Raw genomic sequence first — 72089 nt, 5'->3', positions numbered from 1 at the left:
AAGCATGAGTACTCACATTAGGTAAAACTTAGATAGAGTAGATTGATTCTCAATATATATATATATATATATATATATAGAGAGAGAGAGAGAGAGAGTAGATTAGATTCCCTCAATTAAATCTAAACACATGGTTGTATTGTCATAAAAAAAAAAAAAAATTGTTGTCAACCATCTAAATCTAATCACTAATTCATCTAAATATACATGGTTCATTTCACCACTAAGGGTAGTGGTTTTATAGTCATTGGGCTTACTTCCAAGTGGTTTGGAGGGTAAATGTCTCAAGTTTGAATCTCGCAATAGAAAGTATTTAGGAAAAATCCCATTCCTCCAGCTTAATGCCCACTATTGCCCTTGTGAGAAAGCGTTTGGAAAAAACTCTATTCATCCAACTTAATGCCCACTATTGCCCTTGTAGGGTTGGGATAACTGCTATGGTTATCAATTCCCCTGCTTGTAGTCCCGAACCCAATGGGTATATATGGTCCATTTCTTTAAACCTCGTTCCAATACAGTGCCCAATTCTTCTTGCCTTTTTAATGTGGAAAAAGAAATCAAAATGTTGTCAAGTTTTAGACATACTTAAAGAGAAGAAGGAACTCGACCCTGTGGAGCAAATGGATAAATATAGAATCAAATCTTTTTTTCTTAATACGATGGCTATTAAAAGAAATCAAGGTATACATAAGGATCTTTCTCAAAAAGAAAAAAGGATGTTCACAAGAAGGGAATGTTAGTGTGTTACCAAAATGAGGCACAAGGCTCAGTCCCAAACTTATTGCGAACTGAATCGTGGCATTGATACATGTTTCGACACTTCATTTTTCAACAAAAGTATTAGCAGACAGACGAATATATTTATGAATAACGCTCTATTTGCGTTGGTAAGAAATATTTTTTTGATAATATTTTTTGGTGTTTGATGGAGCAGAAAGTCTGGATTAAAAAAAAAAAAAACTAATTTTCTAAAGGAGTAAAATATAGACAAACTATTTTACAATATTTTTACAAATTACTGTTATAGGAAATTCTTACTCATTCTCGTATGAGCTCACTACTAATATCATATTTCCACTAACTAATATCACTCACTATATCATATTGTAAATTTTTTTTTTTTTTTTGGTTGTAAATCTAGCATTTTCCTTCCTAATTAAAGTCCATTCAAAATAACATAAAAGAAGCAATAAAGTCAATTCAATTATGCCGCCTTACTACACCCTTTCTAACTGTACTTAATTTTGAACGAACTTCTGGACGACAATACTTGATTTAAGGGAATGAGGAGTGACAACCAATAATATGATTTTCTAGTCACTTAATGCCTAATTGCTTTAATAAATAGACTACGGTTAATAGTTAGAAGCCTCTTTGAATCAAACAATAAAATATTCTTAGGACATTTTGTTAAGGTTTTAGACCTCAGTTATCACCAAATTAACCAATTTTTAATCAATAAATTAATTATGACCTTGATTAAAATGATTAAAACATCAAACAAGCATAAATCACATGAACGCCAAGAATAATGACTCAGGAAAACTTATGAAACTATGGTTTCATTAAAAAAAACATTGTGAAAATTTTACCTAAACAATGTTCAAGGCAACATTTCACCAAATATAATCGAAGTTTGTATAGCAAAATTAACTCTAAATCTATTGTTACCTCATGTAGTATTTACTAGCATGACCACACGTAACTTCGAATCTATGAACTCTTCCTCTGTGAAATTGTTACACTCAAAAATTTAGAACAGCAACTGTGGTTGATTGGATGCAACAACTTTGCTTTAGGATTGGATTTGTTGTTTACACAAAGTCTCCAGTCATAGCTCCAAAAGGGTATGAAAAATCTCCAAATTAAATCTATGTATAGAACACTGCCCTCTTGAGTGTGCAAAAACATGCTCTATAATTTGTATGTATGTATGCTTAAGATCCATCAAAAGATTCAAAACCCTAGATCAAATGGCTGAGAAAAAAAAACAGAATCTGCAATCTGCATGAATCCCTATCAGTCGTGGTAAGTGGGTTTCGACTTGTAAAGCCTGCAATCAAAATGTAATCTTCAACTATCCAATTTTCTGATTTCATGAGTCTTCAGCTAATTTGAACTCCATTTGTCTTGTTTCAAATATTATTTCGATACTAAACAACTAGACAAACTAAGTTCTAAAGATTACTTTTGTTCATGATTGCCAAAATCAATTTTTTTTCCCATAAAAACTTTTCTAAAATAATTCACTAATAAATGTTCTTAAAGCATCTGTTAAGTTCAAAGCTTCACTTATGCATAAGAAAGGTAATGCTAATAGGTACCTCATAACATCCATTTAATGACTTAACGGTACCATGTTTTAATTATCTCTTATGGTTAGTTTGGATTGGGGGGGAGGGGGAGAGAGAGAGAGAGTAGAGTAGATTTAGCACAAAATTAGCTTATTTTTAGCCAACTCTTCTCTACTTCCATTCACTCCCCCTCTTTCCTCCCCTCCATCCAAACAAGCCATTAATTTTAACAAACTCTAGGTATTCCATTTTCTTAATAAAAAAGAAAGCATGGTAAAAAAAAATTAGAGATAGGTTAAGTTGCTTGTTCCTTAAAATATCATTTTTCCTATCATGTGTTTTGTTTGGATTTGCGGAAACTTAGGATGAATCGAGTTCGTAGGTTTAAAGGTTCATAAAATCATGACACATGGGTTTTAATTGTATATTTTATTTGATTAAAGAGAGGTAGAATTCAATAAAAAGACAAAGCTAGTGGGGTGCTTTATCTCTAGGTTGTGCAACCAATATCTTCTTGTTTATGCTTATCATGATGCTTGGTCACCCTTTCCCATTTTTGCAATGGAGACCTTCATTTTTTCCTTTTTTAACTTTTCTTCCTAATATTGGTGTAATATGTGTGGAAATTAACCTTCATCTGACCGCTTTTCTAGGTATTAAAACCTTGTCAAAATCTATTTATATATATAAAATAAAATAAAACCATGTCAAAAGGTGCATATAATATATGTTCAACCACCAAGCCTCATCTTCGGGTTGTGTCAAGTTTGGTTTGGTTTGAGTTACGGCTACTTTTTGGGTCAAATGGGTTTCAAGTGGTCATGCATACGGTTTACACAAAATCACCTATTGCCCATTTCAATAATTGGGGTATTTGGTTGACGAGTCGATGTGCGTTTGTTTGAGATGGTTTTTGGGAGGCCAAATATTCTTGTTGTCTATAATTATTATAAAATTGATTATAGAATAAGTCAATAAATCAAATAAATTGATGAATGGTTTTGTTTATTTGAAGTTTTTTTTTAATCTAAATTTTTTTAAAGTGTCATTTATAATATGATCAACCATGATAATTTTTTTTTTTTTTGAGGAAACTATGTTAAAGTTATGTTTGGTTTAAAGCGGATTTAAAACATTTAACTTCATTTTTCCCAACCAAACATTTATTTTAATAAAATGACTAAATCAACAATAGTAATTATATTAGTCAAGATAATGTAAACCTGACCTTTTCTTATTGCTGAATTAATCCCATACCTACTTGCGATAAAGGACTTGTCACCTTATGCACCTCTCTACTTTTTTTTTCTAAATCAATATATATTGATCAACACTTGGGTCTTTATCTTTTCTTGCTCATGATTTAAGGTTATATAACCAAAACTGTCTTTATTTCTTTTTCATGGCTGCTGGGAATATAGAAGTAATTAATGCTAATGGAATTTGTGGTAGGTATACTAACTAAGGTCAGACTTTTTTGCCAATATAAATTGTTGTAACTGGTTCTCTCTTCTCTAATATAAAATTGAACTATTGTTTGAATCATTATCCTGATTGTTCAGCAGCAAAGGGTTTGGTAAACATGCACTATCTCCTTTGGGGCCACTTTATCTGCCTTCATGCATGGGTTGATGGAAAATTCTAAAACCAGGTGCTCGTGCCATATATATCATGCACTTTGTCATATTCTCTCGGCTGAATGAATCCAACTTTCGTTAAATGATATTAGTCCCCACATTATAAAGAAGGGTCGAAATTCTAACCCAAGTCATTATAAGTAGTTTGCGATTGCAGACTTAATTGGAGGACTTTAATGTATTATCAAATGTCAAAAGATATGAAACACGTTTATGGAAATGCCATCACAGTATCTGGTAGCTTATTTGCATAATATTTATTAAGAAAATATATTTTTTAGTAAATTTTATGTTAAATATATGTGACAAAAAGTTAAGAGCTAGTTACCTTTTCTAAAAATAAAAAATTGAAACAAAAACAAAAGACAAAAAGCTTTTTACCTTTTCCCAAACACGCTCTAAAATGTTGCAGTTCAAACAAGAAGACAAAAGGAAAATTTTGAACTACTTAATTTTTTTGAATTAAATTATAAGTTTTACCGGTTTGGAAACCTAATTTTAACAATGAGAATAAAACTTAAAAAAATATAAAACGTGTTTGAAAAGTTGCAACTTGCAAGTGAAAAAAAGTAAAATATAGAAATTATGTTCGATACATTATCACAAGACACATCTCTTCCCACTGTCACTCCATCCAAAACTCAACAACTATCAGACCTATTCAAAACCAACAGACGGAGTCACGTGAAGACTAAGGGGGTCTAAGATTTTACTTATTTATTAATGCTATTTAAATATATAATATTTAAAAAAAAAAAAATTTAGCTTTAAACCAAGGGTTATCTTCCTCCAACCTACTACGTGTCAATTAAAGAGACTATTTACATGTAATTTTAATTAGATGAATTTTTTAATGAACCATATGACATTTTAAAATATAGCAAAATTTAATTACAAACTTAGTTAGAATTATTGGCTACTACTTTTATTAAAAAAATTAACATTGTTGTATGGCAAAGTCAATATGAAAATGGAATTAAAAACTGTCGGGAAAAAAAAAGTCCTCTATATATAACCCGTGTTTTTTGTAGTGAAGAAAAAATCAATAAGAAAATTAAATTAAAAACCACGATAAAAAAATGCCTATATATATATATATATATATATATATATATATATATATATATATTCATCTAACCCGTCTTTTTCGCAGTGACAGCAAAGTCAATATGAAAATGGACTTAAACATGAAAGAGCCAGAATGAATGCTTTGATACGTAGGAACCAAAATAAAATAATTCCAAATGTTAAGAATCAAAAGTGTATATAAATTACTTGAGACTTTATTATTATTATTATTATTATTATTAAACTTAAGGCTCTGAAACATGTACGTAAACTAAAGAGCAATACTTAGGTACAGTACTTAGGTGTTATTTTTTAGATTCTCTTTTTAAGATTCCGCCATATGGATTTTTCTTATGAGATGAAAGTGTGTTATTTAATTTAATAGTTATATGACTGATTCTTAAAAGAGGAATTTAAGACACAACACCTAAGGTACTGTACCTAAATATCGTGCAAAACTAAATAAATTTAGTATCCGTTTGGATCCGCGTTTGCGGATCCACGTTTGCGTTTCTTTCCTTTTTTTATCTTTTTTTTTTCAGCCACATGTTTTGACTTTTTACCAATTAATAATGCACCCGTGCACTGTTTATGAGTCCCACAAATTTTACTTTTCAGCAACTTTTTCATTAAAAATAGGTCCCACGGCACTATTCACACATTTAAAAATTATTTTGCTATAGTTTTTTCAGTTTTCAATTTTCAATTTTAGCAAAATAAGTTCTATTTAAACAAACCCTTCATAGCCGTTAAAAGCAAAAACAAAGCAAACGGTTGTATGTGTGCAGGCAGTGCGGCTGCAAAGAGTCATCATCCATAAAAACGATAAAGGCTTAATCAGAGACAGTGTTTCGCATGATAAAAAGTAGTTTAAAACCTCTTTGTTATGTATGAAGTATGATTCAATTCCACAAATAAAGAATGATAATTGACTTTAGACAATGTAGTACCACATTTATTTTTAGATTCCTAAAATTCTAATTAATTCACCTTAATTTATTTCAAAAGTAAATAGAAAGGATTGTTTTCCTCAGCTCGATGGAACTTTTATAAAGATGTTTATTTAAGCTTTCAAAAAGTAAAATTTATTTGCAACCCGTTTGAAAACCCAAAAGGTTATTAGACTTTTATCGATTATGTGAAGCATCTGAGCTTATGCCCAAAGGTTATTCAACATTTTATTGATTATGTGCAGCATTACAGCATATTAGCTTATGCCGCTACGAGAGGTCACCCAACCCCAAAGGTCTGACAACTTTTCAGAAAGGCAAGGTTGGAGCTTATAAATTAAAAGAAGTTCAAACCCTTCCAATTCCAAACTAGTAAGTAGTAACCATAAAATACTTGTTTGAGAGAGAGAGAGAGAGAAAATACTTACTTTCCTCTAAGATTAGAGATGCTAAATTTTTAACAATCTTTTTCATTTTAGTCAAGGTGGTATTGATGTTGTGATTAGAGATTAGTACGTGTTAATAATTTTATTATAATTTTTCGTAATTGTTAAAGTGACATGTTGTAATTAATAATAAAAGTTTTATATATATATATATATATATATATATATATATATATATATATATATTATAATTCAACAATTATAGTAAGGGTTTAAATGTATCTGTTAAAAACACCAAAAAAATTAATTATATATTTTAATTATAATTCAACAATTACAGTGAAGGTTAAAATGTCTTTATTAGTAACACCAAAAAAAGTCAATTGAGTTATAAGACTTTTTTTTTAAGGATAAATGGCAGAATTTTATTCAAAAAAACATAAATAAACTCTTGATAACTAATAAAAATAATTAATATAAATTATAGATATATCTGAAAATAATATAATTAATCAGTACAAACTATTTTGTCTCTAGCACTGGTAGATCGATTATGCTAACAACCTGAGAGATATCTTTGTGACTGAATTATGAGTGATGTGGAATTATTCCTTAAAATGACATTGGAATATGCTAGTTGGATTATGCTTATGGATGTTGCTATTAGCCTTTAGATAAGATAGAGAAATACCAAAGTCCAATCACCTCAGGCTGTGGGCCTAATATTCTAACGTCATTATCTGAACATACAACATCAGATGTCCTACCCTATTGTTTCCCCCTTTATTTTACAAAATTGACTGCATGATTTGAGATTGAGTTCCACCAAAGGCAGAGGCATAAAAACCCATTGCCCTTTTCTCACTACAACTCAAATAATTGGCCCCCTTGCTTGTGCTATTAATTGTTATGTAAAATTAAGTTAATGAATAATAATGTGCACTGACTTTGACTCATGGGATATAAAAATTGCTATTTCGTTTGTTTGGAATTAAAAAAAAAAAAGAAAAAAAAAAGAAAAGAAAAAGAGATATATAAGTTGAAATCTTTTCGGTTTCAAGTGATAACTTAGTAATTATATTATTTATTTTGTGAAATCTTGTATCTGAGGTTCAAGTCTCACCTCTCAATCTCTCACTCCCAAACTTTTACCATTAGAAAAAAGAAAAAAAAAAATTGAAATTTTTTAATCTCAATTTCAAAAAAATTGTTGTAATAGTTTTCAAGGGCTCATGAGATTTATGAGGTAGTGCTTTCAAAATTTCTAGGTACCACCTTAGAGTCAACCCTAAAACATCATTTGTAATTACTTAGTGTGCATGGAAGAGGAGAACTACATATAGGCGGAAAAAAAGTTGGGTGAATAAAGAGTTTTGTACCCTTTCACTATAAGCAAAAAAGAAAACTAAATCATGCTCTTGACCCTTAAAGTTTGGAATTGTTTTTATTTTGATCCTTTATGATTCAAAATTTCCATTCTGGCTCTTCATGTTTGATTCAGTTTTCTGTTTGGCTATTTACATTTCAAATTTTTTTCATTTTCATGAAATGTCATACAGAATGCTGAATTAAACATGGAGGGGCAAAATGAAAATTTTAAAACCAAAAGACCAAATAAAAATGACCCCAAACTTTAAAATCAAAAGTTTAATTTAGTAAAATAAAAATTTTCTATTTTTAATTGTTTTTGCTTTAATTGTTAGTAAAACAGATTGGACGAAATCGTCAAGGTGAATATTACTTGGGGTAGCGTTTTCATTTGGGTCACTAGAGTTGATGTGTCAAAATCTGAGCAACAATTATCGTAGCTGCTCAAGATTCACCACATATCAAAGCTGTGTGAGATTGTAGGGGCGATGAGATCTGAGCAATAATTCATCGTGTTGGTAGCGAAGGTCGAACCAACTTGAGATCAGAATGATGGCAGAGGTTGACGGAAGCAACAAAGAGAAATGAGAGGGGTGGGGGTAGTGTGAGAGAAGAGAGGGGGTAGTACGTTTTTTTAGTGTTTTTACAGTTTCATGTACACAAATGCACATAAGTTTGTTTTTAGTTGGTGTTCTTGCTTAGTTTTTTTTTTTTTTTTTGGGTGGTTTTTATATGATTACAATAACTTTCAGGGTGCTATAGGCCATTTCCTTGGAGTAGCTGGAGCTGTTGAAGCAATTTTTTTTTTGGAACCATACACCAAATGACTAATAAAGAAACAAGACATTTTCCCCAAATTATATATATATCTTTCAGACGTATTAAGCTTGCAATAGTGTTTAATCTTGCTAAACAAGATCTCATATCTAATGATGTCGTCCTACCTCTAAGTGCTTCAAAGAAATTGCCAATTAGATGCTTTTGGAGGAACAAATTAATGCATCCCTGTCGTACCCTTCTGCACTATTAAGAAATTGGTTGGTTGAATTTCATTGTTCTGGATTTCTTTGAAGGTGCAAATCTAAATGACCATATGGTCATCAAAGCAGGGTTTTTTCTTCTTCTTCTTCTTCTTCTTCTTCTTCTTCCCTAATATTGTTGCAGTATTTTTTTTTTTCCATTCTGCTTTAAATAGGGTCACACTTTTAGGAATTTCCTGATGTTGATCAGTTGAGTTTGGTAGTAAGGACCAAATAGGTTTGTACAAAAAGTATCACAACAGCAAAGCTTTATACAAAGATAAGGAATTGTGGTCCATCCTTAATTTAAGGCAATGTAGAATAACCTACTAAAGTTGTTATTTTATTACTTAAAAAGTTATTTTATTTATTATACCATACTATTTTTACTACCACATACACATTTTAGATTAGCTTCAAAGTTGCAATTGGGTCCTTAAATTTATTTTTTCCCTTTCCTCTTTTAATGGAATCTGTTTGATAAATTAAAATCAAATCATTGAGTTTATTTTTTTTATAATTCCAATTCAACCAAAAATCCTTTTTTATGTAAAGCAAATATATACGCAACAATATATCAAAAAAGTTTTATAAGCATATATATATATATATATATATATACACACACAAAAATATATGAGTAATTATAAATATTATTTTAACAGTACTATGGGTGTTTAAGAAAATTTCTAGGATTTTGGGTTGCTTTACCTATATAATTGCTCTCAAAACTTTTTCTCGGGGTCCAAAATGGCATTATCATTATTATTATTATTATTATGCGGGTGAGATTTGGATCCTAGGCCCAAATGGCAACAGGACTGGGCTCAAAAAGCTCGAAACAATAAATTTGTAGAGAGTGAGTTTGAAAGCTGGGTTTCAACAAATGGATCAACGCACAATGAGTCAATGATAAGAGGAAAATAAAGAAAAATTGGATATGAAGAAAATTACTCCTTGGCAAAGGCCGAGGAGAACAGTTATTCGATAGATCCTTTTTCACTTGGCTACAATTTCTGTTCTAAGTTGTTACAGTATTCTTTTGTACTATTTTCTCTGATCCCTGCTCCTCTAAGGTCTCCCATGTTATATAGCCCCCTTTGGATGATCTTGGCCCTCCAGTTGTTGGTCACCTGAGCTACTACTTGAGTGTTTGTACCATCAGACACCTTCTCAAGCCTCTTTTGAGTCGTGACAACTAAAGTAGCACTGTTCAAAAGTCTTTTCCACAAAAATGTGGTCAGAAAGTTTGGTGGGAAGTATTAAATGTGGTGGCACACTCCATCCCTTCAGTCAGGGCTGGCTCCTTCCCCGAAGTTCTTTCCCCTCAATGTGACCTCATCTGATATTGTGCCACTAAAGTGGCCTTACTGTCCAAGGACATTATCTCCTCGGAGCTACAGTGGCCTCCTTGGCTTCTGCTATGACACGTGGCATGATCTCCTCATTGGATTTCTGTACCCCACAATTATTATTATTATTATTATTATTATTATTATTATTATTATTATTATTATTATTATTATTATTATTATTATCAGTAAAGTGGAATATCTTATTAAAATACATATTTTTATCTTTATCTCTTTTGTTCATATCAATTAAGTGGCAAATTAATTTTAAAAAAAGGAAAAAACTAAGGTTTTGGATTCTAGAAAAAAAAATATTGCAGAGGATAATATTGATGAAGTCAAGGAATTTTATAACTGAAATGGTTCAACCATTTTCTCATCATATGTATTAGATTTAATACAATGTGCATATTATATTTTTTGATGATTCATATATAAATTTCATAAACATACATTTGTTTATGTATTTAAAAGTGTTCACTAACTTTCCTAAAATAAAATAAAATAAATTGTTCGCTAACTATTTGGGTAAATAACAATGGAAAAATAACATTGAATTGAAGGTGAAATTGTTAAATAAGTAGAATGTTAACTTAGTCGTTATCTAAATTGATTCAAAAATAAACTTCTATTAAGTAAAGAAATTCAACCCTTTAGATAATACCATATTTCTTATGAAATTTATGTAACAAAAAAACACCGTGCAAGGCATGGGTATATCACTAATATATTAATAATTCAAATTATATTAATAATTAGTGAGCCACTTGGAACTTTAATAAAGATTTATCCAAATTATGATAAATAATAATCAAAATAATTAAAATAAATATTAATTTTTATTTGATATTACTTGAAACTTTTTGTAATAGAATTTTTTTAAAAGTACAAGTGTAAACTTCTTGAAACTTAGATAATGGACTTTGACATAAAGTAAACTATTGCTAATATAGTTTAATTTAATATAAACTATCTTAGTAATTAATGAAAGTGTAGACACTTGTCTAATAGAGAAAAAAACCATTTCTTGTAACCACGGTTTTTAGGACTTAACTTTTATTATATAGTATATGATTTTTCTGTTAGCACTAAATAGATACTAATTTTATTTTTTATTCATACTTTGATCCAAAAGATAAAATCCTAATTCTATCTCAGATAATAATCCAACATAGTGGCCAGAGTGAGCAAAATAGAATGCTCTCACCTATAGCTATACAGCCTTTCCCTCCCGCACTTAGCCTTCCTAAAGCTAATCCAGGCCTAGATAGTGCATCAAGTCACTTGGATCCAGTTCATTTGGCTATTGAAGGCTCAATAAAGTTCCACTTCTAAGTTAACATATAAAATGACACTTATTTTATGGTCAAAAGACAGTATATTATATGTTCTAATGGCTAGATGGCAACATGATCATAGGCACCTTTGACACCATCCTTGATCTGAATTAATCTAATCAACTAATCCAATCAATATTGATGAACATGAAATGATAAGAGTGTTATTGTAGCCAAATAAAAAAAGGAATCGATAATAGCGTGTTCCAAATACACCGAACAACCATTACAATTAAATCTTATGAACAAGCATGGATAGGATTTTCCTCCAAATTGTTCTTCTAATTTATTATTTAGCAATTTAAATGTCCATTATTTCATACCTTTATTTATTCACATAATTTAAAGTCGGGAAATGGTAGGTTTTATTATAGTTATATTGAAACAAGATTGCACATAACTCACTTACTTAGTTGGGTTAAGTAAGTCTTATGTATTGCATATGATAAGTACAAATGTCATATTCTAATTGATAATGGGAGCTCAAGGCTCCAAATATATTTGGAGTCAAACTCTATCCTTTACATTAACTAATTTTCCTCTTATCTCTTTTTTTTGGTAAATAAAAAAAAAGTGAATAACGTATTTAATAGTCACGTGCCCATGTGACTTGTTAAATTAATTATTTGATTAATATAACTATAAATATAAAATACATATAAAAATAATCATTTGAATCATATGTTAGAAGATGATATATTACCAATAAAGATAGGTTTGAATGCCACCTTGATTGGATGATATTTATATCATACCAAGCTGAAAGATATATATCTTGTATAATGTGTGCTATATTATAAATTCGAGAGGGTTGGTTTGAATCCACCTAGGTTGGCTGATACTATACCAAGCAAGCTGAAAATATCTTACATGATATGCATACAAAATTAAGAGAGAGAAATTCTAGGTCTAATTCTGACAGCTCCAGCCTCCATTTCACTTCAAAATTTTAGGTAAATGTTATTGAAAATGCTTAGCAAGATGTTTATAAAATCCACCTAGCAATGATTCAGTCCCAAATGACAGTCCAATTCAGCCATTGAATATATGAAAAATCTAAATTGCCTGCCTAGGCTTTAAACAATTGTCTCAAAGTTGGCTTTATGCTTTTTTTTTTTCCTGCCAAATTTGTTGCAAATAGGAATCTCCTAGTTCAACCAAATATACTAATTTTAGAGTGAAGTGGGCTCCAACGAACCTATTCTGATCAACCAAAACATCAAATTCTTGAGTAGCGTTAAACTCCTCTATGGTTTCTTTCTCATACTCCCCAAGCATAGTTGTCGGTATTAGACGTATCGTACGATATGCCAATATGAAATGAAATTTTTTTACACACAAAACAATACATCTCGTACGATACGTTTGATACTAGCGTATCGTATGATACAGTGTGTGACTGTGTGTATTATATGAATTATATTGTATTGTAAAATCATACATACATATTGTACGATAAATAGATGAATAATTTAAAATGAGTATTTTTGTTAAAATTTGTACTTTTATTTGTATCTAACAAGTTATTAGACTTGTTTTTAACACAAAATTATTAGGTTACTTAATTTAGCCTAATAAAATAACATATTCATAAGTTTTTTTTTTTCCTTTCTTTCTCCTACAAAATTTAGACTACACAGCACACACTTACCTTGACTTTAATATTTACAAATTTATTTTCTATACTATGAATAAGATATTAATTGACAATAAAATTATTTTTATTTTTGTCATTATTGTTATAAGTCCAAGAAACTAAGACACCAAGAAAAAATATTTTAAAAAAATTATTAAAATAAAAAGAACAAGAAGAGATAGTAAATGTTAATTAATGATGATGAAGAAAATTTTAATAAAGAAATAAGTTTGCAAAATGATAAACATGATGATAACATTGACTAAGATGGGGTTGATTAGGCAATATGATGAAATGAATTATTATTTTTGGGTCATTTGTATTATATTATCTTTTTTTTAAGGGAAATTTGTAATATATTATCACTTTTGAATTTAAGCAATTTGAATGTGTATGTTATAAGCACATGCTAATTTGATTTATTTAGTTAGCTTGTTAAATATTATTACATAAGTGATGAATAAAATAGTCAATAGTAAAATATATTCAAAATTTATAATGAATATATCTTTTATATATGTACATTTATAATTTTTTTTATAAATTTTATTAAGTGTTTGTGTATCTTACGATACACGATATGGAAAAATTATAAATTTATTAATCATAAATTTTATTAAGTGTTTGTGTAACACTTGAATCATATTGTGAATCAATTTATGATTTAAGTTTTGACAACTATGCTCCCAAGGACATTACAACCATACGAGTGAAAAATTGGAAATATTTAATTTCCTAAGATAATATTAATCAATATTTAATTTCCTAAGATACTATTATTAATATTCGTTGGGAGTATTTTTGTTGCTAGGACATGCACTATTTTTGTTGCTACATCCACAACATTTTTATAATATTTTTACAAAAAATTATAAGTGGTTAGTTGTTATTGATTCAAATTTGAACTTAACACTAAGATTACTTTTTGCCCTAACAATAACAACTAGTAACAATCTGTCATTTAGAATTTGTTATAAAAATGTTATGAAAATATTGTGAATATATCATTTCTCTTTTAAATTTTTAATAAGTCAACAATTTTAGATATTATTTTTTTTTTAGAGGGAGTCAACAGTTAGATTTTGATTCCTTTTAGGTAATCAAGTTCGGTACTCAAACCGATGGATTGTGTGTTAGCTCTTATTATTGTATTTTTCATAAACAAAAAAAATATCATATTGAGTAAGGGAAGTAAAAAATAATAATGTGAAAAGGAAGTTTTCTAATATGCAAGTAATTTTTTAAAGGTATAAAGAAAAGTGAAGTTATAGTAGACTTCTATTAGCAAGACCATACAAATATATTTAGTGAGATGAAATAATTATATTCGTCAACGCTCAAGTAAGTATATTCAGCAGAAAATCGGAGACAATAAATATATTTTAGAAATTCCAAATAAGGATATGTAGCAATGAGGAAATTAAGTGAAATAAAAAGGGAGAGATACTTATTTTAGTTGTACGCGGCAATGAAGATATTGAACAACCATATTTTTCTCTTCGCCGAAATAAGTGTGAGGAATGGGCAAGAAGTTAAGTTGAGAATTCACTCAAACAAGTGCTATCAATAGCAAATATAAGGGATCATTTTTCCCTACCATGTTAATGATGTATGAGAGGAAAAAATAAAAAATAAATACAAAATGAGTAATGCTAAAACCATAACTTTTGCCACCATTTTTACCATAATTGGCTCACGTTTACGTGGCAAGTCATGAGTAGTGGGTTCACAATTTCACCATTTATAACTTATCATATGAATAAGTTGTGCCAAAAGTTGCGATTTTAATATTACTCATACAAAACTGTATCTTGCGGGATGTTAGGTAAAAGAAGAAGACATAGAATTTATTAAAGGGGGAGAGAAAGGGCACTTCAAGACTGTTGTTTGATGAACACGGGACTATCACGTGCAGCAACGTTAATGTTTGTCACCTTTCCTCCTCTTCTTCTCATTCCTCTAGTATTTTTTATTTTTTATTTTTTTTTTATATGCCTTGCCCCATTTGTGATATTTAGCAAAAATTAATCATTGGTAGCTTGTAACGATGGGTTTCACCATAACCCATATTTTGTGTGGTGAATTTTTTTCAACATTTTATCGGAGATTGGACTAGCCCAATATTGCCCCGAACAAGGAAATCTCATTGAGAATTTGAGATTTTATGGGTGTGAGTACTCAATAGATAAAAGACTTCTCCTACGTGTCTCTAGTTATTGCACATTGTAGACTTGTAGGGTCTGTTTGGATAGAACTTATTTTGCTGAAACTGAAAACTGAAAACTGAAAACACTATAGCAAAATAATTTTTAAATGTGTAAATAGTATTGTGGGACCCATTTTTAATGAAAAATTTGATGAAAAGTGAAATTTGTGGGACCTATGAACAGTAATTTTGTGTACTGTTCATAGCTAAAAGTCAATATGTGCGGCTGCTTATAAAAAAAAAAAAAAAAAAAAAAAAGTCTCCAAAACGTGGACGTGGGCTGGACGTGAATCCAAACGCCCTCGTAGTATTCATGGGATCATAGGTTTTGCAGATTTTCTAAACTCATTTGCAAGATATTTGTTAGAAATATATTAGTCATATTAATGCATTAGTATAGGCTCAAGTTCATAGTACTTTGTGTGCAAAACAAGTCTCTTGTACTAGAAGTTTAGAGTTTAATCTTCTATATATACTCATATTATGTTTATTGTAGAACACATTTTATACTATACTCTTATATAATAAAAATGTAGTTTTTAAAGGTTTCTTTTATAGATGTAAGCCGTCAAAGCTGAACCATGTAGCTTTCATGTTATTGTATTCTTATTTTATGCTTCATTTTCTACATTTATTCTAGCATATTCAACATGGTATATTATTACTAATATTTAACAATTCTATTGAACCTAAGATAGATAAGGGGGAAAAATCATTTCAATTCAATTGGCCAGCAAGATTCTCTGTATAACTCGGCTTATGCACTATATACCTCTCATGGGTTTGTAAGTATTCCAAGCCTAATTGCAAGGCTATTCAACTCTCCCATATCTTCTCTATGAAAACGTACACATGGGTTTGTTTTTTGTGTGAGTTTTGACTATGTATTTTTCAAAATGATAAAATTTAACTATAAAATTAGTTGTAATTTTAAGTTGTAACCTTACTCAATATTTTTTTTATTGGAGATAACTTTTGACAAATCCACCATTAGATTACACCATCTTCTTATATCCTCTATACTTGCAAAATTTCTAAAAAATTAAAGATCAAAAGTTATGTCTTCAATAAATAGTTTAAATTGCAAGTTTTTGTAGTATACAATTGTGTATTAAATATAAACTTATAAATTATATAGTAAATAATATTCAATTGACACAAAACTTGACATGAGTATTAAGACTATAAAGAATATGAAATTCAACAGTTAGATTTTCAAAATATATAGTAATGTTTATTTTATTGAGTAAGGTTGTAGTCTTATACTACTACCAATTTTGTAACTAAATTTTGTTATTTTCAAAATATGTAGTAATATTTATTTTTTGAGTAAAGTTGTAATCTTAGACTATAACCAATTTTGTAGTTAAATTTTGTTTTTTTCAAAATTAGTATTTTAATAGACCCATGAAATTATTAGAAAAAAAAGTGTCCTCAACAATATAAACTGTTGAATTTTATATTTCACTACCTCGTTTTGCCCTCCCAAAAGTGTTCTACTGCTCAAACAAAAATACTAAGAAAACCCTAATTTCAACTGGAAAATTCACTGCAACCTCAAAACCTCCCAAAGTCCGTAGTTGGCTAAAATTAGTCAAATTAGGACAAACCTAAGAGTTCGGTAACAAAACACAAGATTTGAACAAGTTTGACAAAAACAGTCTAATCGTTCAATCAAAATAAATCTTGTACCAAGCAAAGACATTTCAATTCCCTTTGAAAATTTGTGGTCAATCACAAAGATAAGATGTAAATTGAATGAGTTATTGCAAAAAGACCGAAAAAAAAAAATATATGTTACAACCACACGCAAAAATTGGTTATTGGAAAGCTTAACATAAATTTGACTCCAGTCAAATCTTGGCCAAATGTAGTTAAAACAATTTAGTTTCAGATCATGTATAATTTCACATGCCAAGTTTTTTTTTTTTTTTTTTAAATTGTCAAATTTACATTTTGCGACTACACCTTTGTGCAGTCGTCTTTGTCAAGAGTCAAGACATTCTCAAATCCATAACCTTAAACATGAAGTCAAATAGCATCTTCAAAGCTGCCTCAAGACTAGAGCGGGATCTAGCCTCAAAACTACCTCAAAGTACAAATTTTTCATAGAACAAATAAACTTTAGGACTGATTGGTGATCACTTTCTTAAATCTAGTTGCAAACTACTAGCAAATTAATTTATTATATACCTTTTGTTTCTTTTATTAAGACTGCTTATTTCGACTTTAAGGAAAATATTTTCCCTATTTTTGGGTGTTTGGGACGTTTGGTAAAACTAAAAATGTTTTTAGATAAACAGAAAAACCAAGCTTGTTGAGGTTGAAAATGTTTTATAAAGACAATAGAATGTAAAGTAAAACATTTTTAGCTCTCAAAAGATAATTTCACCTATGTCTCGCGAAACTAACCCTTCATTGGCTCATCTCAACCAAGGTTGTCAAAATCGGGATCCTACGTAGGATCGTAGGAGGTAGGTGAGATCGTGGATCGTAGGATCGGATCGTAAATCATAAGATCCTATATTATTTGAGAAAAAAACAAAAAAAATAAACATTTGTATGTTAAATAATCACATAAATTATATATTCATTAATATAATTACCATACATCACTATATTCATTTATAAGCATCATTTAAAGAGGTCAAAAATCTCAAAACATGACACTCTATTGGAATATTTTTTATTCGGATCCAACTGGCACACTCTCTACATTAGAGCTGAAAAATTTGGTCTATTGTGATTTTATTTTTCATTTAAGTCTAACTGAGCAATATATTAAGTTTAAAAACATTACAAGAAATAAAGGTCGTTTGGGATCGTCAGAATCGTGTGATCCTATTGATCCTGAACGATTGCAAAGATCCTTGAAAGATCCGAATCGTTTTGAGCAGGTGAGATCGTAAAATCGTAGGATCGTAGGATCCAGATCGGGATTTTGACAACCATGATCTCAACCTTATCCTCTAATTGGTTGGGTTCACTTAACCTACCATTGAAGGAACTTCTAGCAATCCATATACCACCAGTTTGTAGATCTACCTAGTTGATTCACATATCACATTGGTCCAAGTAAGTTTGTCGTCGTTGCTTCTTCTTCTTATTCTTTTCTCTCTCTCTTTTTCCCCCTTATTTTTCTCCTTTTTTAATCTACTTGCTATGCTAGTGCCTAGACACAAAATTCTCTAAAAGAGAGAGAGAAAGGGTGAAATAGTATTTAGGAAGGGAATAAAGTAATGGATACTAAAAAGTCAAGATCTTTATAGCTCATTTGATACTTTTTATTAATTTTAACAGAGATATTCATGATTTAAATCTTTCTTCCCATTATAATTATAGAATTTTTCCAAAAAAAATAAAAAGTTCAAAAGAAAAGTTTTTATTATTGGTTTGTAAATGATATAAATAGAGTGCTTAGATTTGTCATGAAGTGTTTTGGATGACCCCATTTAATATATATATATATATATATATATATATATATATATATATATATATAAAAGGAAATAGTTTTAGAAGATTAATATTATCCAATAATTTTCTAGGTACGTATGAAATTTCAGACAATGAATATGGGATCGTCTTATCCAAAACATTAATTTGAATAATTTTAATGGTCAACATTTTCACAAAAAGAAAGAAAGAAAAAATGATCAACATTCAAGAATGAAAAAAAAATTCCAATAATGCCGTTGAGTTATGGGCATTGGGCTTGGGCATCACTTCACTTTGGATGGTTGAGACTTGAGACTAGGGGGGTTAGATCTCAACCGTGAATGTGATGGTGGTAGCTCTTATTCTCAGCAAATATCAATCATCAAAAGCTATTAGTCTCTTTGGCATCGTATTTTTAGGATTCTCAACAAAAAGAAAAAAGAAAAAAAAAAGGCTTTGATGATTGATATCTGCTGAACTTTTATTGGAGCTTTTTCCCTCTTTTACTTTACATTATTTTATTGTTATGAATATTGGGTTGGTAGTTTAAAAAAAAAATCTTGATATTTTGGTTTGTTTTCATCTAAAGATTTTTTTGAGAAATACTTTTTCTTCAATTCTTCTAAAGACGAAAGTTAAAAAATATGATACCTATTAATAGGTATTTATTATGATTGTGTTTGTTTATGAAGTAAGTAATTTATTATATCATTTAAAGAAAATATGATGTGATAGGATTTTAATAGAGAGTGTAAATATAGAAAATTCTAAAAGAAATTCTGATAGTATTCAAGCATATTTAAAAAAGGTAATTACACTTTGCTCTTTATCTTTTGGTGATTACCACTTCCTCCCTTAGCTATTGGGCCATCTGCAATTCTCCCCACCCCCTCAAAGGTATTTTAATAATTTTGTTATGGAAAATTTCAAGAATCAAAAGATTTCTTGTGTTAAAGTAGAGGGGATTGTGAATTATCCCGTAGGCATAAATATAGGTTGGAACTTGTATGTGTTTTTTTTTTCTCCCAATAAGTAATCATCGGAAAAAAAATTTAGTTGATGAAAATATTGAAAAATATCAAGCCTTTTCTAATTTTAATTAATAAAAGACAACAGTAAAGCTATAGATACACCCAAAAAAAAAAAAAAATCATAACAATTTCACAAATATTCCTAAGTAAGCCTATTATTTTACACATGGAATCATCATAATTTGCAATTTTTTTTTAAAATTTTTTATAACCCATATATGTGTTATTACCGTGTTAGACAAATTTGAAAATATTATGAAATTATTATAATTTTTTGTTGTGTCCTAGTTAGACTCAAAAGACTGACATTAAGATTTTCATTAGACCGCTGGTCCTTTTTGAAAATTCAAATATTAAGTTGATTTTTAATCTCTTCTAAAAATTTTTTTTTATTTTTATTATTTATTTTTTGAGAGAGAGGGTTTCAAAGAAAAAACCAAAGAGTCTAAACGGGTTTTGATGCCAATTCTCAATGTCTAAAGTAATCATGTTTTAGTTTTTAAGAAAAAAATTTATTCTATTTTTTAGAATACAAAAAAGATATATGAAGATTTACTTTTATATTTTACAATATATATATATATATATATATATATTGAATAAAAATATATTAATTTTTTTCCCACTTAGTTTAATGATCTAGAAACTCTATTTAGATTTTTATGTTTTCTCGCAATTAATGATAGTTTCAATCCAATAAAGTCGATAGTTTTCTTAATTTTTTTTTATTACTTTTACAATTAGCATTAATTTAAATATGATAACTAAAAGTAATTATTTTATACTTGTTTTCTACTTTTCGCAACAATATAGCTATAAACAATGCCAAAAAGTCCCTTTCAAGACATGGAAGAAGTTAAAATTTCAAAGGTCTTAAATTCTATCCATTATGCATTCATAAGTTGTTTGAGATGTCTTAAGGATAAATGGTGAAATACCCCCAAAAAAAAAAATTTGTAAAATCATATTTCTGAAAAAAAATTGGAACATGATTTATTTATTTTTCTTTTTAATTAAAAATTTTAACATCACTTTCTTGATAATATAAAAAGTTCTTTTCTATCAAAATTTAAAAAGTTCTATCTTCTTTATTTTTTTGATAAAAGAATAAAGCCAAAAAGACCATGAAAATAACACTCTCTTTTGCTAATTCAAGAAATGTAAAATTAGCCCCAAAAAAAGAAAAAAGAAAAAAAATAAAATAATAGTCCTTCATTCATATCTTTGCCTTCCTTAATAATATACACTCTGGTTAAAGCCTTCTCTCTCCATTTTCTCTCCATCTGTGTGTGCTTTCCTTCACGCCTTAAGCCTTATTTCTTCCCTCACACAAAACCCATTTTTGTGTGTCGTTCAATCCACAGTGCTACCTTTTCTTTTCTTTTTTTTGAATCTTTCTCATCAAAATTTTGTTATTCTTGGCAATACATCTGTCTCAGATTTCTGGGTTTCTCTGATCTGATCACTTGAAACCCATCTCTGATTCTGTGTTGGTTTCCTCAAACTGCAATTGGGTTTTTCTCTTCTGTGATTGTTTGCTGAGAAACTGCAGGAAAAACCCAAGAAAATTAATCCATTTTTTGACTGAAACTAAAACCTCCAGACAACTATTATATCTGGGTTTAATTGGGTTTTTCATTTTTTTTCTGTAAAAGGAAAAGATTTAGATTTTGTTGTTTTTTGTTGGTTTTTCTTTTGTTCTGTGTTTTCCGAGGAAACAAACAGGGGACATGTTGGGGAATGGACTGAGGTTTGGGGGGGCACGTGGAGAGAACCGGTTTTACATTCCAGTGAAAGCAAGAAAGAATCAGAATCATCAGCAAAAACAAGGAAGAAAGGCTAATAGTAATACTAATAAGGCTGATGACACTGACACCAAAGACCCTTCTTGTAATTCTCCATTGCAAAATCCTCCATTGGAGCCTGTTACGAACCTTGATAGGTTCTTGGACTCCACCAAGCCTTTGGTTCCGGCCCAGTATTTCTCCAAGGTCCATATCTTATCTTATCTGTTCTTTTCTTTGAGCTTTTCAATACTTTGTAGTTTTTGTTTAGCTCCTGTGATATTAGTACAAAGTTCTTGCGTCATAATTTTGCATATTGGGCTTTCATAGTATTTAAGACCTGATTAAATGATAAGCAATACTCAACCAATTGTGGGGTATCTATTTGGTATGGTCAGATTTGAGAAGGGTTTTTTTTGTTCTGGTGACAAAACCAGCTGAAAGAATAAGACTTTAGTATTTGGATTTTTTTTTTCTTTTCTTTTTGGGGATAAATTTCAATTTACCCTCTTGTGGTATGGTCCAGTTACAATTTAGTCCACAAATATTCATTTGCTACATTTAACCCTCTAAAGTTTGGATTAAATTGAAATTGTTAGGATTTTGTCCGAATTTACAGATTTTGAATATTTTAGACAAATAAATTACCCAATTATGGTTTGACCCAATAACAATTTAATCCCACAAGCCTTTTCAATTGTTACAGTTTGACTCCTAAAGTTTGGATAAAAAATTTAAAATAAAATAGTTAGGGGTACTTTGGATGGATCCCAAATGATTTTGCTTTAGTTCAAACCTTACATGGAACAATTGAAAGCTTGTGAACTGAATTGTGATAGGGCTGAACCACGATGGGGGCAAGTTGTAATTTTCCCTAGTTTTATTAAATGCGTAGTTGAGTTTTGGAATGAGTTTGTCAATAAAAACAGATGGAATCATAGGTGATTTGTTAACAGTTTTCCCTCTTTAATATTTTCTCTTAGTTTTGCATCGTGTTTTTCATTTTGTGGGTTTTGATAAAAATTTTCTTTCTGATTTTTGTTTTCTTTTAGACAACAATGAGGGGGTGGAGGACTTGTGATGTTGAGTTTCAACCATACTTCATGTTGAATGATCTTTGGGAAACATTTAAGGAATGGAGTGCTTATGGGGCAGGAGTGCCTTTGGTACTTGATGAGTGTGATTCTGTAATTCAATATTATGTTCCATACTTATCTGGTATCCAATTGTATGGTGAACCTGCTGCAAGCTCAAATGCTAAGCCAAGGTAGTAGTATGGCCTGTTTGGATATGCATATTTCAAGTGTTTTTATATATTTGAATTTGTTCATTGTCATTTCACTGCTTTGTCTTAACCCAAGGGGAACATGCCCTACGAAGCATAAGTCACTGGTTCAAATTTTCCATTCTCCATTCCCTTGGGGCCAAAACTTACCTATATAAAAAAAAATCACTGTTTTGTTTTACAATCATTTGGTTAATTTTGTACAAGTATAATGTCTATTACAAAACCCTGACGATGTTGATTCTCTAGCTCATTCTTGGGTTCATTCTGTTCTCGTTTTTTGTCAAGTAATTGTTTATTTGTGATACCTCGGCTTTCATTGTGAAGTATTATGCATCTTGTTCGGTGCCATGCTTTACTGCTCCCATTGCTTCTCTGACACTCCTGAGACTAGGAGAATGTACAAGCTATAGATTAACTTGCTGAAAGATGTTTTAAAGTGGACCCCCCCCCCCCCCCTTTTTTTGAACGCAATTTCTTGTCCTTCCTTGTCTCATTTTTTTGGGAATCAAAACAAAAGGTTTCTACAAATGTCAATAATTTTTTCCCATGTATGTGTATCTATGCAGACTTGTATGTCATTCTCCTCACACTAAAGACCACTGCTTCTCTCTCTAACTTTCTATCTTTAGAAATTTCATATTGAGTATAACTTTAACGAATCTCCATTTACAAAGTCTAATCTTCTGGCATATATGAGAATTGCAATATCTTTGTCAGTCATTTTTTCTTTTTCTTTTTATTTTTTATTGAAAAGCACACTCTATCTATGGTTGCTAGTAGCTCTATCTGGTTCAAGGAAGTTGATTATAGGTACTTCTCCACAACAAGTGTGAAATAAACTTATTGTCTTCCAGAGTTAAAAGTCTTTGTCTGATGAATTTATCTTTGAACATTATAATTCTCTGCAGGAAAATTTTCTTTTCTTCAATAAGTTTTTGTGATAAAATTTCCAGTGCAGCAAGTAAACTGATATATGATACAACTTTGGACATAGTTAGTCACCATATGAGGTTATGTAAGTTTGGCAAACAAAGTTTCCTTGCTAATTAGATGGGTCTGGTACTCTGGTATCAAGACTATTGAGTGTTCCACTAACTAAAAGAATCATGTATTCATAAAGAATAAGCTATTACTTATTACAGTACCAGACTTTCCAAGGTTATGTGACCATTATGATTCAGGTTAGTTTTCTTCTTTTGAGGTTCTTGTTGTTCTGTGTAGATAGATTATCCAAAATAGAGACAATCTGAGAGATTTGAGCTGTTATATATGCTGCTAAAAAGTTGTGGTCCATATTATCTGACATCTCACCCAGCTATAATTAATTAATTTATTAATCCAAGGGTATAATATATTGATGTCCTTCATGCCCACAAACTGTAATTATCTTTTGCTATCCTTTTTCTTTTTTCTTTTTTCTTTTTTGTAATGATAACCACAAAGTCTAGAAGACAGAGCAAAAGCAAGCAAGTTGGTGAGCTATCTGTTGAGGTATGATGAGATTTGAAATAAAAGTAGTCAAAGAAAGGCTGATTGAAGAAATCACTACCATAAGATGAATCTTTCTGTGTTTAAATGCCTTGTCTCTTATGAACACCATCTTAAGAGAATATGTAAATTTAGCATACAAGGATAAGTGAACAACATCAATAGTCCTTTTGTTGTGACATTGTGTAAAACTGCAAATAAAAATTTAGAAGCCCAGAAAATTCAATAATGTTGTGTTTGGATTTCTTACTTGGTTGAGTAGACGTGCATTATTTTCTGTTGTAAATGGCTTGGTATGCTTGGCCTTGTAAATTTTGTTATGACAAATGGAGAAACTATTCAGAACTTGTATATTAATACAACATATGCATGTAATAATTGGTGGTTTAGATTTAAATAATAAAAATAAAACAGGTTGTTAATGAATCTGAATCGAACCAAGATCAGCCAGCCGAGAAACGGATGAGAACTAATCCTTATGCTTCTTAATCTATTTTGTTTATGGTTATTTGAGCCTTAAAGTTTTATTATTGATTTGATTGTTTCTTACAGAATAACAGTGGAAAAACTCCTCATTTGCACTTATGGGCATTAAAGTTTAGTTTCTTACTGCACATAAATAATCCTCTGTTGAAAGTTGGCTGTGTTAGTGGAGAAGTGGTTATGGTGAATTTCTTAGCATGCATTTATCATCCTCTCCTGACAGTGTAATTTATACTCTGTGTTACCTAGAAAGTTCTGCCTCCAAAGGAATCATGTGGTTAAAAAGTTGTTCAATATTGGCCAATGAGCTCTAAATCAATTGGCAACTCCTCTCCTTGAAAGAGCAAGGTGGAGTGTGAGGTCAAGGGTTCAAGACCCACCAGGGTGCATGTTTAACTTACCACTAAAAAAAGAAAAAAATTGTTCAATTTTAATTTTCACTTTTTGAAAAGAATATATGTATAATCAGAGCTAACAGTGTTTGCTTTGTTTTAACAGTACACTCAGTTTATAATTAGCTGAACTGCCTATATCTACTTGGTTCTTACCTAGGAGGGTATTGTTTTAAATTGTAATTTTTGAGTGTGAGCTAACAGTTTTTGCTTTATTTTAACTGTACACTAGGTTCATAATTAGTTGAACTTGGTTCTCAGATAGGAAAGGGTATTTTTTAAAATTGCAATTTTGCTTGAGTGTGAGCTAACAATGTTTGCTTTATTTTAACAGTTCACTCAGTTCATAATTAGTTGAACTTGGTTCTCACGTTATTGTTTTAAATTGCAATTTTTTCCGAGTGAATAGCTTCAGTTAATAATTAAGAATTCTTCTTCTTGTTGTTCTTGAGCTACATAATCTACTCATGGGTTGTCAGGGATATCAAGTTTCATTGTTATTGGGTGAACCTCTGTTTTTTGTGACCGAAGGTTCAGTAAATGATGAAACATTTATTATATTACATTAGTTCTGTAATACTTATCAAAAAATAATCTACTCATGCGTCATTACGTTTAGGTGCGTCTTTACGTTTAGGTATAGAAGTTGCCTAGAGCCTTGTAGCTCAACTGGCACCTCCTAGTGGTTCCAACGGAGGCATCCTGATCCAGCTTTCAAATCCCCCCTCCCCCCACTATTTTAACCATTGAATTATTTCAGGGGAAAAATGGTTTAGGTATAGTTATTTGACTTCGTATTCTTGATTCTTCAATAATGGGGAAGTTAATTTTGCCCCCATGCAAAACTGATTTATATCTCTTGTTAGCTTAATGGTTATGGCACTTCTCTTTTTGTTTGCTCTGTTTTTGTAAGCTGTAGGGACTTCTTTCCCCTTCCACAAGTTTCCTATAACCATAGCTTGTTCCGTTGTGATTTTTACATGTCAGATTTAATTGGACACATTTTGTTGGCTTCTAACCAGATTGGACTTTGTCATTTGGTTAGGCAAGCCCGTGAAGACAGTGACAGTGACTACTACAGGGATTCAAGTAGTGATGGAAGCAGCGACTATGAAATTGATAAAGGCATAAAAATTACTAGGGAACAGCAGAGTTGGCGCCATCTTAGAAGTGATATCCCAATCAGACTGGACGGATTGTCTATAAATGATGAACACAGTGCAAGACAAGAAGGATTTTCTAGCGATGATAGTGAAGCAGGAAATTCTCAGGGTCTGCGACTCTTTGAGTTTCTTGAGCAGGATCTCCCTTATTGTCGTGAACCATTAGCCGACAAGGTTAGATATTTTCTTCGTACTGTTTTCTTTTGTAGTTTGTGGTCTGAACCCTGTATCTTAGATTTATTGTTGTGGTACAGATATTAGATCTTGCATGCCAGTATCCCGGACTCAAGACGTTAAGAAGTTGTGATTTACTACCAGCCAGTTGGATGTCTGTGGCATGGTAAAATTGAATGCAATCTATGTTTGTTATGTTGCTTTGTATCATACCAGGGTTCATGTAGTCTGATGATATTACTTTTAGGTATCCTATATACCGAATACCTACAGGTCCAACATTAAAAGATTTGGATGCTTGCTTCTTAACATATCATACCCTTTCCACACCCATGACAGGTAATCTTAATCTTCTTTCAATAATTAACTTTGTGATATTTTTACTGGCTTCTTTGCTGTGTCAGAACATTTTTCCTTCTTATATGGGCCTTTAGAAAAAACTTAGGTTCCCCAAATTATGTAATTTCTTTGAGGCACAACATATAAACAAACAGTTTTTCCCATAAGATTTAATCATGTGATCTGGGATTTATATGACCTTTTGCTTTGGTCATATATATATATATATATATTTGAAAATATAAATACTCATAAATAAATAAAAGAGCAACGCAATTCATGTCATCTTATTATTCAATAGGAAAGGTTATGACATGAAAAAAATCATGAATATTAATCAAATTATTTCACATTCCCATCTCATAATAATTCTAAAAATAAAAATTTTAGAAATAACCCAATTAAAAATTGAAATGTACTTGATTAGGTCTGATTTGCACGAGAGAAAAATGACCAAAATGCCCGAGTTTTCTAAAAAAGCTACAACTCATCCTAGATTCTATTCTGGGTTGAAACAGAGTTTTCACTTGAAATGGCTGGAAATGGCCAAGATGCCCGAAACACCCTGCTATGTTTTGTTATGTTATGTTATGGTATTTGAGCCAATACTGAATAGGGGCTTGCTGTGTACTGGTTTATGCACTGGAACCGTAGATAGCAGCTGGAATAGAATAGGATTCAAAACATTGCAAGGGACACCTATCAAGGTCATTTCCCCACCAACTGAAGCTAACATCCTTGAAACCAAAGCAAAAATATAGAAGCATCCCCATAAAGACGAGGCCAGTGAGTACTCCTCAAGGAACGTAATTGTGATGGTGACACCAATCCAGCTTACACCTATAAACAACAAATCCAAAGGGATAACCTACAATAATCCAACTCTACTGTAGTTGACAGTAGTAACTGGTGGCATATTTCCTGTAGCAGCTATCAAGATGGGCATTTTGATGAGTCTAATCCACTATTGTAGAGGGAAGGCCTTAGCTGCCAACCAGACAATTATAGGAGCAATTGCTCCACCTAGGAAGAACCATTGATTGCCTTGTAAGTCCTCATGTTTCTGAAAATTCTGTGAGGACTGATTGAACCCATATAACAGATGCATCCTTAAACATATAATTACCTTGGCAAGTCCACAGGGAGTGTTCCTCCATGCCTCCATGCCTATGTTAGGGATGGTTTCCATTAGCCACCATGCTGTGCCCAAGTACACCAAGCCTACACTACTGGGTTCAACAACCTAAGCAGAGCTCAAAAACTTTTAGTATACTCTATACTAGAAATTGGAGATAAGTTATCCACATGCTTATGACTTTAGGCCCATACGAGATAGGCCAAGGATGCTTCCAAAATACTGATGGCATCGTGGCTCAATTATAAGGCCTACCAAGCAACTCCAAGAATCAGCACCTATGTTTGGGTTAGCTTTGGACTGATAAATGAAATGAGAATATCCTATAACTTTACTATCAAATTTACTTTGTACATATTTCTTCTTCCTCGCAAAAAATTCTTAATATACTTGTAGGGAGTTGGTGATTGAAAACCAAATGGTACAAATTAATCTTAACAAATGGTGACCCTTTCACTCCATTTCTTGGAGACCTGTGATTCTTAGTGGCTCTGGTGCAAAACGAGAAACACTTCATTTGTCCACCCAACATCTGGGGGCTCTTAAATTATTTTATTTTTTATGCTTTATTTTTTTTTCTTTATTTCAAATTATTATTATTTTTATTAAAGGAAAATTTCCTCTTGTCCGACTGTATCCATTTCTAGGAGTTGGCAGCTCAGCCTTTACTATACTCCTTATTCTTCTTCTGGGCATTCAATCCCAAGTTTGACAATTAAATAAAGCCCCAGCATTCGCTCCCAACTCCCAAGTTTGACAATTGAATAAAGCCCCGGCATTCACTTCCAAGTTTGACAATTATAGTTCAATATCATTCTAACATCTAAATAGGACTTACTCAATATTATCTCTGCTGTGATATATGTATATAGTCCAGCTGCCTGATGTTGTATAGGATGATTTCAGTTGGTAAGGCTTACATTCAACCCTTAGAATTGAATTCTTTTTGCAGGTAGTGGAAGCACCCAGGCCCCAATTGTCATTTGTCCAAGTGAGATTGACGGTGTCCCCAAAATTTCCTTGTCTGCTTTTGGAATGGTTTCCTATAAGTTAAAAGGATCCATGTGGGCACAACGCAGCATTAGTGAGTCACAGCGGGCAAATATCCTTATGCAGGCTGCAGAAAACTGGCTAAGACAGTATCAGGTCAATCACCCAGATTACCAATTCTTCGCTTCACATGGTACGTACTACAGATGAAAATCAGGAAATGACACAGCTGGATTATCTTTACTTGCCACAAATCATAAATCTTGTAAGTGACATGCTGAAACATGCCACTTGAGGGAGTTTATATGATATAAATCTCCTGTTACATGCAAAAGAAACAGAGAAAAAAGTGGACTATCGCAAGATGCTAAACATTATAAAGAAGAAAATAGAAAAAAGACAAAAAAGAAAAAGAAAAGGATGAACATTTTGAAAAAAGGAAAAAACTCAATGGCATAAGTGAACACAATAAGGCCCAAGGTAAGTGGAGAAAAAAGGAAAGGAAAGTAAAGATGAGCACGGAGATGATACATTGCAGATGAGCGAAAAATATTATACTGCTTCAAGTTGATGGCGCATATATAATATACTCCTTTTGTTTGTTCTGACTTTTAGTTTTTTATGTCACTATGTGATAACAAAAGAGGTTGTTACAAGGGTGTTTTTTCTTCTCTTTTTTTTCCCCCTTTTTTTTGGGAGGGAGTTGGATGATGTATATAATGGTTAAATTTGGCTATCCAGCTCCGTTTGACAAAGTGACTTATATATCATTTTGATAATTGGTAGTGTGAAACGAATTAACAGTTGATGTTTGAATTACTTGGCTGTCCGAATTTAGTTCAATAGATTTATATTTTGTGATGATGCTGATTAACCTGAATGAAGCGTTTTGTGGTTGCCTGAGGTGAGTTGTGCAAGTTAACATAGAGAAAGTGAGTGAAGGTCTCTATATTAACTGTAAGAAGTGACAAATTTGTTTGCTTTGGGACCAGGATATTGGTCATATTAGTGGTCCTCAGAGGGTTCGGGATACTAGCCATTTGTGTTAGGTATATACAACTGTGTGTTAATTGACATTGTATTCAAAATTTCTATTAAAAAAATTGTGAACTAATAAATATGAGAGATTATTCATTATAAGATTTGGAATAAGTTAGTAGTATGCTGGTGTGATGCATGAATAAGTGAAACTATTTTACTTAAATATTTTTTGTCAATGAAACATTTTACTAATATCATCGAAACTAGCTTAAAAATTAACAAATCATGTTAAAACATTTTAATTTTACAATGTGTTATACATACATATACTAAGTCACAAGGTATGTAATGTGTAAGTTTTATTATATTAAAACACAAAATATGATATATGTTCAAAATAAATATTTTATTTTATTTTAAATTACCTTAAAGATTTGGTAATTGAATTTCTTGAAAATTAGGCTTCAGAATTTTATTTAAAATAAATTATCTTGTTAAAATAAAATATCTTAACAAGATATTTTGGTGTTAGAGTTTAATCGTTAAATTATCTTAATATTATTGAGAGTGTAATTTGTTACAAAAGGAAGATAGCCATTGCCACAATTATAACTTCTAGGACCCAAATTTTTATTCTGTAGTAAGTATTTGATATGTTGATAATACAAACACATCGAATATGAATGAATGAATGAGAAGGAAATATGGAGTTCATTATCATTCAACATGTTCCATAAACTTATATTAAGTATAGCAACCTACATCCAAGCACCTGCAAATATCAGATTACCGGTAGTAATTGTATCTGGGGCATAACTTATTACTTTTATTTTTGCTTGTTTAGGCCAACAAGTCATACACAAAAATTGTCGACATGATCTATAATAATTGGTGTGTAAAAAGTGGTGTTAATGGTAGACTCAGGTGAAAATGATGTTACTCCAATAAAAACAAATTATGTTAGTTGTAAAATATATTGTGATCATAGCAATATAGCATCACTCTATTTGAACTCACAATTTCATTAGTTGTGCAAGTTACTTTTGGTGTGTGTGTGTATATTAATGAAAGAAAAATTATAGAAAACTAACCTAAAGCGGTTTTGAAAATAGTTTATGTTCTTTTTTTTTTAAAAAGAAAAATTTGTTTTTGGGAAAAAGCATGGACTCCATTCCCACCACCCATACCCTTAGACCCCTCTTCATCACCACTTGGCTTGGCTTGCCCGTTTGTTATTGATCGCAAGCACTAGTTACTAATTGTTGCCAGTGGTGACTCTAGGAATTTTGTCCAGGATATTCTTTAAGAAGTATAAATTACACAATTTTATTTTAGCTTTTAGGTAATTAGGTATGATTCAATGTTATTAATTTCGTTCTGTTCCGGCTGGAACGGCCTAAAAATACCATGTCGGTAAACAAACCGGAACAGTAACCCACTCTATTCCACTTTGAAAAAAATTTGGGTCATTCCGACCTATTTCGGGTGTTTCAGGACTTTTTAGTAAATACGGGCCGAAATTCAAGATTTGGCCAGCATGAAGTTTGTACTTAAATAAAAATTGTTCTTAAATTTGCTTCCTGTACACCGAAAAACCTCAAAAGGAAAAAAAGAAAAGAAAAGAAATGAACAAAGGTACCTATACAGCTAAAAAAAAAATCTTATTAAGAAATTTGAAACTCAAAACTTGAGAAGAGACACTGCCACAATGGTACAGGTAGAAGACACAGAATTTACGAACAAGGAGGAAGGAAAGACATAGATGTAAAAGTGTAGATGAAGATGTAATGCAATTTAAAACTTAGATGTAAAAGTGTCTGGGAATCGCTTATTTTGCTAAAACTGAAAATTTTTTGATGAAAATACTGTAAATATAGGTAAAAGTTACCTAAATAGTACAATGGGGTCCATGAATAGTACCCAAAAATGCAGTAGGGCCTAAGAATAGTAGCAAAAATAATATGAATAGTAAAATAAGCTGGCTAAAAATAATTTATCCAAACACAAACGAAGCATGTGTTTGGATTGAAATGAAAAATTAAAATTATTTTACTATTTAGCTTATTGTTGCTACTATTTATAGGTCTCATTGCATTTTTTGGTACTATTCATGGGCCTCACTATACTATTTTAACTAACTTTTACCTTTATCTATAGTACTTTCAATAATAAGTTTTCAGTTTCAGTAAAATAAGCGATATCCAAACAGACTCGAAGTGTAGAAATCGAGGAGACCGAAGACATGTGTGGTTAAGAATAAATAAGAGAACAAAATTAAAAATGAGAAATAATATATGTCTAGTGAGGAAAGATAATAATAATAAATAATAAAAGATTGAAAATTGTGTTGTATTGGGCAGTGTGCTTAGTCAAGGAATCAAGTCATTGCCAAGCCTTTAGTAGTTTTATTATAATTTTTTTTTTAGATTTTAGTTCAATTTTTTTTTTAGTTTTTCCTTTTTGCTTGAAAACCCCTAATATATTGTTAAGTTGCTTAAATTATAGACCAAAATTTAATTTTATTGGCATAAAAAAAATTCAAGGTGGTCCCAAAATTTTTTTTAAAGGTAAATAAATATAAAATTTTAAATTATTATATATGCAAAATTTTTTTTCCAGGTTAGGGTAGTCCTAGGACCACCCTGGCCATAAGGTGGTGTCGCCATTGACTGTTGCAATTGACTGTTGCAACCACTTATTGTTGGTCCTACATAGCCTATTTGTCATCACCTCATCAACCACTATTAGCATGAGAAGTTGCAACACTATGAAGGGCCTAGTCATCACTTTCACCCCAAAAATTTGTTGTAGCCTCCTCTCACTTTTATGCAAGTGAATTAGCCATTTCTTGTTAACCAAGAGCTCACTTGGATGCGATTACAAGGGCAAAATTTGGTAAATAGTACATTTTTTAGAAAAAATTTGGTGACTAGCACACGTTTGAACTTATTAAGTTAGTTGGACTGTTTTTGGAACTCGAGTTTGTCAAACTCAAGTTCCAACCCAAAATCGAGTTTCCCAGGAAACTCGATTTATGCTTGGACTCATCTGATGTGGATTTAAAAAAAAAAAAAAACACTTGGAACTCGAGTTCTATTTAAAAAAAAAAATTAGTTGCAAGAAACTCGAGTTTGCTAGACTTGAGTTCCAAGTTGGGGAAAAGAAGAGGAACTCGAGTACTCGAGTATACCAAACTCGATTTCCAACTGGAACTCGAGTTTAGATCCATGTTAGATGAATCCAAGAGTAAATCAAGTTTGTGAAACTCTATTTTGGGTTGGAATTTGAGTTTCACAAACTTGAGTTCCAAAAAAGAGTCCAACTTACTAAATACTTTCAATCGCATGCTATTTATCTAATAATTTTCTAAAAAGATGTTGTTCACCAAATTTTGTTGATTACAAGAGTTTCATATGTTATGATTAGTTAGTTACTTGTAGTTTTAGATAGACTAGTTGAGTTAGATGGAGTTCAGTTCAAGCACAACATGAATCACATGTATTAATTCTTGTGAGCACATGTTGAATTAATAAGGTAATTAAGTAATATTACACCAATCAATATTTTTTAATTGGATGCGAATTTTTACAAATCTATCGTTAGATTAAATTATTTTTCATTTATTTTTCATACTTGCAAAATTTCAAGGTGATTAAAGATTAATAGCCATGTCATTAATCAATTGTTTAAATTTAAGTTTTTGTAGTTTAAAATAATACATAAAAAATGAGTTTATGGATTAATTGGTAAATAACATCCAATTAACATGAAAATTCGCATGAATGTTTAGAACATATAGAACATATAATTTAATGGTGGGATTTTCAAAATATGAATTTTATAACAAGTTATTGGATGGTGTAACATAACTTAGAGTTATACTAAGTGTAACTTGAACCTAACCTTATATGTATATGTTTGTAACTCTAATTTGGAGGATTAAATGAGGAATACTCTTTTGTGCTTAGATTTGTGATCTATTGTTGCTGGTAGGTATATGCCCTCTTAAAGTAGACTCATTAGGGAAGGTGACTCTCTTGAAGAAGACAATCCTTTCGATCACCCACCATACTCATGCAATCAATTTTCTAGATCCATCATCAACCAAACTCCCACTTGCAATCCAAAACCCTAATTTCATAATCATCAAACCTTAGTTGCATTTACATTCAAGAACCCTCATCAATCACCCAAATTCCTCTATTCTAATGCTATACCCAAAATTCCCAAGCCCTCAAAACACTAACCCTAATCTTTAATCTAACAAGATCTCACATCAAACATAAATCCCATCTCAACTCCAAACCATAAACGAACACTCTATATCTTTCCATCCTAAACTTTAGCTTTCAAATTTCAAGAATCCACTTAAATTCCCTCAAGTAACCCAAGTTCCAAGTTTTCCTAACAACCACCGCGGGCCATCGTCGTTAGCATTAACCACCATCAACTTGCTATCACTATCTTCATTGTCAATTGCAACCCATCACTTTTGCTACAACCACTACCACCACCACCATTTCCCTACCCATACGTGGCAATTGCCATCGTTGAAAATAGGTTCTAATTTTTTGCTAAAAATATCATTTTACACCAAAATAAACGGTCTTAGTTTATGTTTAGAATGATATGAGGATGATTTTCTATTTTTTAAAACAAAAATGTGGTGAAAGTTCTGGTCCTAGCATTATATTTTATAATTTTTTTTTGGATTGGTTATGGTCTTTAAAACCCAAATATCGACTGACTTAATATACTATAAATTTGATTTTCTTTTAGGGCACAACCTATTCTTGGTTAGATTTTTAAGTTTTTGGATCAAACTTAGGCCTAAAAAAGGTTCAAGATTTGAGGAGCATAATGTTTGGAAAAGAGTTTTTCATGTAAAAGTCTATTTCAAATTTGTAGTTAAAAATTTTCTAAATACTAATAATTTTCCTTGTTTTACTAAACAAGAGTGCTATTTCTAGTATATAATTTCAAGATAAATTTATACATTAACTATTTATTGACTATTGATGTTGGTCACAGGGCACAAAGGTGTCATTACCAGCACCACTACAATTATCATTTTATCACCTCCATTAACATCATCATATCTAATGCCATTCCACCACCATATCAATTCCAAAAACATTACCATCATTATCATTAATACTAAACAACTTAACTTTGTAATTTTAAAATGTACCAAATTAAAAAAAAATTGTAAATTGATGTAATTGAAATTCACATCAATTTAAATTCATTAGGACACAACTTAAGAGAAATTTATTGAACACATACTTCCTAATTTGCTACCCAAAAATTATGTTCAAATTTTTGGTACATTTCCTCAAGTTATATTGACTAATGAACAACATAGTTCAGATAAAAAAAAAAAAAAAAAAATGAACAACATAGTTAAATTACAGTATATGAAACTCGTACATGTTATGTTTTCGTAGAATAGGTATCTCCAAAAATAATGGGCGTAGAATAAATATGGCAGGCTTTGCAGGACGAAAAAATAATAACAGAAAATCGTAGGGGTACTTGAGCAACATACCCTTTTACTTTTTTGTCCTTTTGTCGGAGAATTAAATTAAAAATAATAATCAACCAAAGAAAAACCGTTGGAACTTGAAAGCTGGGACCGCTTTACTTGGTGATTTAACTCGGCGAGAGAGAGACAAAATTATTGTTATTTAAAAAAAGAAAAACGAGAAAAAGAAGAACTAGCCGTTGGAGACCCAAATTCAAAAAGGATTGGACAGAGCGAGAGAGAGAGAGAGAAAGCTGTGTCGCAATCGCAATCACACACTGAGAGAAGAGACCTCAAAAAGCTTTTCTTTCATTTCGTTTTTTTTTTGTTTTTGTATCTCTCTCTCTCTCTCTCTCTTCAAACCCTAGAAAACTCTCTCTTTCCACAATAAAGCTTTCTCTCTCTCTCTGACGCTCTCGTCTCTATCTTTCTCTCTCAAATTTGTCTCAGAAAAACCTAACTCCATTCTTCTTGTTTTGGTAAACTTGTAGATCGATTTCGGTTTCGTTTCGTCTGCCTCGAATATTTCTCGAAGCTTCGGTGAGTGATTTTTCCTATTGTAGTTCTCTATTTCTATATCTATAACTAAGTTTCCTTTTATGATTCAATTCGATTTTTTAGTTGTTATTATCTGTGTTTAAAAATGGAAACTTTTTTTGTTATTGTTGATCTTCTTGGATATTTTGAAGTCATCAGCTTCAGATTATGAGGAAATAATCTACAGATTAGGAAAAACTTGTTGGGATTAAATCTAACCTGAACTTGAAAATGAGTAGAAAATTTTGGGGAAATATTTTTTTTTAAATAATTTCATTTTGTAATTTGCAGTTTGATAGATTAAATTGTTTGATCCAAGAAAATGTAAACATGAATTTGATAATATTGCATTGTATATATATTAGTTTAGTTCTGTTCAATTTTTGAGAATAAAGTGAGTAATAAAAATCACACTTCAAAATCCTCAGCATGTTCATGATCACTCCCTGCTTGTGTGTCCCCAATGTGATGTGAGGAATTAAAAAAAAAAAAAATCCTTTGATTTTGTATATGCTTTGAAATATCTTTGATAGTAAACATAAAATAAGCCTGTAAATAAATAAATGTGTGTAATGACCCATTTTAACAAAGCATCTGATTTGTTTTGATTTTGATGTTTTAGAACTAATAAAATAAAAATTTTCATTTTGTTATTGTGCTGTATTTTATATACAATTGAGGATTTGGGCTAAAATTTTGTAAGGAAGGAACATTAAAATTAAAACCCCAATTCCTTTTTTTCGCCTATTTCATTTTAAGGTTTATATTGAATTTCTTTTGATGGTATCTTCATAAGTTCAGATTTGTAAATTTCACCCAAAGTTGTTAAAATATAATCCAATTTTAGTTCTTTTTTCATAGACTGACCCATTATTTGATTTTCACAGATACATTTAGGATCTAGCAGCTATTGCTATTCTATCCTAGTTACTGTCACATTCAGAGAGAGTTTGATTCTTGTGGGAGAGGCCTAGTTCCCATTTCTTCATTGTGTTATTGTAAGCTCACTTCTAGATTTTAAGTGTAAAGATGACTGTAAGAACTCCAGGAACACCAGCTTCAAAGATAGACAGGACACCAGTATCAACCCCGGGAGGGCCAAGATCTAGGGAAGAGAAGATTGTCGTAACAGTACGGTTAAGGCCTCTAAACAAAAGGGAGCAGCTGGCCAAAGACCAGGTTGCATGGGATTGCATTGATGATCATACAATTGTGTATAAGCCTCCACCTCAGGAACGTTCAGCTCAACCGGCATCGTTCTCGTTTGGTATTTGATTTCTTTCATCTCCTCTCAATAACTAATTATTATAATGTATCTAAAAGTTTGTTTTCTTTCTGTTTATGCTTTCAAAAATCATCAGTTAACTAGGTTCTTCTTATTACAGATAAAGTTTTTGGTCCTGCTAGTATAACCGAAGCAGTGTATGAGGAAGGAGTTAAAACTGTTGCCCTGTCTTCTTTGATGGGCATCAATGGTAGTACATATCCTTTAATTATCTTGCCTACTTTTTTAATTTTTTTTTTTGCTTGGAATTAAACAATCATTCTATATCTTGTATTGCAGCAACTATATTTGCATATGGACAAACTAGCAGCGGGAAGACGTACACAATGAGAGGAATCACAGAGAAAGCTGTTAATGATATCTATAGGCATATAATGAATGTAAGCTTTAGGGTAGCCTAATATTATTGTTCCTTGGGTTTTTCTTGAATTCTATTCTGTGGCAGAGCATGGAACTTATTTTAGGGGGTCTGACGCCCCGAACTAGATAATTTTTTAATTTGACATGAGGCCGAAATATACGCAAAAATTTATGACGATATTATGATTAAGGCATAATTTTTTACATCTAATAAAAATTACAGTATAATTGAAGAGTATCTAAACGAAATTCATGACACAAAAAGATAAGATGTCTACAAAATAGAGTAGATAAGATACTTACAAAGTATTTCAAGTCATTCCTGGTATTGGCTAGGCAAAAAGAAAGAATAACAAAATCAAGTATCCCCTCAAAAAGTTGAGCTTGGAGTTTTTCACTTTATCAAAATCTTCAGTATTGATTTGTATAACTAGCTTCCCACTTGAACTTTCTATGTTACAAAATTCTTTATTTGTATGACTACTTACTCGGGTTGATGAAGTTACAGCAGCACATATCCCAACTAATTTTATGCTCATTTGGTATGATTGCAGACACCAGAGAGAGATTTTACAATAAAAATTTCTGGACTTGAAATATATAATGAGAATGTAAGAGACCTGTTAAATTCAGAATCTGGTCGCAATCTGAAGTTGTTGGATGATCCAGAGGTATTATATCTGTAAATTTTTTTCCTGTTTTTAGGAATTTGCTTTGACTTTTGACTGATATTTTCCACCATCATCTGGAATTTTTGTCATTCTCTCCATGCAGAAAGGTACCGTGGTTGAAAAGTTGGTAGAGGAAACAGCAAATGATGATCAACATTTGAGACAATTGATCAGTATTTGTGAAGGTATAAAATTGTATCTCCTTATGCTTGAGTTAGCTTAGCTTCCTTATTATTTTTTTATGTCTTGGTGGGAATTTACCATATTTTTTGGTTTTGTAGCTCAAAGGCAAGTTGGTGAAACTGCCCTTAATGATAACAGCTCACGTTCACATCAGATAATACGGCTGGTAACTTTCATGGATCATTTCTCTTGGTATTATTATTATTATTTAGATGAAGATTTTTCTTCTGACAAGTAACATATTATAAATACTTTTGTTTCTCCACACAGACAATTGAAAGTACTCTCCGTGAAAATTCAGATTGCGTGAGGTCTTTTGTTGCAAGCTTGGTAAATATAAAGCATTCTTACCTTTACCTGCTAATTTAAACTGCACTAATGCTTACTTTCATAGAGTAATCATTAATATCTATGATCTGCAGAATTTTGTAGATCTAGCTGGAAGCGAAAGAGCTTCGCAGACACATGCAGATGGTGCTAGGCTCAGGGAAGGGTGCCATATTAACCTTAGCTTGATGACACTCACAACAGTAATCAGAAAACTGAGGTCAGAATCTACTATAACATACTTTTCTGTATGGACAGTATAGGCATCTTAAAACCTGCTTTCATCTTGAACCTTGTAGTATTTGCTTATTTATTTTATGAGCATTGGGCAATTTTAAAAGTTGCATTGGGCTCTAGAAAAGAAGCACACATCTTCCTAACATGTAAACTGTCAAAAATGAAATAGGGAAATCTGGACTGGAACTAAATGTGGCCTAAGTTTAGATGAATTTATGTATAATTCATACTTTGTGATGAACTAATATCTTGAAAGCCTCATTGACAGAAGATAGGATCAGGTGAACATGCATTGTAAAGAAACACACATCCTCCCACCAGTGCATGTGTCCTGTGTTTAGGTGACTTGTATAAAATTTGTACGTTGTACTAATGAAGTGAAAGCCCCATCTCCAGAAGATTGGATCACTAGAAAAGTTTTCCTCTTTGCAGCAAGCTGCATATGATCAAGTGTTTCTGTATAGTTTCCTGGACTTCCACTGAAATTGTTTACCCCTTTGTGGTGTTTTACATAGTTATGGTACAAAATCTGTAATACTTATTATAGGTAGTGGAACTTATTAGCAGTTTGCGAATACTGTGAGGAGCATTTTAAAGCTTAGTACAATATTTTCCATGATGCTTGGGGCATAATGTAAACATCCATCTAAATAGCCTATTGTTGACCCCCTGAATCACTTATATGCAGTGTCGGCAAAAGAAGTGGTCATATACCCTACAGAGACTCAAAGCTTACTCGCATATTGCAGCATTCACTTGGTGGGAATGCACGCACCGCCATCATATGTACTTTGAGCCCTGCAATGAGCCATGTTGAACAATCTCGAAACACTCTATACTTTGCTACCCGGGCAAAAGAAGTAACGAATAATGCCCAAGTAAACATGGTACTGTCACGTTGTCCCCCCTGGTTAATTTCATTTTCTACTGATTTCAAAAGAAACACAAATACTGATTTTTTTTTCCCTTTAAACACTCATCAGGTTGTTTCAGACAAGCAGCTAGTAAAACATTTGCAGAAGGAAGTAGCCAGGTTGGAAGCAGAACTGCGCACTCCTGATCCAAAGAAGGAAAAAGATTTCAAAATTCAGCAGGTAAGTTTGCTATACATCTCAGGGTTGACTTTGGAGTTAGTGGAGTGGAGTTGAATCCATGATGGTTATTTCTTGTATTTGATCATGTCTAGATGGAGAAGGAAATGGAAGAATTGAGACGCCAAAGAGATCTTGCACAATCTCAGGTGGATGAATTACGCAAAAAACTTCAGGAGGACCAGCAGGTCTCTCTCTCTCTCTCTGACACATACACGTGATTAATTTCAACTTCTCACAAAAAATAAAAATAAAAATGTCATTTCAATTTACTCTTTCATTTCTATTGTTCAGGGTTCAAACCCAATTGAATCTCCCCGTCCATCAGTGAAGAAATGTCTCTCCTATACCGGTGCACTATCTCCAAAACTTGAAGGCAAGGAGCTAGGCCGTGGTGATAAAGTGAGAAGTACAATGTTAAGGCAGTCTATGAGGCAATCATCAACAGCTCCGTTCACACTTATGCATGAAATTCGAAAACTAGAACACCTCCAGGAGCAGCTTGGAGAAGAAGCGAATAGAGCTCTTGAAGTACTACAAAAGGAGGTGGCTTGTCATAGATTGGGTAACCAGGATGCAGCTGAAACAATTGCTAAGCTACAAGCAGAAATAAGAGACATGCGCTCTGTGCGTTCAGTACCAAGAGAAGTTGAAGTTGGAAATGTAGTTGCTCCTAATAAGAGTGTTAGTGCTAATTTGAAGGAAGAGATTACAAGACTTCATTCACAGGGTAGCACCATCGCCAACCTTGAGGAGCAGCTTGAAAATGTTCAGAAGTCTATTGACAAATTAGTAATGTCTCTTCCAAGCAATTATCACCAGTATAACAGTGAATCATCCTCCAAGACTAAGAAGGAACTTAAAAAGAAGTTACTTCCTTTGGCTTCAAGTAATGCAGCCAACCAGCTAAATTTTATAAGATCTCCTTGCTCACCTCTATCAGCTTCTCGGCAAGTTTTGGAATCTGATATTGAAAATATAGCTCCAGAGAACGATGATACTGTGTCCAGTGAGACTCATCCAGAGTCTGAAAAGGAAACACCAACAAAGAATGAAGAGGGTGGGGATATCTCATCGAAGGAAAACACTTCAGGCTACCGGCGTTCTAGTTCAGTTAACATGAAGAAAATGCAGAAGATGTTCCAAAATGCAGCAGAAGAGAATGTAAGAAGCATAAGAGCATATGTTACAGAATTGAAAGAACGTGTGGCCAAACTTCAATACCAAAAACAACTACTTGTTTGCCAGGTATAATATCTTGTCTTTCTATTATTAATATCTTCCCATCTTGACTACTAGTTTCGGAAGTTCACCTGTTTCACTTTGATACACTTGTGTCTTCCTATCGTTTTAATTTTTGCATTTTTTATATTGCCTCTAGGTGCTGGAGCTGGAAGCAAATGAAGCAGCTGGGTACAATTTGGAGGATGAGGAATACACATGTGAGCCAGATGAGCCACAGGTTTCATGGCAAGTAACTTTTAGAGATCAAAGGCAGCAGATCATTGAGTTATGGGATATGTGCTACGTCTCCATCATCCATAGGACCCAGTTTTATTTGTTATTCAAGGGGGACCCAGCTGATCAAATATACATGGAGGTGGAGCTTAGGCGCTTGACTTGGTTACAGCAGCATCTAGCAGAACTTGGGAATGCAAGCCCAGCTCCTCAAATAGGGGAGGAGCCCACAATCTCTTTGTCATCAAGGTCTTTTTCTTCTCTCTCTGCTTACTGGAATAAAAATTAAATGTCATTTTTAGTTTTACTAGATGACTGAAAATTTGAATTTTCATATCTTGTTCTAATGTGCAGTATCAAAGCACTGAAGCGTGAAAGGGAATTTCTTGCAAGGAGGTTAACCTCACTTTTGACCGTGGAAGAGAGAGATGAATTGTACATTAAATGGGATGTCCCACTTGAAGGGAAGCATAGGAAGATGCAACTAGTAAACAAGCTGTGGACAGATCCCCATGATGCTAAGCATATACAAGAGAGTGCTAAAATAGTGGCAAAGCTTGTAGGATTCAGAGAAGGTGGCAACATGTCAAGGGAGATGTTTGAGCTTAATTTTGCGCTTCCATCTGATAAGAGGCAGTGGCTTGTGGGCTGGAATCAAATTTCAAATCTTATTCATTTGTGAAAAAATTACATTTGTTTGTAAGTAACTTTCCATTCTTATCTTTTGTACATGCAATTGAATTTTGGAGCTTTCCTCCAAAATGTCTTAGTTATTTCTTAGCGTGTGACTGATTGATCGCACTTTGCTTGATGATGGCTCGAGATATTAATTTTTGTAATATGAATTCATATTTGAATAAAAGAATCAATTCATTTGGCTTCCATCTGGCTTGATGATTTGAACTTTTGGATATTAATAAGGTCCGCTGTTGGGAAAGGAAATGCCATTATCTATCTTAATTCCTTGTACAAGTAATGTGGTGGGGTGGAAGCCACAAGAAGCATGTCTACTTCAAGAACCTATTTAAAGGCACTGTAAAAAACTTTACGGACAAGAAAATATATTCTAAAATAAATCATAATTAATAATACCTTACCATAATAGGAACCTGATTTGACCTAAAAAGTATTAAAAGTACATGCAAAATCTACTATCTTGATCTCAAATTGTGCATGAGAAACATAAGAAGCATTTTTTAATTTCTCTTTTTGCTGATGTTATGCAGTTTAACCATTTTTCATGGAATGTCAACTCTAAGAATTACCGTTTCCAGCATGAACATAAATATGTCTAACTCCCCATTACCTTTATACATGCAGTATTGACTTATGGGGTTCTCAAAAAAGTGTTCTACCTTTATACATGCAGTATTGATATCAAAACTAACATAACAAAATCATCTAGAACAGAAAAATAAAATAAACCTTAGAATAGGGTTCCTGGGAATCAGTTTCAAGCAGAGTAGAAAACCTAGGAATCAATATCTAGGATGATGGGCTGGATTAGCACCAGCCCATTGGAAAATTCTAACTGAAAATTTATTTATATCATTCTTATATAGATTACAGGGATTAAACCCTAATCCTAATGGATTTGAGTCAAGTTTAATTGTTGAATTACAAAAATAACTTGACTCTAGGAAATTATATAACAACTAATAACCAAATTAGCTAACAAGACATAGAATAAAATCTAAAGGACCAATAGTTTAAGTAGAATTTGACTTGTAAAATTAAATTAATCTAAATTAAAATAAGATTGTCCAGATATTGCCCCTGTGTTATCCGACAATTGGTTTTGGCAGTTACGGGCGAGTCCACAGGGCTCTTCCTTAGAAGATTTTCTAACTAATGTATATCTATAAAAAAAAAATTCTTATGCTCCTTGAATATATGTAATTTGTCTTGTTTTGGAAGCTTGAGCAAATGCTGATGTCAATTATAAGTAATGAAGTTAAAACATCTCTTTGGAAGGAAAAATCTGGGATTCATTTGTGTTCTGCAAGCTTATTTCCTTTCTATATTTGCTTTGTTGCTTCATAACATATTCCGCTGGTTTGGTTCCATTCATTCTAGATTTCAGAGTATACATTCAATATTAGAAATATTAGGTATCTTTCATTTTGGTAGAGTTGCTGAACAGGTGTGTTGTAGTCATTTTTGACGGGTTAGTTTTGATATACTACCTATTTTGAGAAGGAAAAAAAAGAAAACAAGAAAGAGATGTTTTAGATAGCTATTGGATTGATCATATCACCAGCAGATTTAACAACTATCTTCTAATGTCTGTTATTACCCAGTAAATTTATGGTTTCTTTTGTGATATAGAAACCAAAAGTGCACGAAAAACTTTTATGGAAACCATTCCTTTAAATTGACTTAAGACAATCTTCAACTTCTGAGCTTAAATTCCATTAGCACGTTGGCCTAAATTTTAGCAATCATTCTCATTTGTTGTTAATGTAAGAGAAATTCCACTTTGGAAACATTTTTGACTGCTGAGCTACTTGCACTATGTTGCAAAATTGATGACTGTTAATTCACTGTAGTATGCTGGTTAATAATTATGTTGGCCAATTCAAACGAGCTATGCAGATGCACTGGAATTGAGACTCCGCACTTAGGATTGCAATATATATATCACAAAAAAGAGGTACTTTTCTATAGCATCAGAACTTCCAAATAATCAACATCAGCTGGTGACATAAAGCCACATTGTGAAATAAAATCCCTTGTTGTGGTCCTTGTAGCCTACTAGATTCAACTTCCATGAAAGCTCATCTATCCTCGATAATCTAAGCTATGATTGGAAATTTTGCTTACGTGCTCCATTAAATTTAGGAAGATATTACAATACAGTTGGTCTTCTAACCCCAACAAATTGCAAAAGTGTGTTTCCAGTTTTATTTATTTTTTTATTTTTTTCATATGCATATAAATGTGACTTTAATCCATATTCCTCCCCTTCATCCATAATAAAAAATAGTAAAATACTGTGTAGCATGCTCCATGTGAGAGAGAGAGAGAGAGAGAGAGAGAGAGAGAGAGAGACAGAGTAAAAGCTCAAGTTCAACATTGATTTTGATAATGCATTAGTGGCCTTGCAACAACTAGTATATGACAAACCACTCAACAGACTAAATGTGGGAACATGTGCACATGACCCCAACATTATTTCCATCACAACTAGTGCTACTAACAACATATTACGATATACGATAGACCACACCAACTTTAACATAAATTAACTCTCTAATCTCCACCCTTGACAATTATGCATCAAAGCAGCATGATGCATATAGGATAGAGAAATAGTCCCACCATGAATGTTTTAGTCATCTAGCACTTGGGAAAGGGAGTTCCACAAGTGTTTGCAACTTTCCTGGCATTGGGGGAGTTGACAAACTTTTTGAGGTTGGGGTTCTTGAGGTACTGGCAGAGGCAGGGTTTCTGTTCCTTGATCTTACTGCAGCACAGTGTAGATGGGGGACTTGCAGATGTGATTGCACTCACACAAGGGCTCAGCTGTGTTGGATTGCATGTTACTGCCATTATTACTTGTGTTTTAGCTAGGAGCAGCACCAGCAGAGTGCACACTACTGCAATGTATGATGCCTTCATTTTCCACTCACTTGAGGATATCAAAAGATTTGGTGTCTGTGCGTGTGTGTGTGTGAGAGAGAGAGAGAGAAATGGTGGGGTGTGTGTGGTGCATTTGGCTGGGGTTCCCTCTTGATTTATAGAGCAGAGATTGGTAAAAAAGAAACACGAAAAAGGCAAGATTAACCTCTGATTTGGATTAGTTACCAAAGAAATTTTTTATATTTACATATTTTTTCCTAAAAGATGGAGTCTTTGTGTTGGGGCCAATTACTTTAAAGTAGGTCCAATACTGAAAGAAGGAAATTGATTCAGTCCAAAAATCTAGCAGTAAAAAACTGTCTGATCCAATGATTTTAGTCGATTTTATTCAATTTTTTTACTGGGCCGATCTTCACTGGCTTTGTCCACCTCAGTTTAAATAAGTTTAGGGAAAATTGATAAATACACGAGTAGGGTGAACTGGCTTCCACAGAAAGCATAAAAAAAAATTCTTGGAACAGTCAAACAAAAGTAGGATGAATGTAATACCTACACAGTAGGACAAGTTTTCACCTTTTTCCCCCTACGAAACCATACAGCTCTTAGTTGTTACTAAGCAAGCTCTCATGATTAAAGTTTGATGCTCCCTAATGAATTCATCTTCATATTTCATTGAAACGATTTAATACAAAATTAAAAATCTTAAGAATATGATAGTGAACTCAAAAAAGTTAGTTTAATTAATTAATTAATTAATTTACAATAATTTAACTTCCTTTTTATAATGCCAAACTGAACTGAATGTAAATACCTTGAGAGAGAGAGAGAGAGAGGAAATTGTTCAAAAGAATCACAACATTTCAAAGTGAATGATGAGAAGAACACGTAAGTCAAGTTGCAAAGACCTTTGAAATGTTTGATGATCCAAAGTCAATGTGACTTATCAATTAGCATGGTAAGTCATCTTTCGGTGGAGGTCAAGTACACAATCCATCTATCAATTCTGATTGTTCACATGGCTACTGCAAGAAGCCTGTTTCCTTGCGGAAACTCATCTCAGCCTAGTTGGCTGAGGTTGCACGTATCTCAAAATTTTATCTTGATTCACTCCTCTAGTACGTAAATTCTTATTTGTCTTTGAAAAATGCCACCAAATTGTTCTGTGGCCAATCAATTACATTTTTTTGGAAGAATAACATTTTCTTAAAGTACCATGATCGTTTCACATGAAAAACTTCCACACTCCGTAACATCATGTGTAAAATGTGGACATTCTATTAAGACCATGTACACGCCATGTGTGTACGGAGTGGAGTGTGAATGTTATTGGTATGAAATAATAATTAAAGGCAGGCCATAATCGACAATGATTAGCACGACATTGCCGCATCCACCATACAATGTACTTCACATTGTTTAGTAAATCTAGCAAAATTCAGACATGAAAAAGCAATACCCTTTTGCTCATAATATCGTTATAGGCATGGAACCTGTTCCCTACCATGCTTATCATAAGTATCAGAGGACTACACCTCTCTCCACTTATTATGGAACAATTTTTTATTTTTTTTATATTCATTTGTAATTGCTATGCAGAAGCATGAAAGTGTTAATAGTGCCCCACCACCCCCTTCACACCACAGTGGTTCCTTTCGGTGATGCTGATTTGAGTTATAGCTGCACTACTAGTTCTTATTGTGGAGCCACATGCTCTCATCATTAGTTTGACCTGCACTAGTAGCTTTGTCTAATGATGATTATAATCACTAATCATCATGAACCTTGTTATCAGTAATGCTATAACAATTGTACTGGTTAAAATGAGAACGCGAGATCTGCCTACTTGTGGAATAATAAGAAGATAAGGGACAAGACTTGTGCGGCATGTGTTATACTGCACATGTATCTGGGTTTTGCTTAAATTTTTTTTTTAAAAAAAAAAGGAAGAAAAAAGAAAAAAGAAAAAAGAAGAAGACATTGATACTTTGCTTTAGAAAGTTTTCATAGATTTACATTTTCATCGCACAAGATAGGAATGTGAAATTAGAGCTAAGAGCTAATAATTATTCAATTTACCGATGTATTATACCCTCTTTTGTATTTCTTTTTTGTTGGAATTATGATTACGTGAAAACATAATGATATTATGAGGCGCAATGAGGTGCATGCCAAAAACTTTGCTTACCTGATTTGCAAGGTTAGGTTTTGATGGAGAAACGTGTATGGCATTAATATCAGTCGAGGTACGGCTACAACAGATTAGTGTGTCACGCTTAGGTTTGGAAGTAGTCATGATTATAGTCACTCCTTTGACATCTATTGTGAGTATGTTTTATATTTTACTTAATACTAAAATTCTACAATTCTAGTTCTAATAAATTATAAAAAGCCTTTTGGCTGTGAGCTAAATAAAAGCAACCTTGTATTGATTTTCTGGTCAAGCAATGGGGCCAAAAGAACCAAACTTTATGGAGGTTAAGATAGCCTTTTTAACCCATACTATACCATAGGTACATACATACGTGTATGTTTGATTTTTCTTCCTTAATGCCAAATCAATGGATTTAGGCGATCATATACAGAAATAACTTGTGCATATATGCCTATCAAAAGTAGAAATCAATTAGATCCACGGCACTTTAAATCTTCATTCTAAGGCAAAAAAATGTAAGAAAGTATTAAATTTTAGTCCAAAGAGGACTATCCAATGTATGGACAAGTTCTACTTTGTTAGCATTTGCTCTTTAGTCTTTAGCCTTAGTAGGCACCCATTAGTTGAGCTTTCATAAAGAGGACTATCCAATGTTTGGACAAGTTCTACTTTGTTAGCATTTGCTCTTTAGTCTTTAGCCTTAGTAGGCACCCATTAGTTGAACTTTCATTGTAGCAGAGATTTGCAACTATTATCTCTGCTTTCTCGTGAAGCAAAAAGGATTTATTGTGCAGCTGGAACACAAAGTGACTTCTTTCTAATCATTAAAGACAAAGCTCAATCTCCTTTTCTGCACAAAATACATACTAACTTGTTGGATTCATTTAGTTTGTTCATGCATGTGGACCACATGTAATTCGTAATGAAGCTAGTTTACCTTTAAAATTACATCATAAGTGTTTGATTTTATTATGCGTATGTGATTTTATTGTAGCTTTTGAATAATGTACACTGCAAGTACCCGAGGTACATTGAAAAGTGAAAGCCTCGGACACCTTGTAAACACGAAAAAGGCAAGTAATTTTTAAAGGTAAACTAGCTAGACTATTCTAGTTGTTTCGGAAACAAGGAGGCTTCCCTTATGTGGTAGGAGCACCGGACAGGATACGGACTGATATGTGTTAAGACATATGTTAGGGGCATATGAGAAGGCTTCCCTCTAAGAACACATGACATGACACAAGATTAACCCAATGTTCATTTTTAAACATGTGTTTGTATATATTGTGTCTTCTCATGTGCACAAAACCACTAGAAGGAAGCCAAATCCATTCATTTCAGTATTTCTCAATAACAAAAAATCATTTTATTTTTATAGAATCTTGTTAAAGAAACAATAATTCTCATAATAATTAAATTGGCTGGTTTTATTGATTTTCATTTGAATCTACAATTAACATCACTCTATCATCTACTATTAACAGCTTATCGGCTTATGAAATATTTTTTAAACTTATTGAATTTTCTAAGGCAAGACCTTCTTCACCTTTACGTTGTTGTTTGGGAGCTAATTATCCATTTCTGAGTGAGAAATCGAATCAGGCGAAGTAGCATCATTACAGCGTGAAGTCGATCATTATTATTGGTAGTACTGGTTGTTAGTGGACCGCTCAAGGTCAAAATTAGAGTGCTTGATTTGTTAGTTGTACTGGTGGAAAGTGGTCCACTCAAGGTCAAAATTAGAGTGCTTGATATCATTATGTGGGCCTTTAAAATCATGGTACTTTCACCTTTTAATCTTCATGCTTAATTGATCGACAGCATTTCTATTATTAAAGATTTTGGTTTGTGTCTAATGTTTTGGAGTACTGAATCAAACACAGATATGATATGTGTTTAAAAATAATCACATGTCAATAATCATGTCAGTTTAGTGCTCCAATGCAATAGAGTATCGGATAGAATCCTTTGTCTTATTATTAATAACTTGAGTTAATTTTTGTCCTTGGCAGTGGTTAGTAGTGCCACAGTGAAAAGTTCACTAGAAAACAATATGTAATCGCACTCCATTGTCATTAACCTCCTGCACTTTGGCTCTATTGTGTGTTTTTATTCGCTAAATGAGGAAGAAAAAATTTAAATAATGAATGTTTCTGTAAAAAAAAAAAAAAAAACACATCAAGAGGTACCAGTTAAACTATAAATCTCTTGAAGTTGGCTCTATTGTTGAGTTGTTAGGCCATCAAAAGCTCCTTCATATATATAGTCCACCAAAACTATAAAGTCAAAGTAACAATAACAGTAATCTTGCATGCTATATGCTACTGTCTATTCCGATAAGTCTAGATGTTTTTTACTGTGATTTGAATCTAGCTAAGTCACTATTGCAACATGAAAAAATATAGGTTCTGCTTGTTGGATCCAATAAAGTGCATCAATCTTGTTTTGTGAAGCGTGGCTTGGAACAGAACTAAGCATATTGTAGTACTATATGATTTCAGGCTGTGGAGTTATCTAGGCAATAGGCATGCACAATTGCATATGCAGCAACTTTTTTCGTAAAGCAATGTCCCCGGAGAGTAAAGAGAAGCCACTTTATATTATTTTAAGGAGCTTTATATGAAAATAAATAAATAGTAAACTTTCACACATTTACCAACCATAATTCATAGTTTTCTAATCCTTGATATGCTCTTCTGAGCACTAAATGTAAATGACTTTTCCTATTTTAAAATTGCAGGTTTGAGATACCCAAAAAAAAAAAAAAAAGGATAAAAAATACGGGTCTCTCCATCAAGTGCCCTAAGGGCAATCCTTAAGATCAAATTTCAACGCAGAAAAACTATTTTTCATAGGCCGTCAAACCACTTTATATAAAAATAAAGTCTAATTTTATTGATTTTTATTATTTCGTTATTTCTCAATGTAAATTAGACCATTTTTATTATCTCTAACGATTGTCTTAAAGACACCCGTTAACATATTCTAATATACTTTATTAAGTTTATTGGCCTTTGACCACTCCTCTATTGCTTCAAGGGTGATTGGTCTGACTTCTTATACCAGGGAACAATTTAATTTAATTTTTTTTAAAATTGTGCTCTATTTTCATATTGGAAACATATAGAGTGAACCAAAACCTTGCTCAATTGGTTAGGGCGTTTGGTTATTTATTTTTTTTGCTATTGTTCATTTGTTTGGCCTGAAGAAAGAAGATACGAGATTCATTTGTCTTTGAGTGAAAGGTGAAATGCTCAAAGTCAACGAATGCAATTTGGAATGTGGAACAAAAAGGCAATTTTACTCAATGATAGCCACTCGAAGGGAAATTGACAATGCACTTGTGCTTGACAACTCGAAGATAAACCAAATTTTTTTTTCCCCGACGGGTGGATTAAATTACTAAAAGATCAAGTACAAAATAGTGTGGTAAACAACACACTTAGCACTGCCAATAATTGGCTTATAATAAGGGAGGATGATTCAGTACATTGAAAAAAAAAATTATCTAAAAGATTCTCTTTGTTTGCTAACAAATCCACAAAATGGTTCCTGTCTATGGGAGGGAAAATGTTTAGCTCCTAACATATTTGAAACTATTCTGTTTCAACTTACTACGTGCCAATTAAGGATACTATTCATATGTAATTTTAGTCACGTGATTTCTTTAATGAATTATGTGATTTGTTTGAATAATACGCATGGATAATCTAATAAATTGCAGTGTAGAAGGTTAGAAAAGATAACTTTAGGATAAAATACTATTTTGGTTCCTAAACATTACCAAAGTTTGTTTTTCATTCCTAAACTTTGAAAAATTCTTTTTTCATCCTTAAACTTTGTAAATAGTTTTTTTTTCCCCAATATTTTAGGAACAAAAATAAGGATGAAAAACAAGCTTCTTTTTTTTTTTTTTTTTTTTTTTTTCCAATAGGATAAAATACTATTTTGGTTCCTAAAATGGATTATAATGTGTGATGCCCCCAATTTGATTGATAGTGTGATATGTGTGGACGAATGATGAGTCTCACATCGAGCATATACTAGGTTGAATTAGGCTTTATTAACAACTACAAGAATAGTCAGTTGTAACTAGTCCTTTTGAGGTATAGCGCAGATGTAGCTATACCTCAATTTGATTGATTGTGTGATATATGTGGGTGTGTGATGAATCTCACATCGAGCATATATTGGGTTGAATTGAGCTTTATTAACAACTATAAGAAGCCTCTATTATAACTAGTCATTTTGAGGTAAAACGCAGATGTGACTAGTGCTTTTCCTTGAGTCGTTACATATGGTATTAGAGCTGGCTTGGTAATCTCTTGTAGACTTGGAGACATTACCTCACAAAATGGGCCTTAACGAGGACATTAGAGAGAGTTTGTAATGCTCCAATTTGATTGATTGTGTGATATGTTTAGGTGTATGATGAGTCACATCAGACATATACTGGGTTGAACTGAGTTTTATTAACAATTACACGGAGCCTCAATTGTGACTAGTCCTTTTAAGATATAACACTCTATAAGTGTGCAAGGCTTTCTTAGTAACTAAAATTTATCGTAAAAAATTATATCAAATAAATCCAAAATACCTTAATAATTTCTTTATGAATAGATCTCCAACAATTCAAAGGAACAAAATCCAAACCTCATGCACATAATGCCAATTGGCCAAAAGATATAAGACTATAACAAGACCATCTAATCCTAAAATCACAAAGCTTCTTTCTCTGCTCACAACACAATAGCAAAACTCCCAAAACTTGCTATTCTTCACAATCTAAAATTGGAGGGGAAAAAGGGGGATGAGTTGGGAATTCAATAAGTAACCAAAGTCCTAATAAGTTCTATCAGGCAAATGGGTTTGTAAAATAATAGGTTGTACATAGATCGAATACTTTAATCTTACAAATATATCATAGGTGGATTAGAAAATAATTAGTTTTCCATATATCAAAAGTTGTAATTTACAATACGTTCCAAAAACACATAAGCAGTTTCAAAGACTTAAAGCAGTTCAAATATTTAAACATAATTCATATTCTTAAAAATCTTTATGACTATGGTTACGCTATATCCCTGTTATTGGGCATCAGATTCAGATGAAACTAGCTCTGTGCTAATGTATATCCCTCATTAGTTGGGTCCAAAAACATGATAGGTTTGTGATGCCTAAGATAGAACTAGTTTCAGTACCAATGAATAACCCCCATTGGCTGGGTATCAGAGTTAAAACATAGTCAGATTGTCCAAAATCATATTTATCAAATCAAAGTTCAAACAGAAATATCACACACACACACACACACACACACACACACACACACACACACACACACATATTCTGTTATTCAAATATATTTGTGATAATTCATTATTCTTTACTTTAAATCAGTAATACAATTGAAACAAAATTGTAACAATTATAAACAATTTTCGGTATTTAAAATACAGTAGTAAAAGCAAAATAAAACCAATTAGGATAAGGTTACTTACTTCCAAAAGCCATACCAAAAGGAACTTCACCCTAACACTTCCTCTAAAATCCTTAGATATCACTTAAAACAATTTTTCAGGTATCATTTACTCAATAATCAGATAATAAGAATAACGTGCAAGGTACTTGTCTAGAAGAGAAACTTCTAAAGTATCTAATAATTTCTCACTATTAACTCTCCTACGGTTTCTCTATGGCTATATTCCACATTCTACAACACAAAAGATCATTTGTATCAACTTTGTTTAAATTTGTTTCATGCAAAAATCCCAAGCACTATGTAGTATAAGACTCTCCTCACAAAGGACAAAATGGCAAGACAGAGGACCGGTCCTCTAAAATCCTTAGATATCACCTAAAACAATTTTTCAGGTACCATTTACTCAATAATCAAATAATAAGAATAACTTGCAAGGTACTTGTCCAGAAGAGAAACTTCAAGTATTCAATAATTTCTCACTATTAACTCTCCTACAGTTTCTCTATGGCTATATTCCACATTCTACAACACAAAAGATCATTTGTATCAACTTTGTTTAAATTTGTTTCATGCAAAAGTCCCAAGCACTATGTAATATAAGACTCTCCTCACAAAGGACAAAATGGCAAGACAGAGGACCGGTCCTCTAAGTAAATGAGCAATGCTAACTAAAATTCCTAGTGAAGTGTTTCCATGAGATATCAAGAGATGATAAGTAATCACAAAAGATCATTTGTATCAACTTTGTTTAAATTTGTTTCATGCAAAAGTCCCAAGCACTATGTAATATAAGACTCTCCTCACAAAGGACAAAATGGCAAGACAGAGGACCGGTCCTCTAAGTAAATGAGCAATGCTAACTAAAATTCCTAGTGAAATGTTTCCATGAGATATCAAGAGATGATAAGTAATCACATTATCCAAAGAATAAGTGGGATATGGTGTATAACTATCATCAACCTAGACTACCTAGTGGAGGAAAACTTTTTATCCAACTTTCTAAAGATCATATAATTCTCCCCGAAGCACAAAATTTTAGTTCATTCAAAGCCTCTCTTGATCTTTGATCCTTTAATCCACACACGATTATTTTTAGGCTAAAAACTTAAAGCATTCATAAGGAATGAATACTACGTAAAGCTGAGTACAATCTCTAATAAATAGCCTTTGTCTCTTAGAGCATTCACATTGAGAATGCCAAGTGCCATATGTAGACAAAATTTAGCATAAAGGCCCAAAAAAACCCCACATCCAGACTTGTAAAAACCAAGTATTGCAAAAAAAAATTTGCAATTGTGTTATAGTGCAATTCTAAAGGTAAAATTGCATTGTAGCTCAATTGTAAAAAAAAAAACTAATATTTTATTCGGTTCACTGTAGTAACTTTATCAATTCCTCTCTCTCTCTCACTAGTCCCACTCTCTCTCTCTCTCTTTTTCTTCTTTTACAGTTCACTCACTCCCTCCCATTCTGTTGTCCCTTTCTTCCCTTTCATTTTTTTTCCTCTCTATTTTCCCTTGAATCAAGGGTTTGATGTGGTGGAGGGTTTCCGTGGTGGTGGGGATGGGTGATTGAGGGTGACGGTGTGGTTCATGGGCGTGGGTCAGGTGACGGTGTGGGTCATGGGTTTGCTGGCATGGAGGTAGGTCGTGCGTGGCGAGCTGTGTCACGGACTCACGGCGTGGATTTCGACGAGGTGGGTCACGGACTCACGGTAGAGGTGAGTGGGTTTTGATTTTGGTGGTCGGCGTGGATGGTGCATGGTTGATGGGTCTCTCTCATGGTGGTTGATGGCTCTTATAGCAATCGGCTTGGAGTGGAGGTTTGTTGATGGGTTGTTCATGGGTTTAGCTAGGTTTCGGGTTTGGATCAGTGTTGTTGTGGATCAGTGCTGTGGGTTTGGATTGGTGTTGTTGTGGCCCTGTCTTGTGATTGTGGTTTTTGGCAATTTTTTTGTGTTTCTTTTCCTCTTGGTGGTTGTTGTTGGTGGTGAGTTTGGTTGTGGTGGTTGTTACTGTGGTGGCGTGGTGGTGGCAAGGTGGCCATTTTCATGTGGTTGTTCTTGCTATGGTTGGGATTTGGGTTTGTTCACGGTGGAGAAGAGAGAGAGACGGGGGAGGAAGGAAGAGAAAGAAAATTAGAGAGAGGAGATTATTATTTTTTGGTTATATAGTTTAGTGGATAATATATATTATTTTAATGACTAGAATAGGAAAATAAAAGTTGGGATGCTGAATCTATTGTAAAGTAGTTTTGTATAATTGATAAAGTAGTTTTTTGAGATGGTAAAATATGATATGATAGAATTTCCTAATGTGAATGCTCTTATCTTCGTAGACTCTAAAGTCTAATAGGCTATTGGACTAATGGTCTAACCAATAGTCCACCACTTCTTATAAAGTTATAATAAATATTCACAAAAGAGTAATATGCACCCAAAGCAGCTCCATGACCAACAAAGCACCAGAATTAAAGATATTACAGAGAAAGACGTATAGTGAAAAATGGACTTTATCACCCAATTCCAACCCTTCTCTGTTTACACTTACATCGTAAAACCCATAGGAATTTTTAGATAATCTCACTATTGGCCAAAAATACCGACATAAAAAATATTATAATTTCATAAAACTCTTAGATTTGACGAAGGATGAGATTTCTTAGGCTTTTACCTCAAGTGTGCCGTCAATCCTTCTCTACTTGAATATTTTGGGTAGTCTCCTTTATCAAAATATCTGTAATTATACAAGGACTTAATTGGCTTATAAATAACTAGGGTTTCAACCTTCTTTTCTAAGAACTCTCTTAATAATATTAATTCTAAAATTGATCCCACAAAAGATTTACTTAAATACCCCAAAAAGTCTCTCTCTCTCTCTCTTTTTTTTTTCCTTGGGTATTACAGTTTAGGGATGAAATAAAGAACTTTTTTAAAGTTTAAGGACAAAACTACAATATTTTTCAATAATTTAGGAATGAAAACAAACTTTTTTATAGTTTAGGGACAAAAAATGAATTTGTTAAAGTTTAAGGATGAAAAACGAACTTTTTGTAAAGTTTAAGGACCAAAATAGTTTTCCACCCAATGTTTGGAGCCAACCTTTGCCTCCATTTTATGAAAGCAAACTGGTTTGTGTAACAATCCTCTTGATCTGCCCACTCTCTCTACTTTGCACCACCCCTTATAGATATAATATTTATTTATAAGCAGGTTTGGCGTGTTCAACTATGAAAGTGGCAAATCGGGCTGAGTTGGGTGGTGGTTGATTTTTTCAACCATCAAGAGTTCAAGACCCGCCAACCCACCTATTTATATTCATCTCTTTGTTTTCATCTCATATAATATTTAAGTTTTATTTATTTATTTATTAACTCCATGATTTATGCATGTGGAAAATTTGATAATTTTCCAACATATTTGCAAAGATACATTGTGACATGGATATAATAAGCATTTTTTTTCTTTTAAGAAAAAAGTTAGAAAGTATTTGTAAGGTTGAAATTTATCAACCACTTTGTTGGCTTTATTCCGTGCCAATTTTCTTGTAATTCAGCACTTAGAAACCCTGTTTTTATGTGGGATTCATGTAAGGATAATGTGTGAAAAAGTGTGAAGAAATGCTCAAGACTGTGTAGTGAAGCAGGGACTTGCGGCTGGATTTCGAGGGTGGCTCGCGGCTTGCAAGCCGCCAGATGATGCACACGAGTGAAGCCTGCAGAGAAGAAGAACAGTCACGCCAGCTAGAGCACTACAAGACAAAAAGTCCAATTTGGCCATTCTGTTTGTTCGCGGCTTGAACTCGCGACTCAGTCAAGTCGCGAGGCCAAGTCGCCAGTCAGCTCTGTTTTAAAAAACCTGACTTTTCGCATTCCATTCTCACTCCAATATAAATACCCCTTATACCCACGAAATGTTGAGAGTTTCTAGAGAGAATTTTGAGAGAGAAACCCTAGAGAAAAACAAGATTGACTTATCCACAATCTTCACATAGAGACTCTTCAAATTTCTCTACTCTCTTCCTCTCCTTTGTTACATTCTTGAGAGGTACATTACCAAAACATTTTCTGACCATACCCATATCTGTGAGAAGGCTGTTTGGTGCTTTGGGAAGCAGTTAGGAAGGGACCAATTTCATTATTGGTTGATGCTATGGGCTATGGTGGAATCCGGTAAGTTAAAGAAGAAATAGGTTTGGCACAACCTCGTTAGAGTAAGAGCTTGGAGGGCTTAGGTACACTGGGTAGATTAGGCTTGAAGGGTCTTCTGCTGTCCATGTATTCCCAACTACATTCTTTAGTGGATTATTGACCACTTGGGGGGCGGCGGAGAGGTTTTACGCTGAGAGTTTCGGTTTCCTCTTCGATAACACATTGTTGTGTTATCCTTGTGTTTGCATCTCTCTTCTCTTAATCTTTGCTATTTAATTTCTGCTGTGGATGTGATTTTATCTGATTTAGATTGTTTATCAATTCTGTTATAAGCTTATGTTCATCAATTCTGTTATAAGCTTATGTTCATCTTCTGCACATACATTAAGCTTGAATTGGTAATTTGTTAATTGGGGATCTAAACGTTCAAAGGTGTTTTACACGCTCTTTGAACTTTCAATATTCATACCTTAAGAAGTGTGTACTTTGATCTATGGAAATTTCCTATGATTTACTTTAATAGTTTATATTTTTGTTGCAAGTCTTTCAGCGGTTTATAGGATTTAAAGGAAATAATTTTTAAATTTTATTTATAAATAGAAAAATAAAATTTGAGATTTAGTATACAAACTAAAACTAATCCACCAAATTGAAACCATTCAAACTTTCAACTGACCCACCATTTTTGTAGGTTGGTGGGTTGGTGACGGTTTAAAATTTTTTCCAACCCGCCAATGGCAAAAAAAATTTCACACAAGCCACCCAAATTTGACCCGAATACAATCCTGGAGTGGACCAAGTTGCACTATTTAAACTTCGAATCTACAACCAGGGATGAAAGATCATAACACTCAAAAGGGTAGAAATTATTTAATTTGTTGGGAGCTATCCTTGATCAGTGTGAGCATCACCTGGGCATCCACTTCCTCAATGAGGTTAGAGATACCTAGGTTAAAGGCAAGGCTATATTTGTCTTTAACTAACATAATTCAGCAACTATACTAGAGGTCATTCCCATATTCCTTATGAAAGTCTTTATCCATTGTTGAAGATACCAAGGTTGGCCTTGCTTAGACCGGGTTGTTTTTGGGAGTTTAGTCCAGAATTTAAACTTGGAATAAAGAAGAGTAATGGCTACTAGGGCACCTCTTTGGCCCATAAGAGAAACCAGACCCAAAACCGAGTAGCAAAACACGAGCGATAACTGATAAGTGTATCACTATGACACGAAAATAAAATAGTGACTGTTTAGCGATAATATGCGACAAACTAATATTATACATGTAAATACAATAATATACATCCAATGATAAGATAAGATTGAAATACAATTGTCTCAACAATTAATACAGTTCATCATCGAGCACTAGAAGGTAAAAAAAGTGGTGTAAGCTCAATAGTTACAAAATACAATTCCATTAATAATACGATTTTAAACCAAGATAAATTTTCCCACATAATGCCTTTGTATTAAAAGGGGAAAATTGGTGTGTGGTGAAAGGCAATAGAGTACACCAACAATGTGTAGAAGCAGTTTGGTCGGACTTTCCCATCTAATCTGCATTTAGATGACTTCTCCCATGGCAATGCTCTTTAGGTCTTAGTGGCATTGGTATAATATTTGGCTTTCTTGGAAGAGTTATGAATATCTTTGGAGTACATAGTATAGCACTACAAAAATTTGGGTTGAGGCGGCATTTGTAAAGCAATAAATGAATAAAACGTCACTATAGACACAAATGGTCTATCATGGTGTTTTTTATTTTGACAATACAAAATGTCACTAACGAGGCATTTTTTATGAGAAGTATGTGTTGGGTGTACATGTATTAGTGAAGTCCTATATTGAATAAGGATTAGAAAAATGAGTAGTTGATATAACATAATTGAGCACATACTTATTGGGTTTAGGCCTTTTAGATCAAAGTATGTCTCTATATGTTATATTGGAGTGGGAATGGGGTGTGTATACCTGAAGCCCTTTTGCAAATGGAGCAGGGCAAGTCCCTTTCATAGTTGGAGCAGGGACAATATATTGCACCAAGCAAGCCCATAAGCCTACACAAACGATCTTGAAAAAGATCCAACAAAGGAGTATTATTGCCAACGGTGCTAGACAACGATGTGGTGCGAGGTTCCCGTGGAGGATAAAAGACGTGTGGGGTTGACACATGAAGGCCAATGGATGATGCATTAGTGGAAGAAAAGGCCCATTAGGCAAGGGGAAGCGAGTAAGACTTGTTTATAGTCCACAAAGAGGCCTTGAAGCCCACAAAGAGGCCTTGAAGCCCACAAAAAAGAGACTCACACATGAGGGATGGTTAGGTGTACACGTGTGAGTGAAGTCTCACATTGAATAAAGATTAGAAGAATGGGTAATAAATAAAAGATAATTGAACACATACTTATTGGGCTTAGACCTTTTAAGTTATATTAATTACTTAAGAAAACTGCTCAAGGTATTTATCTTTCCAATAGTATGGAGATGGAGATTAGATACTATACCCAAGATATTTATCTTCCCAACAGTATGGAGATGGAGATTAGATGCTACATAGATAAGAGGCTATGGTTGCTTCCCAATGGATGAGTTCTTGTACTGTTTTCTCAAAAATAAAATAAAATAAAACATCCTTTATGCAAGGTGCTCAAACCTTTTTACCCATGACTGATTAGTCATTTTGTGAGCATTTAACTGATTAGTAGTTTCTCAACAAAAAAAAAAACACACACACACACACACTTTTTAGTTAAGTTTAGGACGTCTCATCATTCTATGTTATGTCAAGTATGGTGATGCTAACCAAACATGGCTTACTACCACACACTGGCCCATATGAAGCAAGGTGGTCGATACCGTACCGATATCGGCCATACCGGCCGGTACATACCGTACCGGCCAGTGCACCGGTACCGGTACACTTCTATATTGTACCGGAAAAAATACCGGCTGTACCGGCCGTGTACCGGCCATACCGGCCAATTTCGGGCAATACCGGCCAGTATAGAAAAAAACTTTTTTTATATTATTTTTTTTAAAGTTTTGTAATTTTTGAATTTTTGTAAAGGCATAATGGTAACTTATTTACATTAACTTATTAGTATTATTTGTTTTCTTAGTATGCAATGAACAACTAAGTTTTCTATTTTCTATATTGTGTTTTTTTTCTTCTTTTAATTGATACTAAAGCCTAAAATTATGAATAATTTGTTCTGAATTGAGGTAATGTTTTATGATAAACTTTTATATTTACTATAATATAAATGAAATATTATATGTTTATAAACATAGTTCTAGAGATTTTGGTGTGTGTGTGTGTATATATATATATAATATAAAATAGCGGTAAACCCGAAACGGTACACCGATATTGACCGGTATCCAAAATATATCATACCGGTGGCCAAACCGGTACAGCCTCCGGTACGGTATTGACTTCGTTGATATGAAGTCAGAAAATTGGAGAAGATATGCCGAGTTTGATATTTCTTAGCTACGAGGGGTCTATTTCTCACATCATTTGTTACATCTTAGCTATGGTGGGTCTTATCTTGATTCTTCTTCATTAGAACCCCACATCCACGTGGGAAGGCTTCACTAGATAATAGATTTGCAAAGTTGATTATGGGCGGATATTTGGCTTTCAAGATTTTAGTCCGTAGAGTTGTGCTCTCATTAAGCAGACGCTAGTTTTGTTTAGCTATGAGGGATTCTATTCCTATCCTTGCATCTTTTAATTCCAAGAACTTATTCATCTTTGGCCTTAGTAACAACTAACAACCTTCCAACATATTAGGTGTAGCTTAATTTTTGCTTTAAAGATCCCCACACAAAGTTGTGATGCAATTCATCAATTGACTGCAAAAACTAATTGGAAGTTTAAGGCGTTGCATCGCATGGATTGGGATAGCTAAAGTGACAGAACTAACTAGGTTGACCTTACTAGCTAAGAAAAGCAGTCTTGATTTCTATCTGCTAATTAAGCCTGTTTTTGACCCTCACTATAATGAACTCATAGGTGCCCAAGTATTTTCCGAAACTCTTAGTGATTTTCATGCCTCAAGTATGTTCAATGCAATCGCAGAGTTTGATTGAGACATAAAGGGAGAGACACTTTGATTTCTCAAGGTTTACCTTTTGGCCAAATTCACTGAAAATCTGTTTTAAGGATGGAAAGGATGGAGTTGCAGCAGGGATTGGTCGCTTTTGCTAAGAGAACTACACATTAGGGTGATAATAAGACTGGTCGTGGTGCATGCATAAAGCCCTTTCCATCTTTTGCTCTGTGCTCTTCTCCTATAAGGGTATACAAATACTCCAGATACCATATGAAGATGCAAGGACAATGGACCATCTTTTGTAGGGGCATTAGGGTTGGCAAGGCTCCAAAGTGGTACCGTTGATAAGGAAAATTAAGGTCAACGAAGCGATACAAGACATAATGAGTTCAATCCAATTTGGATGGAAGTTAAAAAAGATGAGAGTTTGATGAATAAAGCTTCATGTCAACCTATTATTGAGCTTTTCAAGATCAATCTTGATAGCCATTTGTGCCCATTCCCTTATGATCCCCATCATCAAGTGAATAAATTTCTAGACAACTGCAATGTTTTCAATTACTTTACGATAAGGAAGATTACTTGAAAATGGGCTTAAGGCGCAAGATCAAAATCTTGGTCCTGGCCTTTTGAGTGTATTGTAAAGCCGTGTGCGGTCCTTTTTTGTTTGGTCAAGTTTTCTTTTTAGATGAAATTTGATATATTTTGATGAATTTTTATTAACAATTTAAATAGCATAATACAGTAGAATTTGATCTTCCCCATTTTTCTGTAGAACAAAGAGAGCAAAGATAGATATAAGCTTGTCCCTACAGAGGTTATGCCCAAGTGAGATCACATCAAACAAGTCTTATGTGATTTTACATACAACCGTTATATGCAATATCTCTCTGATATGAGGGTAGATGCCACACTCGTGGGATCTATGTTGCATGCAACATGTTACGCAAGATATTAAATCGTTTGAATATATAATGCAAAAAAGTGTCATGATATGAAGACTGGAGAGTAATTGTGGATCCTCCATGTTAGGAGTAAATCACAAGTGTGGCAAATAAAAATAATTTTTTAAATAATAATATAGATTTTGTGCAAAGAATATCAAATAGTTTACACTTTTTTTCATCGTTCTCTGCAAGGCATGCTAATTTCGCATGTGGGTATGTGTAAAGGCCCTAGCCAAAACTCCTGTGTTAGAGATGTCTTCATCAACATTAGAGGAGAATAATGAACTTCTTTTGCAAAAAAAATAATTGGAGTTGGCTACATTGAGAAATTACTCATTCACCTTATCTTGCTCATAATCTCACCTTCCATCTCATACTTATGGGGAGGAGTTCATGCAATTTGCTAAGAGAACTACACATCAGGGTGATAATAAGACTGGTCGTGGTGCATAAAGCCCTTTCCATCTTTTGCTCTGTGCTCTTCTTCTATAAGGGTATACAAATACTCCAGATACCATATGAAGATGCAAGGACAATGGACCATCTTTTGTAGGGGCATTAGGGTTGGCAAGGCTCCAAAGGTACCGTTGATAAGGAAAATTAAGGTCAACGAAGCGATACAAGACATAATGAGTTCAATCCAATTTGGATGGAAGTTAAAAAAGATGAGAGTTTGATGAATAAAGCTTCATGTCAACCTATTATTGAGCTTTTCAAGATCAATCTTGATAGCCATTTGTGCCCATTCCCTTATGATCCCCATCATCAAGTGAATCAATTTCTAGACAACTGCAATGTTTTCAATTACTTTACGATAAGGAAGATTACTTGAAAATGGGCTTAAGGCGCAAGATCAAAATCTTGGTCCTGGCCTTTTGAGTGTATTGTAAAGCCGTGTGCAGTCCTTTTTTGTTTGGTCAAGTTTTCTTTTTAGATGAAATTTGATATATTTTGATGAATTTTTATTAACAATTTAAATAGCATAATACAGTAGAATTTGATCTTCCCCATTTTTCTGTAGAACAAAGAGAGCAAAGATAGATATAAGCTTGTCCCTACAGAGGTTGTGCCCAAGTGAGATCACATCAAACAAGTCTTATGTGATTTTACATACAACCGTTATATGCAATATCTCTCTGATATGAGGGTAGATGCCACACTTGTGGGATCTATGTTGCATGCAACATGTTACGCAAGATATTAAATCGTTTGAATATATAATGCAAAAAAGTGTCATGATATGAAGACTGGAGAGTAATTGTGGATCCTCCATGTTAGGAGTAAATCACAAGTGTGGCAAATAAAAATAATTTTTTAAATAATAATATAGATTTTGTGCAAAGAATATCAAATAGTTTACACTTTTTTTCATCGTTCTCTGCAAGGCATGCTAATTTCGCATGTGGGTATGTGTAAAGGCCCTAGCCAAAACTCCTGTGTTAGAGATGTCTTCATCAACATTAGAGGAGAATAATGAACTTCTTTTGCAAAAAAAATAATTGGAGTTGGCTACATTGAGAAATTACTCATTCACCTTATCTTGCTCATAATCTCACCTTCCATCTCATACTTATGGGGAGGAGTTCATGCAATTTGAGCTAGAGCTCTTTCAAATATGTTTTCATTACCTACCCTTGTTAGAAACTGGTTACAAGATCCACCATTCTCTAATAGGCTAATTTGGCAAAATTATACTTCTTCTCATACTAACAGGCTGGAGAAATGCAGTAAAGGTATTAGGGTCATTCATGAAGTCAACAGAGACTCTTGGTTGGGCTTTTAAAGTTGATTTTAGTGGGGAAAACTCCTCTCTCAAGGGTCATTAAGGAATGCTGGCTTCAATTGGGAAATTGAGGACCTGTCTCCCCATCATGGTGCCAACTAACAATGGAATTAGCATTCACCTAAATTGATTGCAAACATTTTGGTAAGAGAGAAGAGAGTTTTTTTCTAGTTCTACAAGGCAGAGATGCATACCAGCCTTAAAACAGAAAAAGAAAACTACTTGTGAAAGCTGTAATGTATGAAGACACTCAAAGTCATTCTCATTCATTAACATTGATAACTCAAATAATGTGTCCAGCTTCTCAGTTACCAAGTACAAGACCTGTTTATTGGAAATGTTACCAGCAATTTAATTTCAAATTGTAATGAAAACAAAGTCAACTATTCCCACAAGGTGAAGAAATTTTATAATATGGTTATTATCAGGGTATCTGACGTAAATTTGTCACCTGAGGACACAAATATACAAGCAGAGATCACTTCTCCCCATTTCTCATTTGTCAGGAAGCCCCTCTAAAAATGGAGGCCTGCCAAGCTATAGAAAGAATTTCACAACCAAGAGAATCTTATAAGCTCTGCTTGCAGTTCCAGAAAAGGGAACCAACCTAAGTTCAGATTTCTGCAGATAATTTGGTATAGTTAGTGTAGACAAAGTGGAAACTGTAACTATAACTTTAATGAATTTTTCTCAGTTGAATACAATGTAGCATGACATTAAAAATCAATGTTTATACATTTTATGGAGAAGAAAAGGGCGTGTTCAAAGTAGTTTCTCTTAAGATAGAATGAATATAAAGCAATTCATACGAGAAGCATGGAATCAATTCTTTCATCACTAATGCTCCTCTTTTACTTTTTTCCTTCTTTTTTTCCCACCTTATATATATATATATATATATATGTATAAATTGACATAAGGAAAATGTCATTCTAGGTGCAGTGTTGATTTGAACTTTCAATAGTCACTATAATACTACCTTAGAATTGTTTCCCAACTATTTGTGATCTTTATACAATAAACAGAGTCGAGGTGAGAAAGAAATGCATGAGAATGTGATCTCAAGGATAGGCATGTGTATGCCAACAAGAAGTTGCCCGAGGAGATGTTTGAACCATATATCAATGGTAGAGATCCAAAAAAAAGGGGTTTATTGAGGAATTATTTCACTGCATTACAGAGTAATACTGGTTTTGACCTATAACTTCTATAACAAATTTGAGTTTCCTACCAATGAGTTATAACTTTAATAGTACTTCCTGCTCTCATAATAATGGGGTGGAGAGTGAGGTCATAGGTTTAGGATCCATTAGGTGCATGTGTTGTTTACCAATAAAAAATAAATAAAACTAGAGTTTCCAAATTCATGTTAATTTTTTAAAATAAATCTCAGGACTAAATAGTGTGTGCACACGCTTTGCAATGGATGAACAAGAGTTTGAGTCATTCAGCCTTCAAGAAGTACTTCAGTACTCAGCCAATTGCACAGCAAACTACATGGCTTTTCATGCTACCAATAAGCAGACTGAGCCACACCAGACTAGTGAGTTTCAGTTGGTTTTTATTAGTCTTACAATGCGGTGGGGTATTGTTTCATAAAAATTACTTTTTGGTTTGGTGCTTTGTTTTGGGATCTAACAAACTGCTCACAGCAAACTGACCAATGACTTATCAAATAACACCATTAATATATAAAGTACTTGTAAATGAGGCCAAATTTTCAAGAGAGACCCACTGCATCCACACCCACTCAATCCTTCCGTTTAAATTTCAACTGAATGGATGGAAGGCCCTTCTTCCCTTTTGGGGTTTTGTGTGGAGACTTATAATTGTTATGGTGCGTTGTTTGCCTTTTATTTTAGAGAGTCACATAACAGCTTGTAAGTCTTGAAAATCTTGTTCAAGTTCTTTAGCCTAATTAAAAGTTGTTGTTGCTACCATCTTAAAGAGGCCTTAATTGTCTTTCAAGGTCCAGTTTAAAAAATCATACATGACTCCAGCCCTCACATTATACATTTTTTTAGAAAATAAAGGGAGACATATCACCAATATGCATTGATTGACTCTATCTTATGCTAAATATCAAACACAATTGATCACATGACACATACAATATGTAATAATCTTTACAGTTCAACTACCTTGGTTTCTAAGAAATGGCTAGTTTTAACAATTTTTTCTACATAACATTAATGTAAGAATTTAGGCATTCCACACTGTTAGTTACCATAAAGTTAAAGTTATCAAGAAGGGAGCCAACAGTGTACATCAAACTCACACATATGAACTTTAACAACCCTCACCGGCTGCCAAATATTACTAAACCAAATTGATGTATCATAGAATATGAAGGGGTCAATTTTTGTCATAAGTTGGTTTTTTTCAAATAAAATTTTCTATTATTTCAGAATTTTTGGATCATATTTATTTTCTTTTTTGTATGTGTTTTTAAGACTTTTAAAATCAAACTAAATTCCTTTTATGTCAGTGTATTAATTAGAATCTTTAGGAATATTTTCACTTCGAAAATAACTCTTATGGAACTTTTAAATAGGCCTGGAATCTGTAAAGCAAAAGGAACAATTCTTATTAAAACAAGATTGAGATTTTAATTATTTTCTGGTAGATTCGCAAGTTCTTTCCCTTGTTATTCAACAAACCAGTATGGATTTAAAGGTTTGTGTCTGGCTAGAACAAGACCATTTATATAAAACTTCAAAGCAGGAAATTAAGACTCATCTTTTAATTAAACTTTATATTTCATCAGAACATTCAACCTATGCTTATGCTAAACTGGCAAATAAGTCTTAAATGAAAGAAACTAATAAACAGTTAAAATCGGACCTTCATGAGAATTAAATATGATATCATTCAGGCCATGTAACAGAATATTTAGAAAGCAGAGACATTCACACAGTTAGATTGAGAAGAACTCTTAGATTGTTTAATAATGTCATACCAAGCAATGTTGTCCCAGTGAAGGAAACCACCATGGCCTCTAGCATTTGTGAACTTGTAAACCGCGCCCAAGACTAGCCAAGGAATAATTGAGGGTTTTAAAAAAACAAAATGCTAGAGTTTACAATCACAAAAGGTTGCTAACCTTTTGCTTTGGACAAATAAAAGAAAAAAAGAAGATATTATAAAGTTTTGAGTCAGGCTGAGATTACCTTTGTAACCCTCAAAAACTGGATCTTCTGATAGCAAAAGGGGTGTATCTAGGTCAATGAACCTATACAGTAAATTGTTACTTAGAACTCAAAGCACCAGTATATATGTAAAACAAATAAAATATGTAAGACAAAATTAGATCGGTATGATTTTTTCCAAAAAAGGATCATGATATTTACTTGAAACACCCAAAGCCGGCAGCAAGATGGCCAGCAAAGCCCATGGCCAATCTAGTCTCAACCATACCACCAATCATCAGACTTAAACCAGATGTCCTTGCCACCTCAATAATCTCAAGGGCTCCCATAACTCCAACTTTAGCTAGTTTAATGTTAATCACATCTGCAAGATTTCCTTGGACTATTTTCTTAACGTCATCTAAGCTCCGACAGCTTTCGTCAGCAGCAACAGATACCCCATATTTGTCTTTTGCAATATGTGTAACATGACCAAGACCCTCCCAATCATCTCTATGAACTGGTTGTTCAAAAAGGACAGGAGTGACCCCCATTTCTACAGGAAAATTAATAGTTTGCATTAGTTCATTGGTCAAAGGAGTCCAAATATTCAGATTACATAAAGGGGGCAATGTTTTTTGAAGGTTGTATGTGGACCATGCACATTCTAGAATACAGAATAAGAACTTAGTCTTTTACAATTTATATAAATTATATACCGTGTAATTTTTCAAGAACTTCAATTGCTTCCTTTGGTTTGTAACCTTCATTAGCATCCAAGATAAACAGGCACTCGGGGTGTGCCTTGCGTATGGCCTGAAGAACTTTTATATCAGCTTTCAGATTCTTTCCTACCTTAAGCTTCAAAGTCTTGAATCCTTGATTGCCATACTTGGAAGCTAGTTCTGCAGCTTCAGCTGGGGAAACGATTGGAATCTGCACGTATAAAACAGCTGAAACTTAGTTTCATGAGAAAGGTTTTCTAGATCTAAATACTCATTACTTAAATTTCTTAATTACAACAGAAGAAATGGACCCCAAAATTCCTCCAGCCTTACTGGGTGGCTTCTCCCAGAAAAGAATATATTACACAGAAAGAGAGATGGAAAGAATAACACTAATTGCAATAACTAACAAGTAATAACCAACCACCTCTCCCAGACCTGCACAAGCAGAAGGCTTGTGCACTGGGTACGACCTTTTTACAATGATTAGTAACCAAAGAGTACAGAAGCTTTTCACTACCAGAATTACTAAGATAAGAACGTAACTGTTATATCAGTCGTAATGGTATTTGAAACTCCACCAAAGAGTCTCCACAAGGGCACACCGATGCTATTAGCAACTGCATCAATCAATGCCATTTCGACTCCTGCCCTAACCTTCAATTGCAAGAAAAGTTTAATGAGAAATTAAAAAAATTAATAAATTTATACAGTTGAAGCTGCATAAAATATTGGTAAAATCCATAAATGTATATAAATCATTAGTAGATATATATATCCATGAAGTATGACAATCATTAGTAGATATAAATCTTCAACTAAAGCCTCAACATAAGTAAAGATGACCATGAATTCTATCACTACATCATATAACATAATTATGATTGTCATGCTTCAAAAGAGAGTGTGTGTAACACATAGTTGAGTTCAGATCACAAGAATCATATAAAGTTACTTAAGAGTACTTCACAAAAGTGCAGTGGCCCATAACTACCACCATCCTCAGCCTAATTTTGGGCAATTAAGGTTGCATTTGGCATTAGCTGAAAAAGCCAGATTTTTTTTACTATTTATTTTATTTTTGGTACTATTCATGGGTCTGATTGCATTTTTTGGTATTATTCATGGGTTGCACCGTATAATTTTAGCTAGCTTTTAGCTTTATCTACCGTACTTTCAGCAAAAATAACAGGACATTGGAGTGAAATATGACATAACAGGAGATTGGAGTGAAACTTGACCTTCTGTACTATTTCAGCTAACTATTCATGAGGCTTATTGTTCTATTTCAGCTAAGTTTTAGCTTTAGCTACTGCACTATTTCTGCTAGATTCTGTAACTGTAACTTCAAATTTATGAAAGTGAAGCATGACCAACATTATATCACTTTTACTGATTTAATCCCCCAACAATAACAGGAGATTGGAGTAGATAAGGTATCAATTAGGTACCTAAAAACACTCCACTTGGTTACAAAGGAGCATTGATTAAGAGAAATGAAAGCTAGATTTATAAAATTTCTTCTTTTCTTCCCTTTTGGATTCCAACCAAAAAAAGTCAACTCAACCAAGAAAAAGTTACCTTATCATTAGACCCAATTGAAAGTTTGCAGTTTTCTCAAGTCACACGTCCAAATTCAAACAATCAAAGCACCCAATACAGTCAACTCTAAACACCCATTAAACCAAAACCATCAAAATTAATCTCTAATTAACATTTAAAAAAAACACACACACACACAAACAAACTTCAGCACCAAATAAAAAGTGATTACCAATTAAACCACAAGAAAATCAAAAACTTCAAAGCTCAAATCATACTCACAGAAGCAAACTCATGTCCAGGAAGACTCCTACCAATCTCCTCCAACAGCGAGCACAAAGTCATCACCGGACTTTTCTTCAGCAACTGACAAGCTTCAGCCGCCTTTGCCATAGCTATGCTCTGATCCTCCGCAGTCACACCCGGCAAGATTGGAGTTTCACCCCAACCCACACACCCATTACTCAGCTCAATCCTAATGGCCACGTTCTCCACTCTTTCCAGCCTCGACGAAGCAATAGTAAACGGTGCAATCAAAGGGACATTCAAAGCTCTATTCTCTGCTCTCTGCACATCCACAGTGAAAGTCGCTGTCAAGTTCCTGAATCCAAAGCTGGTTGTAGAAGTCGTTGCAGCCATCGTGTTGCAGGAATTGGGCGGTGAAAGCTTGGAAATAGGCTGGAATTTTTGTGGGTTTTGGGTAACATGTATAGGAGAACAGAGGATGGGAGTGTAAAGTGGCGAAAATAGAAACAACCCAGTTGAGAACATGATTTGGTGTTTGTGGGTTTTTTTCCTTCAAGTGGGGAAGAAACGTTGATTGGGAGTGTCTGTTTGATAATGGAAATCTGATTGGGATGTGAGGGAGATGTAAAGAACAGCCATTGTTATAATAATATAATGTTGCTTTCGTTGGTGCGCTCGGTTGTTTGATGGAATATTCAATCCAGGTGCCATTATTTCATTTAAGATACAGAGATAATTGTCCTTTTCTTGTTCCATTGGTGCATGTATTTTTTGTTTTTTTTTAGAAGGAGGTGCATGTATTATTGGTTGTATAAATAAGAAGGTATTAGGCGAGACGGCTATATGAGCATTCCCAGCAGTGAAATTAAAAATTTAGCAATTTAACTTCATCAAAAGTTATTTTATCTATTTTACATACACACATGTTGCAGCAGTGGATCTATTTTAGCTTTCAACACAATAAAATAATATAAACATCACAATAAAATATATCTACCACAATAAAATAATACATCTCACTACAATAAAAACACCACAATAAAAAGGTAATGTGAACACAAAATAAAAAATTAATTTTTTTTAGCTCTCATGAACAGTGCACATCTATCTATAGATGTGCACTGTAGCAATGAGCTAAAAAAATATAAATTTAACTCCACTGCTGCATACTTCTTTTTGGTGTTTTGGTAGAGCTAAAATAGCTATTTAGCTCCACTACTGCAAGTGCTTGTCTCACTATCATGTAGGATCCACGTGTGTAAAATTTGCCCGGGTGTAAAATTTGCCCAAGTGTGTCTGTTTCTTTGCCCAAGTCTCGTTGAAGGCATTATTGTTGTTATACCTAAAATGGTCAAAATGCCACAAAAATGCCATGTCACATTTTTTGTGTCATTTCATATCGATTTGTGTAGTGTTTATAAGTAATGAAATTAATGTTGCATTTTTTTAACCAAAAAACAAAAAAGTTAATGTGGCATTTCCAAATCGTCCAATAAAAAATTGGTGTTCAACGGAAATATAATTATGCTAAAAATGTTTCTATGATCAATTGAAAAAAAACCAAGAGAACACACACACACACACACACACATATATATATATATATATATATATATATGAGATTAAATTTGGTAAGGATGTGGTATAAAACAAATGTTTTACCCTTCTAATTCTAATTCTAATATACCACATCATCTTATTACATATTTAAAAATAAGTACAACCACACCTAATAAATTTGAATACCTATATATAAATCCAACCAAATTAGAAGTTTATTGCTTCTTAAAAACAATTAGGAGCTTATTGAAATGTTATTAGGTGTGGTAGGATGTATTGAATTTTAAATAAAATGATGATGTGACATTCTCTTATTACATAGTATAAAATATAGGTTTTACATCCTATTCTTATCAAATTCAGACTATATATATATATATATATATATATATATATGAAACTAAGGCTTACCACATGTTGATATATTTCGTATTCACCCCTATAATTTTAATATTGTCAATTAAATAAATCCTTTAATTTCCAACTTGTTTCCAATGTAACCCTTTCGTCTACCTCCATCCACTTTGCCTTGTTAATTGCTACAAAATGACATGATTTAAAAAAAAAAAAAAGCTTTCAAAACTATAAAAGTGCTAGAAACTTAAATTTGTTTTCTTTTTTGATGAAGCTAGAAACTTAAATTTAAACATTAGTTAAAAAAAAAATACATACACACAAATCAAACAAACTAAATTTGAGACAAGTCAGTCATTTTCTAGCACATTACTAGGCTTGGAGTGGTCCTCTCATCTGACACCGACTTCACTCTCTTAGTCGCCTTCTTCACCAAAGTCCATCAGATTGTCTTTGCCTCTCAACCATACGTTGTTTTTGCCTCCCATAACCACACACCTTCATGCTCTGAAACATTATTGGTGGGGTGCAGCTAGAGAGTGTTTCCATTGAGGTGTTTTGAGTTATATAACTCATAACTCAAAACTTATCACTCAAAAACGAAAATCCGTTGGACTCATTGAGTGTTTAAGAGACCTCGCTTGAAAAAAAGAGTTGTCCCTCAAAAAAGAGATTCGGGTACCTTTTAGGGCACCACTCTTTTTGGGTAAATGATATGAAGTCGCCACTTATTTTTTTATGCAAAAAAATAAGAAGAAATAAGTACCA

At 32.9% G+C, this 72089-nt stretch overlaps 4 protein-coding genes and 1 non-coding gene across 5 annotated transcripts; 3 read left to right on the top strand and 2 right to left on the bottom strand.

Moving 5' to 3' along the window:
* Positions 1 to 20954: 20954 nt before the first annotated feature.
* On the top strand, positions 20955 to 29820 carry LOC142631459 (uncharacterized). Its single transcript, XM_075805627.1, has 6 exons — positions 20955 to 21713; positions 22559 to 22773; positions 26203 to 26494; positions 26575 to 26660; positions 26742 to 26833; positions 28921 to 29820. Exons 1-6 carry the CDS (start codon positions 21453 to 21455, stop codon positions 29166 to 29168), a joined length of 1194 nt encoding a protein of 397 aa, XP_075661742.1. The 5' UTR covers positions 20955 to 21452; the 3' UTR covers positions 29169 to 29820.
* LOC142633202 (small nucleolar RNA snoR74) lies at positions 25613 to 25711 on the top strand. The gene has a single exon (XR_012843843.1). It is a non-coding gene; the product is annotated as a small nucleolar RNA snoR74 (small nucleolar RNA).
* A 5920-nt stretch (positions 29821 to 35740) lies between the features above and the next one.
* Positions 35741 to 42494, top strand: LOC142630313 (kinesin-like protein NACK1). Its single transcript, XM_075804290.1, has 15 exons — positions 35741 to 36003; positions 36888 to 37267; positions 37386 to 37475; positions 37565 to 37665; positions 38200 to 38316; positions 38420 to 38501; positions 38598 to 38665; positions 38770 to 38829; positions 38922 to 39046; positions 39752 to 39950; positions 40047 to 40157; positions 40250 to 40342; positions 40449 to 41402; positions 41536 to 41861; positions 41967 to 42494. Exons 2-15 carry the CDS (start codon positions 37030 to 37032, stop codon positions 42292 to 42294), a joined length of 2892 nt encoding a protein of 963 aa, XP_075660405.1. The 5' UTR covers positions 35741 to 36003; positions 36888 to 37029; the 3' UTR covers positions 42295 to 42494.
* A 2171-nt stretch (positions 42495 to 44665) lies between these two features.
* On the bottom strand, positions 44666 to 45376 carry LOC142631272 (non-specific lipid-transfer protein 2). The gene has a single exon (XM_075805400.1). It carries the CDS (start codon positions 45231 to 45233, stop codon positions 44952 to 44954), a length of 282 nt encoding a protein of 93 aa, XP_075661515.1. The 5' UTR covers positions 45234 to 45376; the 3' UTR covers positions 44666 to 44951.
* Positions 45377 to 64003: 18627 nt separating this feature from the next.
* Positions 64004 to 70035, bottom strand: LOC142631747 (L-Ala-D/L-amino acid epimerase). Its single transcript, XM_075806043.1, has 7 exons — positions 69444 to 70035; positions 68166 to 68276; positions 67614 to 67830; positions 67117 to 67450; positions 66937 to 66998; positions 66726 to 66798; positions 64004 to 64387 (listed from the first exon to the last, which is right to left on the bottom strand). Coding segments are annotated over exons 1-7 (1287 nt in total). The 5' UTR covers positions 69933 to 70035; the 3' UTR covers positions 64004 to 64386.
* Between the last annotated feature and the right edge of the window lie 2054 nt (positions 70036 to 72089).

This window comes from Castanea sativa, chromosome 4, assembly GCF_040712315.1.
Source record: "Castanea sativa cultivar Marrone di Chiusa Pesio chromosome 4, ASM4071231v1".
Taxonomy (NCBI): Eukaryota; Viridiplantae; Streptophyta; class Magnoliopsida; order Fagales; family Fagaceae; genus Castanea; species Castanea sativa.
The sequence above is the reverse complement of the archived record's forward strand: the minus strand, read 5'-3'. Positions and strand labels throughout refer to the sequence as shown.

Bases quoted from the DNA above. Each gene is read 5' to 3' on its own strand.
- LOC142631272 (XM_075805400.1), bottom strand. From the start codon at position 45,233: ATGAAGGCATCATACATTGCAGTAGTGTGCACTCTGCTGGTGCTGCTC.
- LOC142631747 (XM_075806043.1), bottom strand. From the start codon at position 69,932: ATGTTCTCAACTGGGTTGTTTCTATTTTCGCCACTTTACACTCCCATC. The intron at 67,831-68,165 runs GTTACGTTCTTA...TTATACGTGCAG, and splicing joins CCATTACGACTGATATAACA to ATTCCAATCGTTTCCCCAGC. The intron at 66,799-66,936 runs GTAATCTCAGCC...TTCCTTGGCTAG, and splicing joins AGTTTTTGAGGGTTACAAAG to TCTTGGGCGCGGTTTACAAG.
- LOC142630313 (XM_075804290.1), top strand. From the start codon at position 37,030: ATGACTGTAAGAACTCCAGGAACACCAGCTTCAAAGATAGACAGGACA. The intron at 37,666-38,199 runs GTAAGCTTTAGG...GTATGATTGCAG, and splicing joins TCTATAGGCATATAATGAAT to ACACCAGAGAGAGATTTTAC. The intron at 38,502-38,597 runs GTATAAAATTGT...TTGGTTTTGTAG, and splicing joins ATTGATCAGTATTTGTGAAG to CTCAAAGGCAAGTTGGTGAA.
- LOC142631459 (XM_075805627.1), top strand. From the start codon at position 21,453: ATGTTGGGGAATGGACTGAGGTTTGGGGGGGCACGTGGAGAGAACCGG. The intron at 21,714-22,558 runs GTCCATATCTTA...GTTTTCTTTTAG, and splicing joins CGGCCCAGTATTTCTCCAAG to ACAACAATGAGGGGGTGGAG. The intron at 26,661-26,741 runs GTAAAATTGAAT...TATTACTTTTAG, and splicing joins AGTTGGATGTCTGTGGCATG to GTATCCTATATACCGAATAC.